The 69,182-nt window shown below is 39.4% G+C and overlaps 2 protein-coding genes and 3 pseudogenes across 2 annotated transcripts; 4 read left to right on the forward strand and 1 right to left on the reverse strand.

The window, feature by feature from the left end:
* The first annotated feature begins 40,370 nt into the window (after nt 1–40,370).
* On the forward strand, nt 40,371–41,333 carry LOC137941173 (uncharacterized). The gene is made up of 2 exons (XM_068786472.1): nt 40,371–40,598; nt 40,836–41,333. The coding sequence occupies exons 1-2, from the start codon at nt 40,371–40,373 to the stop codon at nt 41,331–41,333; spliced, it is 726 nt and encodes a 241-aa protein (XP_068642573.1).
* A 91-nt stretch (nt 41,334–41,424) lies between these two features.
* On the forward strand, nt 41,425–42,191 carry LOC137942853 (calnexin homolog pseudogene; annotated as a pseudogene).
* A 10,076-nt stretch (nt 42,192–52,267) lies between these two features.
* Nucleotides 52,268–53,822, forward strand: LOC137942854 (uncharacterized). The gene is made up of 2 exons (XM_068788585.1): nt 52,268–52,402; nt 53,403–53,822. Exons 1-2 carry the CDS (start codon nt 52,268–52,270, stop codon nt 53,820–53,822), a joined length of 555 nt encoding a protein of 184 aa, XP_068644686.1.
* Nucleotides 53,823–55,397: 1,575 nt separating this feature from the next.
* LOC137942856 (beta-galactosidase 15-like) lies at nt 55,398–58,184 on the reverse strand (annotated as a pseudogene).
* An 8,035-nt stretch (nt 58,185–66,219) lies between these two features.
* LOC137942857 (ERBB-3 BINDING PROTEIN 1-like) lies at nt 66,220–67,009 on the forward strand (annotated as a pseudogene).
* Nucleotides 67,010–69,182: the final 2,173 nt, after the last annotated feature.

Consider the following 69,182-nt stretch of genomic DNA (forward strand, 5'->3'; position numbering starts at 1 on the left):
CCATGGTAAGAACAAAGTTCATGGCAAAGAAGTCTACTCCCTCCAAAGAATCATATGTGTGCGTGGAAATGCCAAATTGGAGATAGCACAAAACTACGTACTTCAAGAATTATGTAGGGAAAAGCATTGTAGAGCCAAGTAAAGTTGATATACGCATTTTCATGAAGGGAATTGGTGGATTTGAGAACACCTTCCGGCCCTACATGGGTCTGATGGAGAGTGAAGAAGAATTTTTTCTTTTACTTGTTAGGGTCTTTTACACAAATCTGGAGGTAGAAGAACAATCACCAATAATTTGAAAATAATCTCCTACGTGAAGAAGACCACTATCAAAGTTCATGGCAAAGAAGTCTACTCCCTCCAAAGAATCATATGTGTGCGTGGAAATGCCAAATTGGAGATAACACAAAACTAAGTACTACAAGAATTATGTAGGGAAAAGCATTGTAGAGCCAAGTAAAGTTGATATAAGCATTTTCATGAAGGGAATTGGTGGATTTGCGAACACCTTCCGGCCCTACATGGGTCCGATGGAGAGTGAAGAAGAATTTTTTCTTTTACTTGTTAGGGTCTTTTACACAAATCTGGAGGTAGAAGAACAATCACCAATAATTTGAAAATAATCTCCTACGTGAAGAAGACCACTATCAAAGTTCATGGCAAAGAAGTCTACTCCCTCCAAAGAATCATATGTGTGCGTGGAAATGCCAAATTGGAGATAACACAAAACTAAGTACTTCAAGAATTATGTAGGGAAAAGCATTGTAGAGCCAAGTAAAGTTGATATAAGCATTTTCATGAAGGGAATTGGTGGATTTGAGAACACCTTCCGGCCCTACATGGGTCCGATGGAGAGTGAAGAAGAATTTTTTCTTTTACTTGTTAGGGTCTTTTACACAAATCTGGAGGTAGCAGAACAATCACCAATAATTTGAAAATAATCTCCTACGTGAAGAAGACCACTATCTCTCTCCACTCCTGCACACTCAATGAGATTTTAGGCCCCACCTTCATGTGCCTAAAATGATATATAAAAGTGAGTTGGCCACAAGACTTCTTGGAGGATTTGGCCACAAAGCATGCAAGATGCCTTCCTCCAAGTGTTTGGACAAATGACGAGAAGTTCCAATGAAATTAAAATCAAGGATTTAAGTATGGAGCTTCAAGTGGTGTACATGGAGATTGTAACCCATGTCTTCAACTTGAGGAAGGGTACATTCTCAAGATTGACTACCACTGATATTTTTTTGGATGTGGACCATTACTCGATGAGCCAAGTTGGATTTCGGATACTTCATGGCTCTAAGGATGATGGACTTTTCTTTGAGCATGAGAGCAGATGGTCAACCCTTCCCTCAGAAAATCACCACCATCCTCCATCACTTTAGAGTGGACCTCATTGAGGAAAAGAGTGTGAAAATTTCTAAGAAAATATCCATTGGTGAGATGAAGGTAAGGAAGTGTAATTTTGCCAAGTGGAGAGGCCAGTGGGGGGCAAAAGGGAACTATTGGCAAGGCACCTACTCAAGAAGTGGGCACCAGAGATGAGCTTAGTCTTGAATAGATACATCCCAATCAATTCAAATTTGCCGAGAGGATGCATATTGATGACGCTTCTTCATTCTCTAACCATTTCCAGCGGCTCAACGTAGCAGTTGACAAGTTGAGAGCGACTCAAACCTCAATAGTGGCCACACAAGAGGAATCAAAGATGGGACAACATGAGCTATGGGAAGGACAGCTTCGCCTCCATTCTATGCTCGAGACCCTTCTCAACCACCTCACTCCATCGCCACCACCTTAGATCTAGGAGCCATTTTGTATATGTTGCTCAACACTTGTAATTACATATAGCATGATAAATTAAAGGCCTTTGAGCCACCTTTTGTCTACTTTTCTCATTTGTATTATCTGTTTCCACCTTTTGTCTACTTTTCTCATTTGTATTATCTGTTTCCTAATGACAAAAAGGGGGAGATAAAGATACCAGCCCCACTAAACTAAAAAGAAATTTGAAAACTTAACATGTATAGATTAAGTGGGAACTATTTCCCTAATTTGACAAATTTTATAAGCTCCGACTTATAGGGATGTTTAATCATTTTAGTTTTTCAAAATCAGGTTTTTTGATCATCGAAAATAGGAAGATTGTTGACTCTCATCTTGATTTTAATGATAGTATAAATTAATTTATCTAACATTGGAAAATGTAGCAATTCATATGCAACTCATTCAAGACACACAAATCTAGGTCTATGTAAAGAACAAGCAAAAGCTTCTCAAAGACCTTGAGCTTCACTATCGTGTCAAAGTTATCTTGAAAAAGCATCCTCAGAAAGAAGAAACAAAGAATTAAAGACTAGAGTTTAGGCTGTCTAGAAAAATCACAAAACTTAGTTTATTTATGAGAGCAATATTTGGATCTTTAGGTAAAAATTGCATTGTCCACATGTTTTACCAATGCATACATACGTTTTAAACATGATAGAATCACTTAGGATCAAATTTATTCATGCTTTAAAATCATACTTATAGATCTGGAACTAGATTGACTGATCATCATTTTCCATTGATCGATCAATCACAACTTTCCCACAGTGCACTTGAAAGCATGATTGATCATCCCCTATGGACTGATTGATCAGTGATGTCCAGGCAATGTAAAAAATATGAAGAGTGATCGATTAAGCTCCTCAAAATGATCGATCATACAGAAGTTTGCCAACTTGGGACATAAAGCATGATAGGCCATTGCAAAGCCATTGATCAATCATGCAAACATTGCATTGCCAGCAGGAAAATTGATTGATTGATCTGTCCTTGGACATTAATCAATACATTTAACTTATCAGACCCAACAGGAGGATATTGATCGAACATACCATCAATCAATAGGTCATTTTTTTACAGAAATGTAGTTGTTTCACACGATTGATCAATCAGTATCTATTACTCAATTAATGCCAAGTGAGTTTTTTACAAATAGGCAAATAACGACTAGTTTTGCTTAGGAAAATTATAAACACCCCAACAAACATGATTTTCAAAAGTTAATGAGAATTTATTGGCATACCTACTCATCTCAAAGCCATTATCCTTGAAAATTATTCCTAACTCCATTTTTGAGAGATAAAAATCCTTATTTTGTAGAACCATTTGAATTTCTCTCAATTCTTGCATGAGCAGTCATTTAGTCAACCTCCAAATCATCTTCATTATGCATAAAATCTGGAATCTTGGACAAATCAAGGGAGAAGGTTGTCTCTCCAAGTTTATAAAGGATGTAAGCTTTTTTTTTTTTATCTTTATTCTTTTCTTGATTGGTTCATCTAGAACCTTTTGATTCTAGATAGAAAGGCTTGCAAGAGCTAGAATCTAACCAATCCTAGCGAAGATTAATTTGTAATCATGTATTTGAGGATACATGTGGCTTAAAAGAGAGCCATAATCTCTTTCATGTAAAATCCATCTAATAGAGCTAAGATTAGTGCAGTTTCCTCAGCACAACTTCTTGAGCAATGAATACCAATAGGGAACATCGATAATAAAATATTTCCAGTTATTTGTGGTGTGTTTTATTTTTTATTACTTTCGCTATATTTAATTTGTGCACTCTTAAATTTTTAATTCTAAAAATCAATTCATTGTCCCGTTTAGAAGCCACCTGGGCCAACAACAAGAAACATGAAGGCCTTGTTCACTTGCCACGATCACCTCAACAACTTTTGAGGTCAGCTAACCAGTTTTCATCTTTGCTCTGTGGGTGGATATGGTTATCATATGGATTGACAACTTTCTTTCCACTAGAAAATCCTTCAACTGCAACAATTTTCATGTTGAAATATTGAATATGAAGGCTGACGTGGATGGTTAGTGGTTGTTAAGAGACACCCACATGTGTAGGGGTGGCATGACTAGTAAATATGGAGAACTTCCATAGAGATGGCATAAAGTTATAATTATGCAAGTTGTGTATATCCTCTTGTGTCTTTTTCCCTTTGAATCATGCAGCCCTAAGGGCATTGTAGTCATTGTAAACACTTTCACACAACTATAAATACAGCCTCAAGGTATGGGGTATGTTAGGGTCCCTTGTCATAGATCATGTAACACAGCCTGGAATGGATAGATCCAGAGGTGAGAGGGTAAGTTCTTCCACTGCTGTGCTCGGCTAGAGCTGAACAGCAGCTCCCTATTGTGCTCGACTAGATCTGAACAGCAGCACACTGCAGTGCTCGGCTGGAATGAGACAACAACCCATGGGTGTGCTCGGTTAATAGAACATCAGTTCACTGCTGTGCTCGGCTAGATCTGAACAGCAGCACACTGCTGTGCTTGGCTGGGACTGGACAGCAACCCACTCGTATGCTCGGTTAAATAGAACAGTAGCACACTGCTGTTCTCGGCAGGAACGGGACTGCAACACCCTGCTGTGCTCGACTAAAACTGAACAGCAGCACCTGAAACCAGTGTACAAGTTCAGTGCTGCTGTTCTGGGCTTGAACTCAATAAAACGGAAAAGGGTAGGGTAGAAGAAGAGATAAATGGGGATAACCAGAGCTCAATAAGGAGAACTCCAACCCTAGAGCTCGTCAATGGGGAACTCCAACCCTGAGCTCATCAAGGAGAACTTGTGATCTTGTTTTTGGGCCAAAATGATACTTGCCTCTTCATCTTCCATCTTCCCACCTACATAAGCTTGACGCCAACCAGAGTTTAGAGTGAAAATTACAAGAATTCCCCTATGGCTTATTTACTCTTAAACTAATATAAAATGCAGTAATATAAAACTAAAGAACTTAGTACTCAGTGACTCAGTCACGGTGCTGCTAGAGTGACACGGCTCGCTATCAAGTTCATAACAGGGTAGAGCATTCAAACCTCTTCCTCTAGGCACAAATTCGTCCGTACACCTCTCTCTCTTTTCCTCTTCCTTCTCTCCCTTGATTTATTCCCTCCTCTCTCCCAAGAGCTGGAATTCCTCTCTTATCTCTGTTAAGCTCTCTTGCCATGGATCGAGTCACCCGACGATCTCCTCTCGCTTCCAGATTGTAATCCATTTTGAGGTGTTTGAGATTTTTCGAACGACCTATGATTTGAGAGAGAGAGAGAGATTAAGCTTTGAAGGAAGCTTGCACCTTGGACCTCGTTAGAGAGAGAATCCGATCTAAGACTTAGACTAATGATCAATGCTTAATCTCCATTTCAGAACCCGTCATCCATATAAGAGGATTAGGGTTGACGCATACCAGCAAAGGCCAAACAAAGGGCCACTAATTTGAAGGAAATTATATCTAAACATGATAATTGCAAAAACCTAGAAATTACATAATTTAACCCCCTACGTCTATTAATTACTCTAGATGCTATGGAGTCCATAACATCAGCCCCCTCTTGGAGAAAGAGCTTGTCCTCAAGCTCAAAGGTGGGGTAGAGGGCACTGGAAGCCTCTAAGGGTTCCTAGGAAGCTTCTACAGGATCTGTGTCGGCCCACTGGACTAAAATCTCCTATGACCCTTGGACCCGGCGAGCTTGAAACACCTTCTATGGAGTAGGTATAACACGATCATCTTGTACTGGTGGCAATGGTGTGTGGAGCATAGGCGAGTCTCCCCTGAACGGCTTCAATAGGGAGACATGGAAGACATCATGGATCTTGGCTTCTGGTGGGAGTTGTAGGCGATAACCCACTCTTCCAATACGTTGCAACACCTTAAATGGCCCATAGAACTTTGGTGAAAGTTTGTGACATTTGGAGCTCGTAATGGAAAGCTGGCAGTAATGTTGAAGTCGAAGCCATACATAATCTCCCGGAGCAAAGGAAAGGTCACGATGACCCTTGTTGTAGGTGCTCTTCATAGTGTCTTGAGCTTTCTGCAAGTGAGCTTTGACCTATGCGAGCATAGTATCTCGTTCCCCCAAAGCCTGATCAAGCGCTGCCACGCGAAATGAGCCAGGTTCGTAAGATAAGAAACGAGGGGGGTCTCGCTCATAAACCACCTTGAAGGGTGTAGTGCCAAGTGCAGTGTGGTAAGATGTATTATAAAAAAACTCCGCCCAGGCGAGCCAGTGGACCAACTTTTGGGAGTATCCCTCACAAAACAGGGCAAATACATCTTAATAATGAGGTTGACTACTTCCGTTTGCCCCATCTGTCTGAGGGTGGTAGGCTGATGAGAAAGCCAATTTTTTGCTCTGTAATTTGAACAGCTCTTTCCAAAAGGTACTTGTGAATACTGCATCTCTGTCACTGGTGACGGACTCCGATAAGCCATGAAGGTGGACAATCTGGTCCATGAAGATCTGAGCCACATGTGTCATTGTATAAGGATGAGCCAGGGGCAGGAAGTGCCCATATTTAGAGAACCGATCCTCCACTACGAATATAATAGATGTGCCTGAAGACGTTGGGAGACCATCTATAAAGTCCATGGATATATCTGCCCAAACCTGTGAAGGGAGCTGAAGAGGTTGCAGCAAGCTTGCTGGGTTTAATGTCTGCCTTGTTCTATTGGCAAACCTGGCATGCAGATACATAGTCAACCACCATACGTTTCATGCCCCTCCAATAGAAGTCACGACTTAGCTGGAAATATGTCTTTTGCTGGCCTTCATGAGTGTTGTCATGAAATGTAGATAGGCTGCTGTTGAGTAGGGCTGAAGTAGGATGGAGATAAATCCGATTCTTATACAATATGAGACGGTCCTGAAGTGCCCAATTGTTGTCCATGGTGTTTTACTCAATGCTATCATACAAGGCAATGAGCTCGAGATGTTGCTGAATTTCATCCCTAATTGAATCGAGCAAAAGAAACCGTGTTGACTGATTGCGTGTAGTTGTGGTTCTGACATGTCCCAGCAAGACAAGGCATCAGCCCCAAGGTTAAGGTGGCCTGGTTTATACTCCACTTTAAAATCAAAACCCATCAATTTACTCAGCCAATGCTATTGCAGTGAAGTAGTGATACGTTGCTCCAATAAATATTTCAAACTACAATGGTCTGTCCGGATCACGAAGTGTCGACCCCAAAGATAGGGCCGCCAATGCTGAATGGCTTTGGCTAAGCCAATAAGTTCCCTTTCATAAGCAGCTAATTTGTGATGGTGCGGGGTGAGGTGCCTGCTAAAATATTCAATGGGATGGTCCTGACATTGTAAGACTGCACCAATGCCCCCTCCGGAAGCATCACATTCAATAACAAACGGTTCTTCAAAATTGGAGAGTTGGAGAACCGGGGTAGAGGCTAAGCGTGTTTCAATTGCTCAAAGGATGAAGCCGCTATGTCTGACCATGTGAAGGTGTTACACTTAAGCAATCTATTGAGCAGAACCGCGATATAGCCAGAGTTGCGAATGAACTTCCGATAATACCCGGCTAGGCCTAAAAATCCCCATAATGCAGTGACAGAATGTGGAGTAGGCCAGTCAACCACTGCCTGTATTTGGCTACTGTCTGCCTTAACATCAGAAGTTGAGATGACATGACCCAGATAAGCTACCTCTGAGATACCCAAAGAGCATTTGGATTGGTTGAGAAACAAATGATGGGAACACAGGAGGTTGAATACCTGACACAAATGTTGAATATGGTCTTCCCAGTGCTTGCTATAAATCAAAATATCATCAAAGAATACTAGAACATATTTCCATAAGAGAGGGCGAAAGACCTCGTTCATCAGGGCCTGAAAGGCGGAAGGGCCGTTGGAGAGCCCAAATGGCATGACTAAGAACTCAAAATGGCCATGATGCGTGTGGAAGGCAGTTTTCTCCACATCTACAGGGTGTTCCTGGATTTCAAATCCAGCTTAGTAAATAGTTCTGCCCCATGCAATTCATCCAAGAGTTCGTCCACCACAGGTATTGGAAATTTGTCCTTAACGGTATGAGCATTGAGCTCTCTGTAATCAACACAAAATCTCCAAGAATGGTCATGTTTTTTTACCAACAACACTGGGGAAGAAAATGGAGACCGTCTGAGCTGAATAATGCCTTGCGCTAACATAAGCTGACATTGGCGCTCTTTCTCATCTTTCTGCAAATGGGGGTAGCGGTATGGGCACACCACTACAGGCTCAGTGCCTAACTTTAAACGTATCCGATGATCACAAGTTCGGATCGGTGGGAGCGCAACAGGCTCCTGAAATAAATCAGTAAATTCAGTAAGGAGTGAGTTTAACTTACTGTGAACGGAGTTCATCGGTTGGATATTCTGGAGAGAGCAAGGTAACGGAGCATGAGTCCCATGAAGGGTGAGTTAGTGAAGGACTTGAAATCCCATAAAATTGGACCCAACTGCTGCAGCCATTTAATACCCAACACCAAGTCAAATCCAACGAGTGGAATGACTAAGAAATCCGTCACATATGTGTTGCCTTCAATATCAAAAGGTACCACTGGAAAAACTCCAGCACTAGAAATCTTTGCCCCATTGGCTACCGAGACCGAAATGCCAGTGTTCTGCTGAATCGGTAAGCCAAGTTGTTGTGGTGTTAGTTGGCTAATAAAGTTGTGGGTATTGTCTGAATCCACTAAGGTGAGCAACTGTAGGTGTTGGAGGCCAGCTCGGACCTACATGATGTTTGTACTGTATAGCCCTGTCGTAGCATGGAGGGAAATAGTTGGTTCGTCCATTTCAGGCTCTACAACCTCTTCCAATGGTGGGGTCTCCTCAGAATCATCCACCTCTAACCAAAACAGGAGTTTGCATATGTGACCTTGTGTATGTCTTATCACAATTATAACAATGGTTTGTGGCTCTCCTCTATTCCATCTCTGATTTAGAAAGGCGACGAAAGTATTGTGGTGGTGGTGCGTTGGGTGGTTCAGATATGTGAGAAGGATTGTTGCCTTGGCGCATTGGGGGGGCAAAGGTGGGTGGGGCACCAGTGGGTACCCAGCCTGGCCACAGAGGCCTACGCCCGAGGGACTATTTCAAGACCCGTTGTTTAGCATCCAGAGTACAGGAAAGATTCATGGCATGTGCTTGGTCCGATGGGTATGTAATTCCACTTCCAGACGAAGGGCCTCTACTAGTTCAGCAGTAAATAAATGAATATACTGAGTCAGACGCACATACCTACTGGCTCGTGCCAGCCGTTTCTAAAATTATTTCTGATAAACCTCAATGGAACCCGTTTGTTTGAGGTTGACCAAATCTCCCAGAGGGTTACTTCGGGCTGGTGGGCCAAACCTCAACATGCAATAATCTTTAAAAATCTCCCAATCATAAATAGGATGCTCAGAGTAAAATTGATGGTACCACAGCTACGTTTCGTCGAGCATGTGGAATGCAGCTCAAGGAACCCTGTCCTCCGATTGAGTTCTTTGATTCCAAAAGAATTGGTTACACTGGTGCAACCATATCAGAGGGTCTGAGGACCCATCATAAGTGGGAAAGTAGAGTTTGGTATACCTAGGCACAGTGGAGTGGTTGTTGCCGTGAGGCTCTCCTGGAATAGGATGTGCTGGGCGTAGAGGAGCCATTAGTGGTGGCAGGGGTGGGGGATGGTGGTCGGAATGCCTATTTGAACTGCTCGGAAGGGCAGTGTCCCGCGCCATGTACTCTCCCATACGAAGAGTGAATTGATTCAAGGCTTCCCGAAGCTCTATTACTTCTGTTCGAATAGTGGCAATGGAATTCTAGGATTCCATTCGGACTTCCTCAATAAGATTGCGCATATGATTCAGAGAAGACGAATTGCCGATGGTGGTCCTGTCTGATTCCACATTGTTAAGCTCTCTTTTGCCATGGATTGAGTCACCTGACGATCTCCTCTGGCTTCCATATTATAATCCGTTTTGAGGTGTTTGGGACTTTTTGAACGACGTATAATTTGAGAGAGAGAGATCAAGCTTTGAAGGAAGCTTGCACCTTGGACCTCTCGTTACAGAGAGAATCCGATCTCAGACTTAGAATAATGATCAATGCTTAATCTCCATTTCAGAACCCTTCATCCATATAAGAGGATTAGGGTTGATGCACACCAGCAAAGGCCAAACAAAGGGCCACTAATTTGAAGGAAATTACATAATTTAACCCCTACGTCTACTAATTACTCTAGATGCTATGGAGTCCATAACACTCTCCTTCCCTTGAGATCTCTTATGTTTATGACTTGACCCTAGAAATCAACATGGTAGCAGAGCCGACAAGGATCTGAGATAAAAAAAAAAGGAGAAGAGCATGGAGAAGAAAGGGAGGAAGAAGAAGAAGAAGAAGAAAAGGAAAAAGAAAGAACACAAATATTTCATTTTTCCTTAAATCTTTTTTTTCCATTCATTTTTTTTTAGATATTCTATTCTCTTACTGCATTTTTTATATATAAAAATATATACCATTGGAAAGATATTTGACTCTAGTTTCCAATACAAAAAGAATCATTGAAATAATATTTTTCTAGAAAGTAAAAATGACATCTAAAGTAGAAAATTTCATGCAGTAGAAAAGTTTCATGTAGCAACTGGAAGCCTCAAATTCCTGAACGGTTTGTACAAAGATTTATAAGGATTTATATTAAGAATTACATCACAAAATAAAGACATGTTGGTCTAATTTCTATCACAAATATAATTTCTCAATTTGATCTTTCTAGAGAAAGATAACCACATTGGAAGAATCAAAGGTCATCTTGGTACCCTGTTGCATGCGGTGATCCGAATTTAACTCGAATTTTTTTCTTCACTTTTTGAGTTGCTAATGTTGGTTGAGTTTCCTAATTTTTTTTTAAATTATAGTCAATATTTTACCAACTTGAGTACCTTTCCTTCCTTAAAAGTTTGTTTTGTTTGATCTCACATTACATTAGTTTCTTTAGGAGAAATATTTCCCATTATAAGTTTATTTTCTTTTTAACAATGTTTTAAAATTTTCATTTAGAAAGTTTTGTTTCCTATTTATTGCTTCCAAATTAGTGTCCTAAATCTCCCTTATTCCAAAAATTATCTCGTGGATATTTTCTATGAAAATTGGTCAAGTTGTGTTAAAAAGTAATTCTTTATATGAGAAGTCTATCTTTAGAAAGTTTTCATTATTATATTCTATCTCAAAGCTTTCTTATTAGGTTTTTTGTTATGGTTTTGGGTTAAGTACCTATGTCTTCTGCTCCCACGTTGCGAGTTCGAGTCCCGGGATGCAAAGGCCAGATTAAAATACTGGTAGATCCTTGTGATAAGCCCTAGGTCGGGCCAGTGTCATTGCGCTAGCGGAAAGGCTGGATTAAAATACTGGTAGGTCGCGTCTAGGTATTATCGCGGTCGGGCCAGTGTCATTCCTCCGCTGTGGTCGTCGGCTCGCGATGGTGGGGTGTGATGTTATGGTCCTGGGTTAAGTACCTATGTCTTCCGCTCCTGACAGGCCGGTCTTTTGGGTAGTATTGGCTAGGTGCTTAACAATTTTTTTCTGTTTCCTTAATTATCATGTTAATAGAGGAATTATATTTTATCTCCTTCTACAGTAAAACTTGGTCACTTTTTATCCATCTATTGGTCTAAAGGTGCTTCCTTCTTACTTGGAAGTATGAAGACCTACATTGTGAACCTCTTTCAGTTAGAAGGATGAGAGCTACTATCTTTTATTCACACCCTTAATTCTTCAAAGTACTTTCTTCAAAACAAATTTGTTAAAATAACTTTAGAGCAATACCTAGACCCACTACCTAAATGGAATAGGAGTGTGTCCAACATCCAGCTCGAGTCAACTCTTTTTATTCTTCACCAAGAGGTGTTTTTTGTTTGAGCTACACTTAGAAAGTGAGTAGTCTCTTTGTTGTGCCCTAAAGTTGGGCTCTTTTTCCACCATTGAAATTGAGCAAAATGTTTCAAAATATGACCATTTTAACTAGTGTATGGAGTTTTGTCGCATGGCTAAGAGTGATTTTTCTTCTCTCACCATTATATTGTGCAAATTGGGTCTCTTGGTAACAAACAAAGAGATCCCCAACTTGAAGGGGAGAAGTAGAAGAAGAAGTACAAGAAAGAGGTAACCAACGATGAAGAATTTCATGTGTTGTGGTAATCAAGTTGTATGTGAATAAAATATCCAAGTAAGGGGGACACAATATGAGAATAAGATGAAGACTATAAGAAATATGTGAACAAGAAGAAGACGAATTAAATTAAGGCAATTTTTTTTTCAAACTCATGTTTCTCGACCAAGATTGTTTGCAAATTAAGTTACAAACACTGGCTTGAGGGGGAGTGTTAAGAGACACCCACGTGTGTAGGGGTGGCATGGCTAGTAAATATGGAGAACTTCCATACAGATAGCATAACTATGCAAGTTTGTGTATGTCCTCTTTTGTCTTTTTCCTTTTTTCCTCCTGTAGTCATTGTAAATGCCTTCACACAACTATAAATACAGTCGCAAGCATGGAGTAGAGCATTCAATCCTCTTCCTCTTGGCTCAAATTCATCCATATGCCTCTCTCTGTCTTCCTCTTCCTCCTCTCACTTGGTTTCTTCTCTCCTCACTCCCAAGAGCGAGAATTTCTCTCTTCTCTCCTTCCCTTGCGATCTCTGGTGTTTCTGTCTTGTTCCTAGAAATCAACAGTGGTTATCGCTCATCAATCATAAAAGTCATCATGTAGTATGTAAAATTCCTTAAAGCAAGTGGAAGGATACTTATTAATGGGCTAGTTCAGAGACGTACATCCCAGGAAAGTGGCTAGAATGGGCTCCAAGGACACTGACGAAAGCTTGTTGATTCTAGAGGTTTACGATCATAAGATAAACCAATATGTAGACAATCCTTTCGAACTACTTTTGAGGTAAAGGATGATGAACCATTTGTTGCTTCCACACACCCTAGAAAGTAAGCAACTAGATTGAGTAATTGAATATTTTGAGAATGAAGCAAAGACAAATTGAGAATGAAGCTCTAGACTCATGTAGTATAACCAAAAAAAAAAAAAAGAATATTTCAGGAGGTTTACAAAATCAACTAGAAATATTTGAAACAACCTACTTGGACAAAAATCAAAGACTAATAAAGGAAACTAAAAATTAAGGTCTCACAAGCATACGGATCCATTGTCTATGTGGGTTGACCGAGTCAACTCATGGAACCTGATCCAATACAATGTTGATTTTTTGGAAAAGAAAAATAATTCACTAATTTGATTATAATTGAGTACAATGGGCTTCTATTTATAGTAGAGGAAACAAGTAGAGTCAAATTATAATTAAACTACCCTCATCCCAGTAACACCCAAAGTCAAACACTAAAAGTTAAGTTCTAACACAATTAAATAACTAAAAAAATAGAAGAGTAACACAACTAAAACACCTTTAAATAAGGCTCTTTTGTGAGACCTCCTATAAGATTCCACCATATTAATTTTGGCTCTATGAGACTTCTTATTGTCAGAGTCATGTAAGACACTCTAATTCCTATTCTTCAACATACTTATGTTGTATTAGGGTTTTATTCTAGACTCTCTTGTATCATGTTATGTTCCCGGACAATGGACCTCGTGACTCGGTGAAGAGAGGGATCGTTGAGAGGAGGAGTTAATCCCGGGCGACCTGTTTTACCTGGGCGCCCTATGTTGGCGTGAAGGAGATGGAAGAAGGGAATGGACGAGAAGAGATGATCAGGCTCGTCGAGGGGAGACCTATACCCTTGGGTTCGTGAAGGAGAACACTTATCCTAGGGTTCTATGAAGGAGAATGCCAATCCTTTTCTGATTGAAATAAGACTTACTTCATTACTTCCCGTAAGCCCTTTTAGAGGCAACCACGCCAAGGAAATCCAAATAGAAGTTTTTACAAAAATGCTATCGTTGGCTTAACCTCTTACCACTTAAATAAACAAGGAAAAATTATAAATCCTAAAGTACTTGGATGTGCCTCTCCCCACTAAGTTATCAACTCATCCGCGTCGTCTCTGTATGACTCGTCCCGCTATTGAGTCCACAACATCAATCCCCCCTTGGAGAAAGAGCTTGTCCTCAAGCTCGAAGGTAGGATAAACTTGTAGAAACACTCCACATCCTCCCATGTGGCCTCCGTTGCATCGGTGTGGGTCCACTAAATGAGGACTTCCAACTTGTTCTTCTTTTCTCTAGTACTCAAAATAGTGGCAGGAGTGAGAAGAACGTGCCCGTCTTCATCTAGAGGCAAAATAGGAGTTGGAGGTGGTGTTGGCCCCTTGAACGGCTTGAGAAAGGAGACATGAAAAACAATGTGAAGCTTGGAATCTGGAGGAAGTTGTAGCCTATAGGCCACCTGGCCAACTCGCTGTAGAATAGTAAAGGGCCCAAAATATTTAGGATAGAGCTTGTGGCACCGGCCCACAACTGAGTTTTGGCTGGAGACGAAGCCACATAACATCATCTGTATTGTATTGAACATCTTGGTGCCCCTGGTCATAATATTCTTTCATCTGAGCTCGATCTTTCTGAAGGCGTTGGACATAATATTGCAGCACTTGATCTCGGTCCATAAGAGCCTTGTCAACAACATCAACTCTTATGGAACTAGGAACGTAGCAGAGCAACTGAGGGGGATCCCGCCCATATAATATCCGGAAGGGGGTATCTTGTAAGGCAGTGTGGAAATACTCCGCCCACGAAATCCAATCCATCCAACGTTTAGGACAGTCGCCCACAAAATATCGTAAATACATTTCCATGGTGCGGTTAACCACTTCAGTTTGACTAGCTGATTGAGGGTGATTAGCCGTGGAGAACTTGAGTTTGGTCCTACATAACCGGAAAAGGCCTCTCCAGAATTGGCTGGTAAAGACAACATCCCTATCACTCATAATGGACTTCGGTATGCCATGGAGGCGAACAATATTGGAGAAGAATACTTGTGCCACTTTAGTTGTTGTATATGGGTGCACTAATGGGATAAAGTGGGCATATTTGGAAAATCTGTCTACCACCACAAAAAGGGCAGATTTCCCAAAATCCTCGCGAATCCGCTGTAACATTTTTTGAATGCCTTCATGAGTGTTGTCATGATAAGTTGATAATACCACTGCCACCAAAGGAGAAGATGAGGATAAGTAGAAGCGACACTTATATAGAATGAGTTTGTCATGAAGGGACCACTTGGAAAGCATTTTCCCATCAGAAATATTTTGTAACAGTTCGTGGAGTGCTGGTGTGTGCAATATTTCCTCTTTTATTGAATCAAATAAGAGAGGTTTTGGCTGACTAATGGCACATAGTTGTTGTGATTCTTCTGAATGGCGGGAGAGGGCATCAACTACTTTGCTCAATGTACCTGGCTTATGTTCCACTGTAAAGTCAAAGCCCATTAATTTGTTAATCCAATGTTGTTGTGGGGAGCTGGATATCCTTTGGTCCAACAAAAATTTCAGATTGTAGTGGTCAGTACGGATGAAAAAAAATCTACCCCACAAGTAAGTCCTCCAATTTCTAACCGCCTTTGCTAAGCCAATGAGTTCACGTTCGTAGGCTGGTAATTTGTGATGGTGGTCTGCTACTTTCTGGCTGAAATAGGCAATAGGGTGGTGGGATTGTTGAAGCAACGCCCCAATACCTCCTCCCGAAGCATCACATTCTACGACATCAAAATCTGGTAATTGCAGTACTGGAGCGAAGGCTAATGCTTGCTTAAGTGCATTCAATGATTCAATCCACTGAAAGGCATTGCGTCTGAGAAGCTTTGATAAAGGAGCAGCTAATGGTGCATAATTCTGAATGAACTTTCGATAGTAGCCTGCTAAACCCAAAAATCCCTTGAGTGCGGAAATGTGGTTCGGTTGGGGCCAACGTGTGATGGATTCCATTTTTTCTGGGTCCACTGTCACCCATGTCGCTATGATGATATGACCTAGATAGGCCACCCGAGATCTTACAAACAAACACTTAGATTATTTCAAATAAAGATGATGTGCACGAAAAAGTTGGAAGATTAGGCGTAAGTCTTCTAAGTGTTGGTTCCAAGACTTGCTGAAGATTAAAATATCATCAAAGAATACCAAAACAAACTTTCTGAGATAGTTGGTAAATACCTCATTCATTAAGGCCTAAAAAGTGGAAGGCGCATTGGAGAGACCAAAGGGCATCACTACAAACTCAAAATGACCATGGTGGGTGTGGAATGTTGTCTTCTCAATATCCGGAGGATACATTCGGACGCGATGATAACCCGACCACAAATCCAATTTAGTGAAAAATTTAGCACCATTTAATTCATCGAGTAACTCATCCACTACTGGTATAGGGAACTTATCTTTGATCGTTTTGGCATTCAATTCACGGTAGTCCATACAAAACCTCCAAGTATTGTCATGTTTTTTTACCAGAAGGACTGGAGAAGAGAAAGGGGACTTACTCGGTCGGATGAGGCCTTATTCCAGCATAACTTTGGATTGACGTTCAATTTCATCCTTTTGTAGGTGTGGATACCTAAAAGGACGAACAACCACCACTTCTAACCCTGCTTTCAAACAAATCCGATGATCACAATGTCTCAAGGGCGGTAAACCAGCAGGTTCCTGAAATAGGTCTGTAAATTCATCGAACAGATCATCTAACGCGCTGGCTGAAGTGTGCTGTTGTTGTAGTGTGTGTATATGTATGGGAAAGTCGGCCTTATGACCTTGTAATCAAACTTGGTGCCCTTCAAACTCAAAGCACATAGTCAAATATGCGAAATCCCACAAGATGGGCCCCAAATTTTGCAGTCATTTGATGCCCAAAACCATGTCAAATCCCGCTAGTGGGATGATAAAAAAATCGGTTGTAAAAGAGTTTCCATCAATAGAAAACATTACCGCCTTGTTGACCCCATAGCTAGGAACCTTCTCCCCATTAGAAACAGAAACCGAAGCACTTGGCCAAGGTTGAATTTGAAGTTGTAGATGATGGGCGGCTGTGAAACTCAAAACATTATGAGTACTCCCTGAGTCAACCAGGGTCAATAGGGGCTGATCTCGGACTAGATCAAACACTTGCATTGTCTTAGTGGACTGGAGGCATGTCATTGCATGCAAGGAAATGCCTGATTCTTCAATCTCAGACTGCTCTTCCTCTTGTCCCTCATCTTCCTCATTCTCAACTTCCAACCAAAATATTTTTTTACATAGATGGCCGAAAGCGTATTGCTCATCGCAATTGTAACATAACCCTTTAGCTCTATGGTCTTCCATCTTAGCCTTGTTCAGTTTCCGAATGAATGTTGGAGCGAAAGTATTGGCCTTAGTGGTTGTGGGATTACTGGCAGCAACATTACCTCTCACCTGCTGGGCTGTTGTGGCCCAACCCGAATTATTTTTCCCCCCTTGCCAAGGTGGTTTACGTGCTTGGATTCCAACGCTCTGGCCAAATTCATGGCTCTTGCTTGGTCTGGAGGGGTGAGGAGTTCCACCTCTAATCTGAGTGACTCAGTTAAGCTTGTTGTAAACAAACTAACATGCTGGTCCACCTGTACAACCCTACTTGATCGAGCCAATTTTTCTTGGAATAATTTTTGGTATTGTTCCACACTTCCCGTTTGTCTTAACAGCACAAAATCTCCCAATGGATTGCTCTGAGCAGGTGGTCCAAACCGAATGGTGTACAACTCCTTAAATTCTTCCCAATTGAGCCCCGGGTTTTCCAATTCTAATTGATGGCCCCATATTTGCGCTTCATCGAGCATGTGGAATGCAGCCAAACCCACCTTGTCTTTTCAACCATTCTTTGGTTGGAAAATTTTTTTCACATCTATACAGCCAAATTAGAGGGTCCTCAGACCCATTAAAAATAGGGAAGTCCAGTTTAGTGTACCTTGGAACTGCCCCACCACCTGGACTGAAATTTCCATCGTGTGTTGGATGCTCTGTGCGTCCAGCATACTGTTCACCCTGTCTATTCGAAGGGCCTCTTCCACCTTCCCTTGGGTTGGATTTCCACTCGAAAATAATTCATACATCCGATTATTTACTGCTTCTAATTGTTGTCTTACCTCTTGGGAGACTCTACTGTCTAGCAGCGCTGCCAATCGCCCTTCACTTTGTTCTTGTCTTGTGTTAATCATCTCACTAAACTTGGCGAGCAATTCCTCATTGCTAGACGACTCCATCATGCTTACCTACTCTGATACCAAATTTTTATGGTCCCAGATCATGGACCTCGTGACTTGGCAAAGAGAGGGATCGTTGAGAGGAGGAGTTAATCCCGGGTGACCTATTTTACTTGGGCGCCCTATGTTGGCGAGAAGGAGATGGAAGAAGGGAATGGACGAGAAGAATGATCAGGCTCGTCGAGGGGAGACCTGCACCCTTGGGTTCATCAAGGAGAACACGGATCCTAGGGTTCTATGAAGGAGAACACCGATCCTTTTTTGATTGAAATGAGACTTACTTCATTACTTCCCGTGAGCCCTTTTAGAGGCAACAATGCCAAGGAAATCCGAATGGACGTTTTACAAAAATTCCATTGCTGGCTTAACCTCTTACCACTTAAATAAAGAAGGAAAAATTATAAATCCTAAAGTACTTGGATGTTCCTCTCCCCACTGAGTTACCAACTCATCCGTGTCGTCTCTGTATGACTCATCCCGCTATTAAGTCCACAAAATATCATTATAAATATGAGTGTTAGAGGGTAAGCTCATACTCGAGCTCCTCTCCTTTTTGCCCCAATTCATTTGTTCTCCTCATATGTCTAGCCTTCTCTCTTAACTTCTCTTCTTCTCTCTTCTACTTCTTACCTCTTCTTCTTGTCTTCAAACTTAAACCTTTAAATTATGAAAGCCTAGAATCTAATAGGTATTGAAGGTTGCTTTATCTCCAAGCAAGGAGAGCTGGTCTCATAGCCAAGCTATGAGCAAAATAAAAATCATTTTGATAGCTTATGGGACATGACTTGGGGCTTGAATGCATTATTGTGAAATTAATTTCCAAGTATTTTGATCATGTCATTTTAGAGACTTCTAGATGTGGGTTGGTTATAAGGATATATTTAATGATGATTTTATCATTTGACCTCATATACCAACCTAAGCATATTTTATGAAACTTTAAATTTAATTGGAAAATTAGAATCCTCTATAAGATTGTGCTTTAATGATCGTTGACTTGAGATCAACATGATTATACTTGCTACTGATGTGTTATTTATGTGCCATTGTCTTAATTTCCAACTAGATCCATACTTAATTTATGTGATCTAGAAATAGCATGAGTTGTTTTGATTATTTCCAAGTGCATAAAAATTCAATGTGGTTAACCTTGATCCATTCCCAACATTTTTAGGAATGTTTCATAATAAATGTTTATTGTTCAAGTTCTTAACCTATGTCAACATGGATATTCTAAACCCGTGTTTAGAATTATATGTCCATCTCCATCACTACATCAGATTCATATGATTCTCTTTTTGCCCAAATAGAACAATTAAACTTAAAGGAATGAAGATGTTGAATTTATGGAAAAGACAAATACTTCATTGACTTATTATAATTAGAGTACATGAACCTCTATTTATAATAGAGGAAAGTAGTAGAGTCCAATTACAATTAAACTACCTTTGTCCCAATTACACCCAAACTCTAACACTTAAAGATAAGTCCTAGGATAATTAAATAACTTAATATAAATAGAAGACTAGCATGACTAAAACACCTTCAAACCGAAACTCCTCTGTGAGACCTACTTCCATAATAATTTTGGCTTTGTAAGACTTCTTATTGTGTAAGACTTTTTATGCCACCTCACCTGATCATGGTGGATCCCACCAACTCGTGTGAGCATGGTGGATCCATATTTTATGGGCTTGGGCCCATCTTCCAACAGAAGACTTACTAGCTGAGACATAGTAATGGAATTTAAATAAATGAGTAACTATCCTTGTCTATTGGTTGAGGCATTACTTGCTATCAAAAAGTTCTTAAAAAGAAGATTCACAACTGAGAAACAGTTGTGGATCTTGTGTTTTGGAGTCTTTAGAGTGAGAAAAATGAGTCACTCTTGGATATTACTTGTTGAGTTTGGCTTTCTTAATGAATATGATTGGTTGAATTCTATGTTTGACTATAAGTTTCTGCTCTTATATGTAGGTTATGTTTTATAAGTTCTACACTCGGTAAAATAAAGGAAACTTTGGGGGATTCTCTTTGAAAATGGTGAGTTACCCAAGGATCTCTCATTTAGCATCTAAGACCATTTAGGAACGAATCGGTTTGGTATTTCTATCCGATAAGTCTTATAGTGTCACTCTCACATAGTGCGTTTTCTTTTCTATACTTAGTCCAATGCTTCAAATAGAAAATTAGATAAACTCCTTTGAGACATTTGAAAATTAATTGAAACATTGAAATTCTTACCTATAAGAAAATCTTATTGTCTCCGAGCTCAAACTAAAAATTATATTTAAATTTTTGGATTTTAACCCAAGATTACATGGATATATGAGTTTTTGGTCACTGTAGAGATGAGAGGATTCAAATTAATTTATGAGAAGTTAGACTTGAGATGAAGTCTATGCTCTAACCAAGCTTGAAACCTATTCTTGTGGAATTAAGCTTAATTGGAAAATCTCTTTTCCACATTGAGTGAACTAACTTATAACACAAATTTCAATTTGAAATTAAACTGAGAGCTTTTTACCATATTGAACCCATGGGCATATATTTTTAATTTATAATTATAGTGCTATTTATTTGTGAACATTAGACTTAGAACCCAAAATTGAGATTTAGATCCTCAATCAAAATTTCAAATATTATAATCGTTTTACCTACAACAATGTCAATACTTTGATAAATTTAGTCACTTTGTTGATTTGCCTATGAATTTTCCAAATTAATCCATAAACTAGGTAAATTTGAGTTTAAACTAGATATGTGTCAATAATTAGGTATTTTCTACATTATGAAGTCATATAAACTAAATTTGACTTAAAGATATACTGAATTAGGATGCTTGGGTAAACTCTTTGAATTAGAAAATTAAGTATTAGGTATCCCTTGAAACTTGAGTAGCTCAAGCCTATTTGGTTCTCAAGTACCAAATTCATTCATGGAAGTCGGAATATCATCTTATAGCAAAATGACATGCTCTAGATTGGTGTATTGTTTTGAGATGATGCATTGAATTTGTTGGAAGATAGGGCCCAAGCCCACACAACCAAGGAAGTCCCACGTATCCAAGTGTATGAGAAGATGGGTCCAAACCCATAAGACCAAGGAAAACCCATGCATCCAAGAGATATAAAAGTCGAGCTCAAAGTCCACATATCAAGGAGAAGGCCCAGAGGCCCACATACAATGATGGTAGGATGGTAAATAAAGAGTCATCTCATAGAGATGCCATTGTTGTAATTAAGTTAAAGTTCCAGGGTTAAAACCCTAAACCCTAAGTTCAAGAGTATTATTGTAATTCAATAGTTTCATTAATCTATAAGTAGAGCTTCAGAGAGAGGGTTAGGATCATTAAGTCCATAACCTCTTCTTCCTCTGGTTTTCTCCATAAGTTAAATCCATGGAGTCCTAAAAATCAACATGGTATCAGAGCTTTGATTTTCAGGACTTGCAGTATGGCTTTTTTAATTCCAAAAAACCCATATTTGTTTTCTTTCTTTATTCATATTTTTTCTTCTTTCTTCTTCTTTCTCGTTATTTTCTACCCCAAACTATAGCTTTTGATTTTTCTAGAAAAGGTTTATCTTTGTTCTACCGTTGCCATCTCTTGCCATCGGTTCATGGGAATCATTGAACTTATTAAACTATATTTCTGTTGTTGATTCTTGGATAATGTTGCGCTTGCTAGAACCAAGCTCTTGACAAGTTGTATCTAGTGCAAGTTCAAGGTTTTGCCTAGTTGAGTGAACAAAAAAATTAAGCCTTCTTCTCTGGGATATTACTATAGAAGATATCTCCTCTGTTGGTCTTGCTGTCATCGTGCCGTTGTTGGAGAAGACAACACGGTCTCGGTGTTTTGAACCTTTCAGAGGCGTCAACAATAGGAGTTTGATCTTGCAAGTTCGTCGCCACGCTGTTCGGAAACCAGAGCTCTTTGGGGGAAGAAGAAGACTCTATTTCCATTTTTTATTAAATTTGTCGAGTCTTCGGGAGTATCTGTCCGTTTCCATTCTCTGGATTGCTACTAAAGATGACGACTTCTCACAACGAGGAAGACGACGACTTCTCACGGCGAGGAAGTCGCCGAGCGTTCCTGTTGATTGCCGTCCGAGAATATACTTTCTACTACTTCCTTTGCCGGACAATTCTCTGCTCCGTCAACTCCGGTAATCTTGAAATCTCTCCGCCATCTTGTTGCTGTTTCTGGACTGTTTCCGCCGAGAGTCATTTGGCGTTGAAAGGAAGAACAAGGTTGTTGCCTTATTAATTGTTTCCTAAGTTAGGAAACTTTAATTGACCCAGTTCGCGCCTATTCTACTGCATCCCAGACCAGGCGAGTTAACCCAGTGAAACTGGCTGCCCTTCTAGCTATTGTTAAGCAACACCAGTCTACCGAGTCAACCCAGACCATTTGAGACCGAGTCAACTCGGTCAGAGTGAATCTGACTCGGGCCGCTTATTTTCTGCCTTGGCATACATGTCTGGATCAAAGCTTATACATATTTCTACAGTGACTTGGATATATTGGTCTACTATTTGACTCGGTGCGACTAGGTAAATTTTTCTCTGGCTAGATTATTATTTTGAAGAATTGAAAGATTATTCCTTGGTCAACATATTATTTGGTACACATATGTGCATTAGATTATTTCCTGGGCCAATTTCACAAGGTTTATTTTGGTTTGTGTTATATGGGCCTCCATTTTACCTGCTACTCTTGTGTCCCTTTGGATGAGACATTATTATTGAAGAAGAGGTGGCCTCATACCATCATTTATTTTCCCCTGACAAAAATATCTAATGTCAATGGCTGGGATTCCATGACGGTGGAACTTAATATCCCTGTCAAAAATATCAAATGTTAATGATTGGGATTCCATGACGAAGGAACTTAATACACCCGTAAAAAATATCAAATGCCAATGGTTTGGATTCCATGACGGAGGAACTTAATACCCCCGTCAAAAATATTAAATGCCAATGGTTGGGATTCCATGACGGAGGAACTTAATACCCCGTAAAAAATATCAAATGTCAAAGGTTGGGACACCATGACAGAGGAACTTATTATTATATTTATGTTACTTCCCCCCATTAATGTCATATATTACTCGACCACTTTAGAGTCGTTGTCCTGTGGAGGGACACGGTGGTGGAGGTGGATACTTCAGAGCAATACCGATAGACACACTACCTACAAAAGACGGAGTGTGCCTTATATCCAGCATGAGTTAAGACTGGAGTACAGAGCAATGTCTTAGCGGCTAGGAGTGATTTACTCTCACTGATATTATGCCAGCTGAGCCTAATGAACGAGAGCACCAACGTGAAGGGGAGTGTTGGAAGATAAACCATTTTAAACAAAAAATATTTTATACATCATTTGTAGCAAGCTGGAAGTTCATGTTGTTCTCTCACCCCCAGTTAGAGGGGGAGTGTTGGAAGATAGGACCCAAGCCCACATGACCAAGGAAGGCTCACATGTCCAAGTGTATTATAAGATGGGCCCAAGCCCATAAGACCAAGGAAAACCCATGCATCCAAGGGATATAGAAGATGGGCTCAAGCCAAATGATCACGGAGAAAGCCCCATAGGCCCACATACAATGATGGTAGGATGGTAAATAAAGAGTCATCTCATAGAGATAGCATTGATGTAATTAAGTTAAAGTTCTGTTGAATTTAGGCTCCATTTTCTATAATTCCGAGCAAGAGAAAGAAGAAAGAAAAAAGAGAAAAAGGAAGAAGAGCTCTCGAGTAGAGAGAAGAAAAAATAAAAGAGCAAAGAGAGGTTCCACAAAGCAAAGTGAGAGAGAGAGAGAGAGAGAGAGAGAGAGAGAGTAACTCGAGAATGAGATGTGTAACTTGATTAATTCCGAATTACAACACCTCTATTTATAGTAGAGGAGGAGGTAGAGTCCTTATACAATTAGCCTTACAATCCTAATTACATTCCAACTCTAACTCTCTAAGATAAGTCTATTCAAACCAATCTACTAGAAGACTAACATGAGTTGAACTGGGACTCTTTCTTCATTCACGTGAATATAAGGGAGAATGCCAACTCGTAGTCTTATCCTTGTGGATCCCTCATGATCTTCCAGGTTATCTTGATAAGGTTGACAGCTCATGAGATATTTGTGGGTCCCACTTAATCTTCAAGTCTTCTAACTCAATTCAGCTTGTGCTTCTTGATTCCTTAACTCGTACTTGCTTGGGTGACAACTCTTCTTGGTGTCCCATGTCCTCATGGTGGGTCCCACCAACTTGAGCACCATGGTGGGTCCCACATTATAACACTCCCCCTCAAGCAGGGGGTGAGAAGACATCATAAATGCCCAGCTTGCTGCATATGTTAGATATAATCTTGTGAGTGATCGGCTTGGTAAGAATATTTGCAACTTGATTTTGTGATGATATATGCTTCAGAGATAAAAAACCAGCTTGAAACTTTTCTAGTATAAAATGGCAATCTACTTCAATATGCTTTTTTCTTTTATGAAAGATTGGATTCGAGGTAATATGTATTGTTGCTTGATTGTCACAGTATAGATCTATTGGAGCTTCTTTGTATAATCCCAATTAAGTGAGAAGTGATCTTATCCATATGAGTTCACTAACAGTGTATGCCATGGCCCTGTACTCTGCTTCTGCACTAGACCGTGCTACTACATTTTTCTTTTTGCTTTTCCATGTAACCAAATTCCCTCCAACTATCATACAAAATCCCAAAGTAGATTTTCTGTCATTCGGGGATCCGGTCCAGTTTGTATCTAAGAATTCTTCGATGTTGAAGTGACCATGGTTTTTATAGAGAATCCTCCTTCCTGGAACTCCTTTTAGATATCATAGTATTCTTGCAAGTGCTTTCCAATGACTAAGTTGTGGCTTGTGCATATATTGACTTACCACACTTACTGCATATGAAATATCTAACCTTGTTACACACAGGTAAATAAGTCATCCCACTAGTCTTTGATATTTCCCAATATCTACATCTTCTCCTGTGCCTCCACATAATTTTGTATTTGCATCCATAGGAGTGTCTACTGGTTTGCATCCCATCATTCATGTCTCTTCTAGTAGATCAAGGGAATACTTCCTTTAGGATAGCACAATCCCATGTCTGGATTGTAATACTTCAATACCCAAAAATTATTTGAGTAATCCAAGATCCTTCGTCTTGAATTCAGTACATTTTTTCTCCTTTGTTTTTTTGAATGCCCGCGGAATCACTCCCAGTTAAAATAAAATCATCAACATATACAGCTAGAATCACCTTACCTCTTGGTGTATTTTCAATAAATACTGAGTGATCTATAGAGCATCTGTGAAAGCCAGCCCGTATGATGGCTTGACTAAATTTCTCAAACCATGCCCGAGGGGATTGCTTTAGACCTTATAGAGATTTCATAAGGTGGGATACGGACTCCCCCTCAACCACATACCTAGGTGGTTGTTGCATGTGAATTTCTTCTTTAATATCACCATTAAGAAATGCATTTTTTACATCAAGTTGATATATCGGCCATGATGAATTGGCCGCCAGAGATAATAATATATGTACCAACTTCATTTTTGCCATTGGAGAAAAGGTTTCTTCATAATCAATTCATAGCACTGAGTATAACCTTTGGCGGCCAGTCGAGCCTTCAGTTGTGCAATTGACCCATCTGGATTATGTTTGATAGTATAAACCCAATTGCAACCAATGGGTTTTTTTACCTGTGGAACAGATATGGAGGAAATAGAACCCTGGATGTTGTAGAGCCTCCCGATATGACTGTGGAACAGATATGGAGGAAATAGAAGAAAGAAACTGACAACATAAAGGAAAGAGGCGATGATGAGACACAAAATTTGAAATGGTCTGAGAAGTAGAAGGTCTAGTGCATGAACGAGGTTCTTTCCTTATAGCAATACGACGAGTATCATATTGAGGACCAAAAATAACTGGTGATGAAGGACTTAACTCTAGTGGATCTATTAACTCGACAGGGGTGGTGTTGGCCACTTGTTCTAGGGGTTGAATAATCTCTGTATCTCGAGGCACAACTGGTCGAGGGGAACCTGGTACTGAGGATAGATCAGGAAGAGCGCTATTAGAATAAAATGAGAAGTCTTAAAAAAATGTTGCATCCCTGGACACAAATAAACGTTGAAGAGTGGGACTATAACAAACATAACCCTTTTGTGTGCAAGAGTATCCAAAAAAGATACGCTTGATAGATTTAGGATCAAGTTTGTTGTGTTTAGATAATGAATTATGAACAAAACATTGACATCCGAAGACTTTCAAAGGTAATGAAAATGGATCATCATTCGATAATAATCTAGAGTAAGGAGAATTATTACCAAGAACTATAGATGGTAGACGATTTATAAGAAAGCAAGCCATAAGGACGACATGAGGCCAATAAAAGTATGAAACTTTCATGGCATATAATAAACCTTGAGCTACCTCAAGAATATGACAATTTTTTCGTTCGGCTACACCGTTTTTTTGAGTGTAGGTACATGATGTTTGATGGATAATGCCATTTTCTTGACAAAATGAGTCAAGGTCTTTGGAAACATATTCTTTGGCATTATCAGACCGGAGAATTTTTATTTTCTGACCTAATTGTGTGAGTAACATAGCATGAAATGACTTAAAAATGAATGGTATCTCAGAACGCTCCTTAAAGATAAACAACCAAGTTGTGCGAGTGAAATCATCAATGAATGTAATAAAATATTTTTCTTGGAAAAAATTAGAGACGCTCAAGGGCCCCCAAACATCAGTATGAATTAACAAAAATGGAGTGACACTTTTGACTTCTAGATGAGAAGAGTATGTACTCCTTTGATGTTTACTCAATTGACAAACCTTACAATGAAATTTTGACCTTAATTTAAGAGATGGAAACATATAATGAAGAGACTGTGCAGATGGATGTCCCAACCGATTGTGCCATAACCTTGTCTCATTTTCAGTAGTAGAAACCATATTTATTTTTGGCACATCCAAGTAGTAAAACCCCCCTTGTTCATGGCCTCCACCAATCACCTGCTTCGTTATAAGATCTTGAAAGACACATGAAGTGGGTGAGAAGGTAACCAAGAAATTAAAATATTTTTTCAGCTGACTAACAGATAATAGATTCAAAGGGAAAGTAGGAACGAAAAGAATATCATTGAACGGAAGTGATGGGGTGACAGAAGTGGAACCTTTCCCTTAGACTTTGGTTTGAGAACCATCAGCTATGGTAACAAACTTGTGTGAAAGACTCGGAGATAGAGAATGTAATAAATTTTTGTTACCTGTAAGATGCTTGGAGGCTCCTGAGTCAATTATCCAAGATGAAGATGAGGCAGATAGCATACCTGAAGCGGTAGTGGCAGCAGTAGTTGCGGAGGAACTAGGAGAAGAACCCAGCATTATCTTCATTTTCTGAAATATCTCTGTTGAATTTATGGAAAAGTCAAATACTTCATTGACATCAATAAATTGTTGTAATCATAGTACATGAACCTCTACTTATAAGAGAGGAAGGTAGTAGAGTCCAATTACAATAAAACTACCCTTGTGCCAATTACACCCAAACTCTAATACTTAAAGATAAGTCCTAACATAATTAAATAACTCAATATAGATAAAAGACAAACATAACTCAAACTAAAACTCTTATTTGACGTGACCATAAGATAAGATACTTTTGTGAGTCCTTTTTGATCTTCCAACTGATGTGATAAGGATACCAGCTCATGGTAATCATTGTGGGTCCTACTTCTTATGGGGTTGGACCCATCTTGTGGGCCTTCCTTGGTCGTGTGGGCTTGAGCTTATCTTCCAACACTCCCCCTCAAGCTAGGGGTGAGAGAACAACATGAACTTCCAACTTGCTGCAAATGATGTATAAAATATTTTTGTATAAAATAGCACATCTTCCAATATGTCTTCATCTTCCAACATTCTCCCTCACGTTGTTGCGTCCTTCCAAGAGGCCATGAGGCATAAGTGAGAGTAAAAATCACTCCTAGCCGATAAGTCATTGCTTCATACTCCAATTCTAATGCTAGATGTAAGGCACACTCTGTCTTCTATTGGTAGTGTGTATATCGGCATTGCTATGAAGTGTCCACCATCGTGTCCCTCCCCAGGACAATGACTCTCCAATGGTAGGAGTCATAAAAGCCATTACAAGGGGAGGGGGGTGGGGGGAATAATTTTGATCTTTTTGACAGGGATGAAGTTCCTCCGCCATGGACTTCCAACCACAAATAATTATGATCTTTTTGAAGGGGATGAAGGTCCTCCATTATGGACTCCCAACCACAAAAATTTTTGATCTTTTTGACCTGGTAAAATAAATGATGACATGAGACCACCTCTTCTTCAATAATAATGTCCCCAAAGAGACATAATAGCTGCAGTTGAATATAACACGACCATCTTCCAACACATATAACATGAACCAAAATAATAAACCTTGTAGAAGGACCCATGAAATAATCATAATCTGATATAAATATTTTTTCTTAGATGCACAAACTTCATCTTTTGTGATCCCCCTTTCTTGAATATTTTGGTCACATAAACTTATCCACAACATAAGGAATAAATACCTCTTTCTTGTATTACTTGTACTTCTCCACCTCAAGCTGGGAAGTAATGGCAGTGATCCCAACTTGAACCAAATATCAGAGATGTAGAAATAGGCCCAAATAACAGAGATATATAAATAAGCCCTCAAACCAGGGAGAAGTGAGATATTTTCCTGATATATCAACTCAAAAAGTGACACAAAACAATCGGCTTAAATTCGGATTTTCAATGTAACAGAATACCAGCATGACCTTTGATTCTTCCACTGCAAATATTTCTTTAAATATAGATCAAACTAACATGAAATTTTCTCATTATGAAAGTAGACTTAAATACCTTTCATTCAAGTATAACTTCTCTTCATAAAATATAATTATCAGAAGATAAATAATCTGATAGATTTCGGTATCTGTCATCTGGCCGAACTAAATATTATTTCTCCTTTTTTTCCAGAATGACCATCGACTCTTCCAAGAACAATATCTTCTTATAAAAAACTCATACCAAGAATTGGTTGAATAGGTAAAAAAATAGACTTACGTATATTTCTTTTGATATATAATTCTCCATATAAAGCCTCTTTCTTGATAGCATAAAATACCTCAGAACTTGAGGCTTTCTTCTGCCACTCAAACCTCTTTTTTAATCTGGCCTTTTCTCGGAATCTGAAGATTGCTGCTGTTGCTCGAACCTTTTTGCAATCTGACCTTTGCACATTCAAATATCGACATTTCTCTGTATATAACTTTGATTGGAACAAATCATTTTTCTTTAGAAAGTAGACTCAAATATCTTTCCGTCAATATATAATTTTCAATATGAAAAACTCCGTATAGAGGTAACAACCTCAAAGAAAACTTTGGGTATAAGAACTGAAAAAATTAACTACGAACCTAGACTTAGGGTTTAGGGTTTAGAGAAAAGGATCATATTACCTCCGTGAGTTGACCAAGTCAACACAAAGAACCTGCTCTAATACCATGGTGAATTTATGAAAAAGTGAAATACTTCATTGACATCAATAACTTGTTGTAATCAGAGTACATGAACCTCTATGTATAGTAGAGGAAGGTAGTAGAATCCAATTACAATAAAACTACCATTGTCCCAATTACACAAAACTCTAAGACTTAAAGATAAGTCCTAACATAATTAAATAACTCAATATAGATAAAATACAAACATAACTCAAATTAAAACTCTTCTTTGATGTGACCATAAGATAAGATACTTTTGTGAGTCCTTCTTGATCCTCCAACTGATGTGATAAGGATGCCAACTCATGGTAATCATTGTGGGTCCTACTTCTTATGGGGTTGGACCCATCTTGTGGGCCTTCCTTGGTCGTGTGGCCCATCTTATAATAATCTTAGATATGTCGGCCTTCCTTAGTTGTGTGGGCTGGAGCTTATCTTCCAAAAAGCTCATACTCTTCATCAGTAATATTTTTCTGTGCTGCTGATTTTGTGATATTTTCATCTTTTGTATCACTTAAAAAGTCTTGATTAGCCCTTTTCAATTTTGATTGTTCATTGGCTTTATAGCATATTTCTTTACAATGGCCATATCGTCCACAGTAAGTGCATGCCCTACAACAGCACTGTATATAGTGTGGCCAAAATGTTTACAATGAGTACATTCTTTCCCATCTGTTCTGCCAACACCAGTCCTTCCACCTCTTCCTCTTCCTCCTCTATAACCTCTACCTTGGCCTCGGCCGCAGACATATGATGATCCTCTATGATTGGAATACATAGTGGATGATACGTCAGTAGTAGAGAAAGAAGTGTCTGGAATACGAAGTAGTATTGCGCACACATCATCAAACTTTGGGACAACAGAATCACTCAAAAGTTGACTCTTGGCAATCTCTAGATGAGGTTTAACATTTGCAAGACAAATAGCAGTAATTAAGGCTTCCTTCTTTTTGTCTTGGATAGAAATATCAATGGTTGAAGGCTGAGCTAACTTCCACTTTTGAAGAAACCCTCTAAAGCGGGCCAAGTACTCATGGATATTTTCTCCTAGTTTAGTATTCAACATTCTTTGCAGAATATCATAGGGTCTATGTAGAGTATCCGGGCATGAGTACAGTTTAGCACATGTCTCCCAAATTTTTTTTAGTAGTGTCAAGATGAATAACATTATTGGAGACATGTTCTTCCATGCTATTGATTAGCCAACTAATTATCAAAGTATCATTTTTCAGCCATTTCATATAAAAAATATCATCTTCATCAATAGGTGGTCCTCAGGTGGTGAGATGACCGAGTAGGTATTTTGTTATAAGGAATCTCCGAACCGATGTGGACCAACTCATAAAATTGGATTATCACCTTTGATATTCATATTTTCTTCAGCCATGATAGGCCCTTCAAAAAAAATTCTAATAACACCAAGTAGTACTTCTTCAATTAACTCGATGTATGGGGAATTTTAGCATTGATGCTAAATTATCATTCTGATTTTTTTTCTCTAATACCACTCATAAGAGACTCAATAATAATCTTCTATATCAGGGAACTCTTATCCCACGAAAAAAATTCCAATAATCTGATCATGGACTGGTCTCGGTAAACAGAATTTCCAAATTGACAAAACTGTTTTGATAGCTCTTTGTAGATAGAGAGGCATGCACATCCATAGTATAATAAGATGAAAACATTCACATATTTACCCTTGAATCATCTTCTAAATTCGGAAACCAGTAACATAGAAAATAAATTTGAACACTTATCTCTTGGCTTGTGTTCTTCCTTCACAAAAGAGCCTTCTTTGAGTGGTGTTGACCCTCACTGCTCTAGAGCATTCCTTTGACGATGGATCCTAAATATAATACTCTGATACCATGTTGAATTTAGGATCCCTTTTCCATAATTCCGAACAAGAGAAAGAAGAAATAAAAAAAGAGAAAAGGGAAGAAGAGCTCTCGGGTAGAGAGAAAAAAAAATAAAAGAGCAAAGAGAGGTTGAGCCAAGCAAATAGAGAGAGAGAGAGAGAGAGATTAACTCGGGAATGAGATGTGTAACTTGATTAATTCCAAATTAAAACACCTCTATTTATAGTAGAGGAGGAGGTAGAGTCCTTATACAGTTAACCTTTTAATCCTAATTACATTCCAACTCTAACTCTCTAAGATAAGTCTATTCAAACCAATCTACTAGAAGACTAACATGAGTTGAACTAGGACTCTTTCTTCATTCACGTGAATATAAGGGAGAAGGCCAGCTCGTAGCCTTATCCTTGTGTGTCCCTCATGATCTTCCAGCTCATCTTGATAAGGTTGACAACTCATGAGATATTTGTGGGTCCCACTTGATCTTCAAGTCTTCTAACTCAATTTAGTTTGTGCTTCTTGATTCCTTAACTCGTGCTTGCTTGGGTGAGGACTCTTCTCGCTGTCCCACATCCTCATGGTGGATCCCACTAACTCGAACACCATGGTGGGTCCCACATTGTAACAAGTTCCAAAGTTAAAACCTAAACCCTAAACCCTAAGTTCAAAGGAAAAGTAGGAATGAAAAGAATATCAGTGAGCGGAAGTGATGGGTGACAGAAGTGGAACCTTTCCCTTGGACATTGGTTTGAGAACCATCAACTATGATAACAAACTTGTGTGAAAGACTCGGAGATAGAGAATGTAATAAATTTTTGTTACCTGTAAGATGCTCGGAGGCTCCTGAGTCAATTATCCAGGATGAAGATGAGGCAGATGGCATACCTGAAGCGGTAGGTTGCGGAGGAACTAGGAGAAGAACCTAGCATTGTCTTCATTTTCTGAAATAGTTCATACTCTTCATATGTAATATTTTTTTGTGGTGCTGATTTTGTGAGATGTTCTTCTTTTGTATCAATCATAAAGGCTTGATTAGCCCTTGTCAATTCTGGCTGTTCATTGGCTTTATAACATATTTCTTTATAATGGCCATTTTTTCCACAGTAAGTGCATGCCCTGTAATGGAATTGATCTATAGTGTGGTCAAAATATTAACAATGAGTACACTTGGTATCTTCTTTCCCATCTGGTTGGCCACCATCAGTCCTTCCACCTCTTCCTTTGCCCCCTCTATAACCTCTACCTCGGCCTCAGACCCGGTCTGATGATGATCCTCTATGATCGGAATACATAGCGGATGATACGTCAGAAGTGGAGGAAGAAGTGTCTGGAATATGAAGTAGTGTTGCGCACACATCATCAAACTTTGAGACAGCTGAAGCACTCAAAAGTTGACTCTTGGCAATCTCAAGATGAGGTTTAACATTTGCAAGACAAATAGCAGTAATTAAGGCTTCCTTCTATTTGTCTTGGATATAAATATCAGTGGTTAAAGGCTGAGCTAACTTCCACTCTTGAAGAAATCATTTAAAGTAGGCCAAGTACTCATGAATATTTTCTCCTTGTTTAGTATTCAACATTCTTTGGAGAATAGCATAGGTTCTATGTAGTGTATCCGAGCATGAGTACAGTTTAGCACATGCCTCCCAAATTCGTTTAGCAGTGTCAAGATGAATAACATTATTGGAGACATGTTCTTCCATGATATTGATTAGCCAACTAATTACCAAAGTATCATTTTTCAGCCATTTCATATAAAAAATATCATCTTCATCAATAGGTGGTCCTCGGGTGGTGAGGTGACCAAGTAGGTCTTTTGTTATAAGGAACCTTCGAACCGATGTGGACCAACTCATAAAATTTGATACCCCACATAAGGGTATGGTGGTGATTCTTATTATATCACCTTTGATATTCATATTTTTGTCAACCATTATAGGCCACCCATCTTCAAAAAAAAATTTAATAATAACACCAAGTAGTACTTCTTCAATCAACTTGATGTATGGGGAAGTTTAGCATTGATGCTAAATTATTATTCTGATTTTTTTCTAATACCACACATAAGAGACTCAATAAAAATCTTCTATATCAGGGAACTCTTATCCCATGAAAAAAATCCAATAATTTGATCATGGACTGGTCTTGGTAAACAGAATTTCCAAACCGATAAAACTGTTTTGATAGCTCCTTCTAGATAGAGAGGCATGCATATCCATAATATAATAAGATGAAAGCATTCAAATATTCATCCTTGAATCATCTTCTAAATTCGGAAACCAGTAACCTGAAGAAAAAAAAAATTGAACGCCTGTCTCTCGGCTTGTGTTCTTCATTCATAAAAGAGCCTTCTTTGAGTGGTGTTGATCATCACTTCTCTAGAGGGTTCCATTGACGAGGGATCCTAAATATAATGCTCTGATACCATACTGAATTTAGGATCCTTTTTCCATAATTCCAAGCAAGAGAAAGAAGAAAGAAAAAGAAGAAAAAGGAAGAAGAGCTTTCGGGTAGAGAGAAGAAAAAATAAAAGAGCAAAGAGAGGTTGCGCCAAGCAAAGGGAGAGAGAGAGAGAGTAACTCGAGATTGAGATGTGTAACTTGATTTATTCTAAATTACAACACCTCTATTTATAGTATAGGAGGAGGTAGAGTCCTTATACAATTAGCCTTTCAATCTTAATTTTATTCCAACTTTAACTCTCTAAGATAACTCTATTCAAACCAATCTACTAGAAGTCTAATATGAGTTGAACTAGGACTCTTGCTTCATTCACGTGAATATAAGGGAGAAGGCCAGCTCGTAGCCTTATCCTTGTGGGTCCCTCATGATCTTCCAACTCATCTTGATAAATTTGACAACTTCATGAGATATTTGTGGGTCCCACTTGATCTTCAAGTCCTCTAACTCAATTCAGCTTGTCCTTCTTATTTCCTTGACTCATGCTTGCTTGGGTGAGGACTCTTCTTGGTGTCCCACGTCCTCATAGTGGGTCCCACCAGCTCGAGCACCATGGTGGGTCCCACATTGTAACAAGCACAAAGTTTATTATGGGATGAGAAGTAGAGGGCATGGTGCATGATCTGGGCTCTTTCCTAATTGCGATAGGACGAGTATCTTGTTGTGGGCCAAAAATAACTGGAGAAGATGGACTTACCTCGGTAGGATCCGAAAACTCAACAGTTGTGGTGTTAGCCAGTGTTTCTGGGGGCTGAGTAGTATCTGTAGCACGGGGCACAATCAGTTTAGGAGAACCTGGTACGGAAGATAAACTAGGAGGAGCATTATCAGAATAATATGGAGAGTCTTCAAAGAATGTGACATCCCTAGTGTTATGGTCCCTAGCCATGGATCTAGTAACTCGGCGAGTTGAATAAGAATCCAGCACTGTTAGAGGGTTTCTTAACACGTTTTTGTGAAAAGAAACTCTCCTTTTCTTTCCTCACACGTTATAATTGAAAAGGAGTTTCCTTTTCTCAATTATAGATGCAACCAGCAAGTTAAAGGACTGTTTAAGCACTCAGATATGAAACCCCTCTTTTATGATTCATGTGAAGAGGGTTTACTTGCTATAATTACTCAAGAACAACCCCTTTCCCTTTACTAAATTCATTCCCCTTGAAAAGGAGTTTCCTTTTCTTAATTATGAATGCACCAATTCCAGCAAGAGACTGTTTTAAGGATCCAATTATGAAACCCCACTTTATACCTCACGTCAATGAGTAGGGTTTCTGAATTCATGCAACTACCAATGCTGAATGTAAAGAGGGCAGTCTCTAGCTCTTCTAAATTCGGGAAAGATAGACAAAAATACCTCTTGAAGACCTCCTTCAATTCAGCAACTCGAAAATCCCTTTCTTGATGCTAAGACTCAACCAAATCCTTCTTCCCTCACTGCTGGTTCGTGGAAGAGATGGATGACTATTGCAGCATGGAAGAGAAGGCTGATTCCTCCTCCTTTTCCTTCCAAGATCTCCTCAAAGACTCCCCAATGGATGCAGCAAACCCCCAAGAGAGTTCACACCAAGAACCCTAGAATAGAGAGCCTAGAAGGAACCTAAATTACCCTAGTTTATGCTAATTCCGAACTTGCTTTATTTCTCAATCCTTACCCCTTAAATAGGGTAATTAACATCAACATAGGTTAGGGTTATAAAACCCAATTCTACCCCTACCTTTAAGTTTTATTACAAATCAATAAAATTCGAAATTAAAAGCAACATAAATAATAAAAGTAAAGTAGATGACTCAGTCTTATTGAGTCCATAACATCTGCCCCCCCTTGGAGATCGAGCTTGACCTCAAGCTCGGAAGCTGGGTAGACCTGGTGGAAGTTGTCAAGCCGCTCCCATTTTGCGTAGTTGTGGCCGATTGCTGCCCAGTAATGGCATGCAGGGAGATGTCCGGTGGTTCTTCCTCAATCATATCCTCTGTCACCTTGAAATCCTTATCTTCAAACTTATCGATCAAAAACAATCTTTTGCACTGATGCCCAACCCGATATGGTTCATCACAGTTGTAACATAGATTCTTAGCCCGTCGTTCTGCCATCTCAGTACTTGTCAATTTTTTTATATAAGGAGTTGTAGGATGACTAGATCTCGGATCCCCTGTCAAAGTAATACCCGGGTTGTTTCTCGGAGGAATGCGCTCCCCTGACCATGGAGGTCGTCTGTGCTGTGCTTGCTGTCCCAGTTCTAAAGCACGAGCTATATTCATAGCACTGGATAAGTCAACAGGTGCATAGAGCTCCACCTCAAGCTTTAAGGCCTCTGTCAGTCCTGCTGTAAATAGCGCAACTTGCTGATCCACTTGTACCATATTGCTGGCTCGTGCTAATTTTTCCTGGAACAATTTTTGATATTGCTCCACGGCCCCAGTTTGGCGTAATAAAACCAAATCTCCCAAAGGGTTACTGTAAGCCGGAGGACCAAAGCGGAGAGAGCACAGTCGCTTAAATTCATCCCAATCTACCACCTCACTACCAACCTCAACTAGCTGGTACCAAAGTTGTGCTTCCCCTAGTAAGTGGAAAACAGCTACGTTGACTCGGTCATAGGTTGGGACTCGCTGATGGCTAAAAAATTTTTCACATCGATACAACCATATCAAAGGGTCTTCTGACCCATTATAAGTAGGAAATTCCATTTTAGTATACCTCGGAATAGTGCCTCCCCCCTGGTAGAAGTGTCCCCCTGGAATGAAGGGTCCTTGCTGTCCCAAGAAACTCGTGCGCCTCGGAAATTCATCTCCCCCTCTGTTATACGAATGGTCCCCTCCTCTCTGATCTGGAATGAGAGGTACAGTGCCTCCCCCCTGGTTGAGGTGTCCCCCCGGAATGAAGGGTCCTTGCTGACCCGAGAAACTCGTGTGTCTAGTAAACTCATCTCCCCCTCTGATCTGTGAATGGTCTCCCGGAATTGGGTTCTTGCCAGTGCTCAGACCAGTCTCCATGCTATCCATCCTTCCTTTCAAAGTTTCCAAACTGAGAGTGAACTTCTCCTCCAATGCAACAAATTTCTTGCCAGTAGTTAGACCATTCTCCATGCTATCCATCCTTCCCTTCAAGGTCTCCATATCGATATCAATTTTTGAGAACCTCTCTAGGACAATATCAAATTTTCTTTCAAGCAATTCAAAGTATTCATTGGTGCTTCTCTCTGCCGGGTTACCCTGCTCTGATACCAAGTTGTTATGGTCCCTAGCCATGGATCTAGTAACTCGGCGAGTTGAATATGAATCCAGCACTGTTAGAGGGTTTCTTAACACGTTTTTGTGAAAAGAAACTCTCCTTTTCTTTCCTCACACGTTATAATTGAAAAGGAGTTTCCTTTTCTCAATTATAGATGCAACCAGCAAGTTAAAGGACTGTTTAAGCACTCAGATATGAAACCCCTCTTTTATGATTCATGTGAAGAGGGTTTACTTGCTATAATTACTCAAGAACAACCCCTTTCCCTTTACTGAATTCATTCCCCTTGAAAAGGAGTTTCCTTTTCTTAATTATGAATGCACCAATTCCAGCAAGAGACTGTTTTAAGGATCCAATTATGAAACCCCACTTTATACCTCACGTCAATGAGTAGGGTTTCTGAATTCATGCAACTACCAATGCTGAATGTAAAGAGGGCAGTCTCTAGCTCTTCTAAATTCGGAAAAGATAGACAAAAATACCTCTTGAAGACCTCCTTCAATTCAGCAACTCGAAAATCCCTTTCTTGATGCTAAGACTCAACCAAATCCTTCTTCCCTCACTGCTAGTTCGTGGAAGAGATGGATGACTATTGCAGCATGGAAGAGAAGGCTGATTCCTCCTCCTTTTCCTTCCAAGATCTCCTCAAAGACTCCCCAATGGATGCAGCAAACCCCCAAGAGAGTTCACACCAAGAACCCTAGAATAGAGAGCCTAGAAGGAACCTAAATTACCCTAGTTTATGCTAATTCCGAACTTGCTTTATTTCTCAATCCTTACCCCTTAAATAGGGTAATTAACATCAACATAGGTTAGGGTTATAAAACCCAATTCTACCCTACCTTTAAGTCTTATTACAAATCAATAAAATTCGAAATTAAAAGCAACATAAATAATAAAAGTAAAGTAGATGACTCAGTCTTATTGAGTCCATAACACCTAGACACAAGTAAACATTGAAGAGTGGGATTATAGCAAACATAACCCTTTTTTATATGAGTTTATCCTAAGAAGATACACTTGATAGATTTTGGATCAAGTTTATTGTGTCTTGGGGAGGAAATATGGACAAAACATTGACAGCTGAAGGCTCTTAAGGGCAGTTGTTACAATGTAGGACCCACCATAATGCACGAGCTGGTGGGACCCACCATGAGGACGTGGGAGCCAAGAAGAGTTATCATCCAAGCTAGCATGAGTTAAGAAGATAAGAAGCACAAGGTGAAATGAGTTAGAAGACTTAAAGATCAAGTCGGACCCACACACCACGAGCTGGAATCTTATCAATATGAACTGAAAGATCACGTGGGACCTCTGTGACATCTACCGATCCCGTGATTTCGAATCAACGGATTCCACAAGCAACTGATGAGTCAAGTATGAACAAGTATAAAGTCAAAATAGCAATTAGAACAGTCCCGTGTCACTTTATTAAAAAAAAATTCTTTTTGAGTCACTATGAAAAAAAAAGAATTGAATTTGAAAAAAAAAAATTCCATTTTGATCATTTCTTTTCTTTTTCTAAAACCATGAACGGGGAGTTTCTAGATTTTGTACCTAATTGAATTGTGGGAATATGAGAATCTCTTTCATAAATAATTATAAGGCCACAAGCTCACCTCTTCGCGTATTTGCACGTTATTGAAGAAGAGTTATAGTTCAACTTATATTAGAACTCTATTAGATTGTGTTATCCTTTCAAGATAGACTTATCTTAGAGAGTTAGAGTTGGAATGTAATTAGGAGATTTAAAGGTTAATTGTATAAGGACTCTATCACTTCCTCTACTATAAATAGAGGTGCTGTAATTCGGAATTAATAAAATTCTACAATTTTCTCTTGAGTAAATTTCTCTCTCTCTCATTGTTTGGCGCACACCTTATTCCTCTTCTCTTTTTCTCTCTACCCGAGAGCCTGCTTTCACCTTTCTCATTTTTTTATTTCTCTCTTCCCTTTCTTAGAATATTGGAAAAAGGGATCCTAAATTCAACATGGTATCAGAGCATTAAATTTAGGATCCCTATGTTATGGACTCTATAGCATCTAGAGTAACCAGTAGACGTAGAGGGTAAGCTCAAGTAATTTCCAACTTTTGCAATTAGTAGGTATTGATGTAATTTCTTTTGAACTTATGGCCCTTTCGTTGAACTTTGTTGGTGTGCGTTTCCTAATCTTTTATAGGGATGTCTGGTGATGAATAAAGGTAAGCATTGATCAGTAGTTGTAAATGAGATTGGGTTCTCTCTTACGAGGCCTAAGGGTGGAGTTCCTTCGAAAGCTTGAGATCCGGGTATATCAACTGGTATCAGAGCGAGAATATGATGAGCCAAGAAAAATGGATAGTGATGAACAAAGAAATATCCCTAGAAAAAATGGATGTTGATGCACAGACAAATGGCAAAAGAGAGGGCACGGGGCATGGGATCGCGGGAACGGCGTGCAACTTACATAAAAAAAAAATTGCAAAGAAGCAACAGGCTTTGTCTCTCCGGTGGATTTTTTTTTGGCTCTGTCATAGACGGCCAGGAGACGCAAAAACTCAGAGAGCGCTCTCTCTCCAGCGGCAACATTCATAATTTGGGACTCCAATATTCTGAAATCGGAAGGGTATTCAACACAACTTTCTTCGATACATGCTGATTTGGGTTCTGACCTCAAAAATTCCCTTCTCACTGCCCGCAGAAAAGCGTCCCGCACAGCAGACGGAAGCATTCCGATCCGACTCGAACCCTTCTTCTGTTCGTCTTCCCGACCAGAGGACGCATGAAATCCGAGAGCTCTCTGTCTCGGAAAATCACCCCGAATTTCCGAAATCAGACGGCGGAGACCCCAATTTTTGGAAATCGGAGGGGTATTCCACAACCCCTGTCTCACGAGAAGCCATACCTCTTCCACCAGAGATGCAGAAAATGGCACTGGATGATTTGGCAGCTTATGGGGCACCAATCCCGTTAGAACGGTCCGACGAGCGCCTGCTCTATTCAACCCTTCATCCCCGATTTTCCGTTGTTCGCCATCGGACACAGGCAGACGACAGAGCGAATCGAACATTGGGCAAGTGGAAACGGTGACCACCGTGGGACCTTCGCCTCGGCCAATCATTCCGGCCACATCCCTCACCTATTCTCCGTCAACGAAAGCTTCCTCAGGTTGTTCTTCTCGGTGACGACGGGGTTGGGAATAGGAAAGCACAACAAATCAAAACAATTGATTCCCCCATGGAGAGTGTGGCCTTGATGGAAGCAGACACTGCTGGAACGTTGATTCTCGGTTGGCCATGGCCAAAACAGGACGAGGACTCTGAGGGTGGTGTGGGTGACATCGACCGGCGTGCCCAGGAGATGAATTCGATATCACAGACGAGCATGTGCAGTTCATGTTCGTCCATAGCAGTGGAATTCCAATTGAAAGGGTTTAGGTGCTTGTTCCCTTATCCCTCACAGGAGGTAAGGACTGCTAGTTTTCTTAAAAAAATGCCCAACCTCACCCCGAAATTAGACTCGGCTTTTACCTTTCCTTTTCAATTGATGTCACTGAATCAATTGCCTGCTGGAAATCTTATTGGAATAGCTGGAATGCATTGGAACGATTGGAATGAGCTTCATATTCGAGTCACAACAATTTTGACTATTCTGTTTGTATAATGCTTAGTAGTGCTTCCTTTTGCTTATTATTTGGACCAGGTAGCTTCAGTAGGCAGTGGAAGTCGAACACGGCCTATAATTTGGCTGCAATATTTTGGGAAGATAGAGGCAATAGACGAGGCATTGCAGCTATTCGATGAATTGCCCAAGAAACATGTAGTGTCATGGAATGCAATTATTTTGGGACACTGGATTCATGGGTGTGGAGATGGTCTCTATTTAGCTACAGACATGGTGGGACACGGTTCCAGCACCAAACCAGGTGCCAAACCAACTTCAAAAGCTAACAGGTTGGCGGCTGAATGTTTAGCACAATCGGAGAAGCCTGATGTTACTCATGAGAGAGAGGTGATGCAACAGTTACTGATGAACTCCAGAAAGGATCTTGCCATCATTTGTGACAATCTCAACAAGTTCTATACCGAACAAGATGGCAACCTTGCTCAATATGCAGTTCAGGGGCTACCTTTTGCTTTACCTCAAGGGGACATACTGCATTCTGCAAATGGAGCAGTCATGGTGGCAGATCACGCCTAGGCTGTTCTTGCTGTGCAGATTTCTTATAGTGCTGCTGTCATAGAGATAGTGAATAGCTTGCGTGCTGGATTTATTTCTATCTATCTTAGTGATGCCATTTCTGGGATTCAGGACCACTTGCAAATTTTGAAGTTGGGTGATATTGTCCTTTTGACAGCTGTTTACAACACAGTGCTACCCATACCCGCAATTCTAGCAGAGTATACTGACCCGTTCACTCCAACTTCTTAGTACAGCCATTCTCTATTTCTGTTTGAAGGTCAATTAATAGTGGGAACTGAGCCAGCGAATCTTGGTCCTGATGCTGCTGAATTGGAGCCTCCTCTTATCCCACCTACGACAATACAAGCTCCCGATGATAAGAAGCCTGAGGATGGGGATGAGAGAGCTATGATTCCAAATCCTGGAGCTATACAGCCAAACGATTGGGATGAAGTTGTCCCAATTGAAATTGAAGATGAGGATACAGAGAAGCCAGACGGCTGGTTGGATGGTGAACCTGAGGAGATTGACACCACCGAAGCTAAGAGGCCCGAAGATTGCACCGTGGATGCGGAGGGTACATGGGAGGCACCGCCTATTGATAATCCTAAGTGTGAGTCTGCTCCTGGTTGTGCTATTGGAATTGCGATAAGGACGATGTCGGATGGGATCTTTTTTGAAATTCTATTGCTAGTTGGGGATGAGGAGACTGCAGAATCCGTCAGGGTGACTCCATGGAAGCCTCAATTTGAATTGGAGAAGGAAATGCAGCAGGAAGAAGAAGTTGCAACATCTGGTGGACTTTCTGCTGTTCATCAGAAGGTCTTTGATGTACTCTACCGGATTGTAGATATTCCCTTCTTAGCCGCATATTAGTTCAAGATCATTGATGTCCTTGAGATGGGAGGGCGTCAGCCTAACCTTCCTATTGGCATTCCTGTCTCCGTGGTTGTTGTCCTTGTAATAGTCATTTTTAGTGTTATCTTTGGTGGCAAAAAATGAGCTCTTATTCGCGTACCACTCAAGGAAAAGAGAAGCTCTGAAGCTGAAGGTGACACACAAGGAACCAGTGGTGACAAGGAAGATGAAAATGCGAAGGTCGATGTTGCTGCACCACGACCAAGGCGGTCTAGAAGGCACACATAAAACTACAGGTGGGCGATTCGCCATTTTGAGGAGAGTTGGTTATGTAGTTTTTTTTATAAAAACAAAATAAAATTTCCTCTAGTGGGATGCTCTCGTTTTATAGTTCAGCGGGCTGACACAGATACCATGGTTGACACTTGTGCATGGATGGCAACGTCGGCACGGGCAAGTAGACCTACCTTCGAGTTTGAGGACAAGCTCATTCTCTAGGAGGAGAGTGATGTTATGGACTCCATAGCATCTAGAGTAACCAGTAGATGTAGAGGGTGTTCATGTAATTTCCAGCGTTTTGCAATTAGTAAGTATTGATGTAATTTCCTTCAAACTTATGACCCTTTCGTTGGCCTTTATTGGTGTGTGTTCCCTAATATTTTATAGGGACGTCGGGTGATGAATGAAGGCAAGCATTGATCAATAGTTGTAAATGAGATCGGGCTCTTTCCCTCACAAGGCCCAAGGTGGAGCTCCTTCGAAAGCTTGAGATTGGATTCTCTCTCCCAACGAGGTCCAAGGTGTAAGCTTCCTTCGAAAGCTTGATTCTTCATCTTCCTCACCCCCCTGTGTTAGATCCGGGCATATCACCCTACATCACAAGGAACGCTTTAAGAAGATATGATCAACACCACTCATAGATGGCTCCTTGTGAAGGAAGATCAAAAAGCGTGAGATAAGTTCCTTCATTATTTTTTTTATTACTTCATGTTACTGGTTTCCAGATTTATAAGATCATTTAAAGATGAGTATGTGAATGTTTTTCATCTTATGAGATTGTGGATATGAATGTCTCTCAATCTAGAAGAAGCTATCAAAGCAGTTTTATCGGTTTGGAATTTCTGTTAATCGAGACCAGTCCATGATCAGATTGTTGAAATTTTTTTTTTTTGTGGGAACAAGATTCCCCTAATATAGAAGATTGATATTGAGTCTACTATGAGAGGTTATTTACTAAGAAAAAAATCAGATTAATGATTGTATAGCATCAATGCTAAATTTTTCCATGCACCAAGTTGTTTGAAGAATACTACTTTGATATTTTGATTAGAATTCTTTGGGAAATTATTTTCGTTGAAGTGCCTATTATGGCTAAAGAAAATGTGACTAGCAAAGGTGGTATACTCAGAATTACCACAATACCCTTACGAAGGTATCAAATTTTATGAGTTGGTCCACATCGATTCGGAGGTTTCTTATAACAAAGGACCTACTTGGTCATCTCACCAACCGTAGCCCACCTATTAATCAAGAAGACATTTTTTATAACAAATGGTTAAAAAATGATACCATTGTGATTAGTTGGCTAATCAAAAGCATGAAAAATTGTGGAAAGCATGCACTCATTGTGGGAGATATGGCCACTCTATCGATACATGCTATTACAAGGAAAGGAGTTACTGTGGAAAAAATGGTCACTATGGAGAAATATGTTATAATGTCAACGACAACTCAGACTTGACAAAGGCTAATCAAGCCTTGGTAGGTGATATAAAAGAGGATCAGCCCACAAAAACAACTAAAAAGAAAATTTTTATTGATGAAGAATATGAATTGTTTCAGAAAATGATAGGTTCTTCTCGTAGTTCCTCATTAAATACTGCTACCACCACTGCTTCAGGTATGCTATTTGCCTCATCTTCATCCTATATAATTGACTCAGGAGCCTCTGAGCATCTTATAGGTAACATACATTTATTACATTCTGTATCTCTGTGTCTTTCACATAAGTTTGTTACCATAGCTGGTGGTTCTCTAACCAAGGTTCAAGGGAAAGGATTCACTTCCGCTACACCATCACTTCAGCTCACTGATATTCTATTTGTTCCTACCTTCCCTTTGAATTTGTTATCTGTTAGTCAGTTGACAAAGTATTTTAATTGCTCTATCAACTTCTCACCCACTTCGTGTGTATTTCAAGATCTTATAACGAAGCAAGTGATTGGTGGAGGCGGTGAACAAGGGGGGCTATACTACTTGGATGTGCCAAAAATATATACTATTTCCACCAATGAAAATGAGGCTATGACACAACCAGTGGGGACATCCATCTTCATAATCTCTTCATTATAAGTTTCCCACTCTTAAAATCAGGTCAGAGTTTCATTGTGAAGTTTGTCAACTGAATAAAAATCAAAGGAGTACATAGTCACCTTGTCCAGAAGTCAAAAGTATTACTCCATTTTCATTAATTCATACTGATGTATGGGGACCCTTGAGCGTCTGAAATATTTCTCAAGTTAGGTATTTTATTACATTTATTGATGATTTCATTCATACCACTTGGTTGTTTCTATTTAAGGAGAGTTCTGAGATACCATTGATTTTTAAGTCTTTTCATGCTATGGTACTCACTCAGTTTGGTCAGAACATAAAAACATTTCGGTCTGATAATACCAAAGAATACATTTCCAAAGAACTTAACTCTTTTTATCAAGAAAATGGCATCATCCATCAAACATCATGTGCCTACACTCTTCAACAAAATGGTGTAGCCAAACGAAAAAATCGTCATATTCTTGAGATAGCTTGAGGTTTATTATATGTCACAAAAGTTTCATACTTTTATTGGCCTCATGCAATCCTGACCGCATGCTTTCTTATAAATAGTCTACCATCTTCCATTCTTGGTAATAAATCTCCTTGCTCTATAGTGTTACCAAATGATGATTCGTTTTCACTACCCTTGAAAATCTACGGGTATCAATGTTTTGTCCATATTTCCTCCCCAAAATATAGTAAATTTGATCATAAATCTATTAAGTGTATCTTTTAGGATACTCTCATACACAAAAGGGTTATGTTTGTTATAATCCCACTTTTTAGCGTTTACTTGCGAAAAGGGATGTCACATTTTTTTAAGACTCTCCATAGTATTTTGACAATGCACCTCCCGGTTTATCTTCAGTACCATGTTTTCCTTGACTGGTTGTGCCCCGTGCTATAGAAACTTCTCAACCCCCAGAAACACCGATTGACACCACACCTTCTGAGTTTATAGATCACACCGAGGTAAGTCCATCTTCACCAGTTGTTTTTGGCCCACAATATGATACTCGTCCTATCACACAAAGAAAAGAACCCATATCATGCACCATACCCTCTACGTTTCATCCCATATCAAATTTTGTGTCTCATCATTGTCTATCCCCTGTATGTTGTCAATTTCTCTCTACTATTTCTTCCATATCTGTACCACAATCATATCAGGAGCCTCTCAAAACATCTAGGGTGGAAGGCAACAATAAGAAATGCAGGCCCTTTATGAAAATCAGACATGGGCTCTAGTCCCATGTTATGCACGCAATAACATTATTATTTTAGTTTTTTTCTTTAATTTACTTTATTTATTTTAGTTTTAGGCCACATGGGTATTTTTGGAATATTTTATTTATAGGGGTATTTTTGTAATATTTTATCTTAAACCCTAACAGGGTGAACCCTATTTAAGGGGTATGAGTAATAAGAAAGAAAAACATTGAAGTATTAAGAATTAGGTCAAATCTAGCGTAAAGAGGCTTGAGATCCGAGGCTAGGGTTTTCCTCAAAAACCAATGTATTCTTTCATCCTCCATTGATCTTCGTCTTCCCCATGTCTTCCTACTATCCCTACAGTAATGCCTGGAAGACCCGTAACCCGTGGCAGATATCAGATCCTCCCAAAGAATCCTTGTGTCAGATCCAGGACCGTAACAACTGGTATCAGAGTGGGAACACAATGGGTTATTCTATATCCCAAGAAAGATAGATTGCTATGGGTAAGGAATTGGAAGAAATACGAGCATGGTTACATGCTTCCATTGAACGTTATACAAGGGAGGAACTCGTTGCTACAACAAAACAGGTCACACAACCTCAAATCTCCGACCAGATATGCGCACAAGAGCTAGCAGAAGCTATCTCGGACGGGGCAACAGGCCAAGGGCCGGACAAATCAAAATTTTCTTCCCGTTTACCAGCCGAAGCACCTACGGAAGGTTTGGGGGCGACCCCAAACCCCTTATCACGGGAAACCAGAATTCCATAGGCAACGGTAATAAAATCGACCAGTGGAGAAGCCCCTAAGGGGTGTTGTTCACCGTTGGAGAAAGTTCTGCGGGCACCCACCCGCAACACCTTTCCGCTGAGGTCCGTCGATCTGGCAGCCGGCATGGCGTGGAGCACATGGGAACAAGGGCAACGGGAAAAAGCGGCGCCAGAACGCCTCTCGAACCAGGCAACGAAAAATCCTCCAGCAGGGACACCTCGACAACCTCCTGTGGGCCACTGGAGGAAGAGGAGGCACCGTAGGCAAAATTTCTGCAAGGGGTCTCTGTTCCGGGGGCTGAGAAACAAAGATTGACATGTCCGAGAGCCCTCTGTCTCGGCAACTCTCCCAGCGGCGAAGCCCCAACGGGCTGCTCTTCACCACCGGAGAAGCATGAGATTCTGTCGGTGACATTTTCGCAGAAGACCCATCGGCAACAATTCAGCAAAAGACCCGTAAGAGAAATTCCAACAGAAGAACCGTTGGGGAAATTCCAGCAGAAGACTATCGACGACATTTCTGCAGAAGACCGTCAGCGACATTCCAGCAAATGACCAATCGGCGGCGCTTCTGCAATTACTGCCTCCCGCCCTATTCGGGATCTACTGCAGGACGAAGAAGGGCTCCGATTAAATTTTCCTAACTTAGGAAAATTTCATCGGCGCGGTCCGCTGAGTCTCGTGTGAGACCGGGCTGACTGCACCGAGTTAACTCAGGCCAACTCAGTCCGAGCCAACTTAAAAACAAAACAAAAAAAAACACCTTAGAGGGCATGCTCCAGTTTTTGGGCATCCAACGGGCGAACATAGCGATCACAGATGCTACTCGGGCACAGGTGGAGACGTCAGCATACAGACACTACTTTCGAGCTTGAGGTCAAGCTCGTCTTCCAAGGGGGGTGTAATGTTATGCACGCAATAACATTATTATTTTAGTTGTTTTCTTTAATTTACTTTATTTATTTCAGTTTTAGGCCACATGGGTATTTTTGGAATATTTTATTTATAGGGGTATTTTTGTAATATTTTATCTTAAACCCTAACAGGGTGAACCCTATTTAAGGGGTATGAGTAATGAGAAAGAAAAGCATTGAAGTATTAAGAATTAGGTTAAATCTAGCGTAAAGAGGCTTAAGATCCAAGGTTAGGGTTTTCCTCAAAAACCAATGTATTCTCTCAAACAATCTTCCCCATGTCTTCCTGCTATCCCTATAGTAATGCTTGAAAGACCTGTAACCTGTGGCAGATATCAGATCCTCCCAAAGAATCCTTGTGTCAGATCCGGGACTGTAACAAAAGGATATTACGATATCTGAACGGAGCTCCAAGAAGAGGGCTTCTCTATAAAAATCATGGTCACTTCAACATCGAAAGATTCTAAGATGCAGATTGGGCCGGATCCCCGGATGACAGGAAATCAACTTCGGGATTTTGTATGATTGTTTGAGGGAATTTGGTTACATGGAGAAGCAAGAAGCAAAATGTAGTAGCACGGTCTAGTGCAGAAGCAGAATACAGAGCCATGGCACACACTGTTAGTGAACTCCTATGGATAAGATCTCTTATAACTGAATTGGAATTCTACAAAGAAGCTCCGATGGATATATATTGTGATAATCAAGTAGTTATACACTTTACATTGAATCCAGTCTTCCATGAAAGAACACAGCATATTGAAGTGGACTGTCATTTTATATGAGAAAAGTTCCAAGCGGGTCTTTTATCTCTAAAACATATATCATCACAAAGTCAAGTTGCAGATATTCTCACCAAGCTGGTCACTCACAAGATTATGTCTACCATCTACTGCAAGTTGGGCATCTACGATATTTTCTCACCCCCAGCTTGAGGGGGAGTGTTACAATGTGGGACCCACTATGATGCATGAGCTAGTGGGATCCCCATGCGGACGTGGGATGCCAAGAAGAGTCCTCATCCAAGCTAGCATGAGTTCAGAAGGTAAGAAGCACAAGCTAAAATGAGTTAAAAGACTTAAAGATCAAGTGGGACCCACAAAGATACCACGAGCTGGAATCTTATCAATATGAGCTGGAAGATCACATGAGACCCACAAGGATAAGGCCACAAGCTCACCTCTTCTCTTATTTCCAAGTTATTGAAGAAGAGTTATGGTTGAACTTATATTAGAACTCTATTAGATTGTGTTATCCTTTCAAGATAGACTTATCTTAGAGAGTTTGAGTTGGAATGTAATTAGGAGATTTAAAGGTTAATTGTATAAGGATTCTATCACTTCCTCTACTATAAATAGAGGTGTTGTAATTCAAAATTAATCAAGTTTTACAATTTTCTCTTGAGTAAATCTCTCTCTCTTTGCTTGGCGCACACCTTATTCCTCTTCTCTTCTTCTCTCTACCTGAGAGTCTTCTTCCCCTTTTCTCCTTTTTTTTCTTTCTCGCTTCCCTTGCTTGGAATATTGGAAAAGAAATTCAACAGCAGTGAAAAAGGATCATCATCAGGTAATAATAGAGAGTAGGGAGATTTTTTTCCAAGAATGGAAGAGGGAAGCGGTTTATAAGAAAATATGCGGTAAGGATTGCATGCGGCCAATAAAAGTATGGAACTTTCATGGCAATTGTAATCCGTGAGATACCTCAAAAATATGACAGTTCTTCCGTTCCGCTACACCATTTTTTTGAGGGGTATAGGCACATGATGTCTGATGAATAATGTCATTTTTTTTAGGGGTATAGGCACATGATGTCTGATGAATAATGTCATTTTCTTGACAAAATAAGTCAAGATCTTTGGATGTGTATTCTTTGGCATTATCCGGCCAAAGGACTTTAATTTTCTGTCCAAACTGAGTGAAAACCATTGCATGAAAAAATTTAAATATCAATGGTATTTCATAACGCTCGTTAAACAAAAATAACCAAGTGGTATGAGTGAAGTCATCAATAAATATAATAAAATATTTCACTTGGGAAATGTTGGAGACACACAAGGGTCCCCATACATCAGTATGAATTAATGAAAAATGAGAGACTCTTTTAATTTCCGGACGAGGTGAGTATGTAGACCTTTGATGTTTACTCATTTGACATGCTTCACCATGAAGGTCCGACCTCGTTTTAGGAAAAATATAATGTAGAGATTGGGAGGACGGATATCCCAACCAGTTGTGCCATAACCTGGCTCTGATACCATGTTGAATTTAAGACCCCATGAATATACCTCGAGCAAGGGGAGAGAGAAAGAAAGAAAAATGAAAGAGGTTTGGAGAGAGAGAGCTTCACACGAGAGAAGTGAAACTAAGAGGCTTGCTTAATTAATTTTTGAGTTACAATCACCTTTATTTATAGTTGAGAAGATGATAGAGTCCATGTATATATAATCTTAGGACTCCTAATTACATTCCAACTAGAACTCTCTAAGATAAGCCTATCATGATAAGATTACATTATCCATTTAAGAGACAAATTTAACTCAACTTCTAACTCTTCTTTAAGCTCGTGAACCAAGATAGAAAACCAGCTCGTGGTCTTATCTTTGTGGATCCCAAATATTTTCTAGCTCATGTTGATAGAGATACCAATTCGTGGTATCTTTGTTGGTCCCTGATGAGAATGCAAAATGTCATATTTTTCTCCCTTAATTTTTAGGTTTTTATAATTAGTTAGTGCCTAAATATACTCATTATTCTTATATTTTGATTTAGGATGCAAATAGAGGCGTTAATTGCAAAATGAAGTTAATTTGGAGATTCTGGATAGTTTCGGCATTGCTTCATAATCGGAGTATAAATCTCTCATCCCAGATCTGATGGAGATGATTCAAGATGCTATGGAACTCCAATAAAACTTTCTACAACTTTTCATTTTTTACTTTTGAGAGATACTAGCTGCATCTAGGTCGAAACCGAGCTTGAAGTCGCGGCATTTGCATTGTGATCCAAACCGGATGCACAAAAAGAAAAACCCTAAACCGGGAGAAAGAAGGGGAATAAAAAGGAGGCACAAGGAGAGTTCAGGAGGACGCCCCTCTTGGTCTCTTCTCCAGCTTTTCATCCACTTTTCTCTAGTTTAATCCCTCAAGTTTCTTCATGGCCTTGCGTGGCTAAACTTTCAGACTTGGTCAAAGGAATTTGAAGCTATCGAAATCAATACAACTGTGAGATCTGATTTGTTTTCATCGTTCAATTTTTGTTTTGAATATCTTATGTTATTTTGTAATCTTCTTTCATGATTGTCTCGTTTAATCACTAGGAGGCCTACTATTTTATTACTCGTTGTAATCTACTACTAGGTTAGATATCAAATCCATATTTGTTTGATCCGTCTAACCTGTGAAGCAATAGAGATTTGATGATTTGCTACATCAGGAATTATTAGATCTTGAGAAGAATGTTGGACTAAATTAAATACAGACACTTGTACTTGTGTTGTTTAGCTTCATCAATCACTCTAATTCTTAAGGTTGTTGCTAGATTAAACCTTTAGCGCTTGTCTTAGGTTGTTTAGTAGTTAGGGTTAATTGGATCACTCGTTTTCTAATTAACTATGAAAGGAGAGATGGGAAGATAGTTCCAACGGTGAATACTCAAGTGCGAATTGATATATGCTTGCATCGATGATCAATTGTGAAATTCTAATGGTGGATGTTGACTTAGACCAAGGTTTGTTCCTTTGATTGAAATCGATTCTTTTTATTTGAATTATTTCTTCGTTATACTCAACACCACCCCCCCCCCCCCCCCCCATCCTTGTTCACCGAGCATAAAAGTAGACTAATCACTTTTCGTGGGATCAATCCTTACTCCAAAATACTACATATATTTTTAGGAGTGTAGGTTTTATTTTGTTTGCCTGGGATAGCACACCAAATTTTGGCGCCATTGCCAGGGAGTGATTCTAGTTGATTTTTTGTTTCTTGTGATCATTATTTCGTTCTTGAACTTTTTTAAAAAATGTCAATTTTTTCTTGTGACGGTTTTGGCAAAATTCTAACTCCGAAGCCAAATTCTATTGTTTTCTAGGGTTTTAAGAATTTTTATTTCTTTTTCGTTATTCTAGATTTTTCATGATTTGTTTTTCATGTTTTATTAGAGTTCCTTTGATTGTTTATGACTGTAAATCGATCTTCTAATCAAGGTGGTTTGCAGTGCGATCCAGAAATAGAGAGAGAACTTTGTGCATGTTAAGGAGAGAAGCTCGGAGGAATTCTGAAGAGAACGATCTAGCTCTTGATTCCCCATTTGATAGCGAATCTGATTGAGAGGAGGAAGTCATGGCTGGAAATCGAACTTTGAAAGAGCTTGCAGCCCCCGATTTGAATCAACAACACTTATGCATAACATTCCCTACTTTAGATGCTACTACTACATTTGAATTAAAATCTGGACTAATACATCTCTTGCCCACTTTTCATGGTCTTGTTGGTGAAGATCCTCACAAGCATCTAAAGGAGTTTTATGTGGTATGCATGAGTATGAAACCCACAGGGGGTGACTAACGAGTAAATTAAATTACGAGCCTTTCAGTTTTTTTTTTAAGGATTCGGCTAAGGATTGGCTCTATTATCTACCTTCTAGGAGTATTACCACATGGGATGAGATGAAGAGATTGTTTATGGATAAATATTTCCCATCTTCAAGGGCAGCCAACATTCAAAAAGAAATTTGTGGTGTAAGGTGGCATAATTGAGAGTCCCTACACGAATACTGGGAACGTTTCAAGAAATTATGTGCAAGTTGCCCCCATAATCAGATTAGCGAGCATCTTCTTATCCATTATTTCTATGAGGTCCTTCTACCCACTGATAGGAGCATGATTGATGTTGCCAGTGGAGGAGCTTTGGTGGATAAAACTCTCAAGGCCGCGAGAAACTTGATTGCAAATATGGCGGCCAATTCTCAACAATTTGGCACCAGGCTTGGCCTTCCATCTAAGAATGTTAATGAGGTAAATATTTTCTCCCTTAAACAACAAATTGCAAGCCTAACTTCTCTTGTTCGTCAAATGGTTGTAGGTAATATGCAAACAAAGAAGGCTTGTGGTATTTATTCAATAGTAGGGATCCAACTGATATGTGCCCAACTCTTCAAGGCCCACTGAGCAAGTGAATGTGGCGGATGGTTTTCCTGGATAACTGCTAAGGAAGTATGATCTCTATTTGAACACGTATAACATGGGATGGAGGGATCATCCCAACCTTAGCTATTGGAATCCACAAGTTAATCAGCCCACAACTCAAAATCACCCAAGTTACCAGCAATATAAGCAGCCCTATCCCCCTAGACAACAATTGGGCCAAACTTCCAATTCTGGTATGTCTTTAGAAGATATTGTTAAGTCTCTTGACACTAATACTTTTCAATTTCAACGGGAGACGAAACAATTTCAACAAGAGGCAAGGGCCAGTATTCAAAGTTTGGACAATCAGATGGGACAAATGGCAATCTCAATTAGTCAACTAAAGGCACAAAGTTCGAGAAAATTACCCTCTTAAACGTTAGTAAATCCAAGAGAAAATGCAAGCGCAATCTTTTTGAGAAGTGGTAAAGAGGTTGAGATTCCTGGAAAGGCAGCCCCTACATCTTCGGAGCAAGAAAAAGAGAAAAAACGTCATTGCAGACAGGAACGTTCCCAATGATAATGACGTACCTAAGCATAAGTTTCCACCTCTTTCGGATTATAAACCAGTTCCCCCTCTTTTCTCAGGCTTTGGCAGATTCTAGAAAAGATGAACAAATTAAAGATTTATATGAGACTTTCCGTAGATGTGAGGTAAATATTCCACTTTTAGATACTATTAAACAAGTGCCTCGTTATGCTAAATTTCTGAAAGAAGTGTGCACAATTTAGAGGAAACAAAAAATTAAAGGATGTGAGAAGGTGAGAGTAGGGGAGAATGTTTTTGCAATTATTCAATGAAAACTTAGGTAACATCATATTTGAGAAGGCCATGATAGATTTAGGAGTTTCGATTAATGTCATGCCATATTCTATATATGCTTCTTTGAAACTTGGACCTTTGAATAAAATTGGTGTTGTGAGTCAATTGGCTAATAGATATAATGCCTATCCTAAGGGTATAGTAAAGGATGTTCTTGTGCAAGTTAATGATTTGATTTTCCTTACTGATTTCTATGTGCTTGATATGGAAAATAGTGATCAAACTGCTCCTATTTTGTTGGGAAGACCATGCTTAAAGGCATCCAAGACTAAGATAGATGTTCATAGTGGCACACTTACCAAGGAATTTGATGGTAAAATTGTTAAGTTTAACATTTATGATGCCATGAAATATCCTGGTGATGATAATCATGTTTATTCTATTGATGTGATTAATCCTTTCGCACAGGAAATTTTTTTAACTTGATAGAAAAGATGAATTGGAAGTTGCCATTAGTAAGCATCTTGAGAAAGAGAATGAGGAGTTAGACTTGAGTTCTAATTTGTAGGAAACTGTTGCAGCGTTCAATGATATTCCACAGTTACAAAAGTGGGATAATGTTTTTTATATTGGATTATTAGTTTTTAACGAGAGTCCCTTACCCTCTGTTTTGCAGGCTCCCACTTCAGATTTGAAGCCTCTCCACAATCACCTCAAGTACTTGTTTCTTGGAGATGGAGGAACGTTCCCAATGATCATCTTCAGTAAACTTAGTGCACCGCAAGAAGAAAACCATGTGCAGGATGAATTTCATTTGCAGGAAACATTCCCTGATGAACAATTGCTCGCCGCGAGTGTGACATTACCTTGCTATGCGAATATTGTAAATTATTTGGTTACTAATATGTTACCTCCTGGTTTGTCTAGGGCTCAAAGAGATAAGGTCAAGAGTGATGCCAAATACTATGTGTAGGATGACCCATAATTATGTAAGCATTGAGTCGAGCCAATGACAATAAACAAAGGCGTTGCTTGGGAGGCAACCCAAGGGGAATTCATTCCTTTTCTTTTTATTTTTGCATTTATATTTTGGCTATTTATGCCTTCTCTTTACATTTCACCTTACATTGGGGACAATGTAATTTCTAAGTGTGGGGGAGGGGATTTAGGTTGTGTTTCAATTCTGTTTCAAAAAAAAGTGGTATTTAATCATTTTTGGTTGTGTATGTCATGAGCAAGATTAAATTAAGCTCTTGAAAGATTTATAACATGATTGAATAAGCAATCTTCCAATTGAGAATGAATTAGTCTAGTTATTTTCTTTGAGGATGGTAGTGACTAAATTCGGTAGACGAAACAGGTGAGATTTTGAGCCTTTAGACTGACACATCCATATAAGTCTCACTATTTTCTTTCATGAGAGATATTCTTCCATGGATTTGTTTCTCTAGATCTTGCCTTGATTCTCTTTGAGGTCACATTGACACATGCATGCATGAACATGATTAAGGCCCTCTTTGTTATAAGCTATATAAGACAAATAGCCTACCTTGTAATTAATTTTTTTTCCTTTTGTTGAACTTGTCCGTGCGGCCGTCTCCATCCATGCACAAGTGTCAACCATAGTATTAGCATCAGCCCACTGGACTACAAAAGTAGAGCAACCAAGCAGAGGAGCAAAATATTTTTTTAACTATAGGAAAGCGTGCCGAATGTCGCTACATCTTGTCCAACAGCAACGCTGCCCTCCCTCAGTCCTAGACTGGTGTGAAAGAGCCCCTCACGCGCACGCTCCCCCCCCCCCCCCCCCCCCCCAATTGGAAAAGTTGCACTGCCTACCCATTGCCAGCGTGGCAACAAGAACATCATGACCAGCCCCCTGGGAAGGAGAAGACTCAGCAGCACTGAAACCCTCCAGTTGCTGCACTAGGAAACAGTAACAGACCCATTAGCCTTAGCTGCTGTCTTACTAACCTTAGTTGTAGGAACTTTATCATCATCAGAATCAATCTCAGATTCTGAGCTGCTAGCTGGTTTTTCTTTCTTCAAGTTTCCAGCATATCAATTTTTGGAGACAACAGAGGATGGTTTCTTTGAAAGAAGAGCAGCTTGACCAACAACCTCCTCTTCTTCGGATTCAGACGAACTATCCTCTAAGCTGCTTGTCTCTTGCTTCTTTTTAGGCACAACTTCAAAAACAAGTTTGCTTTTCTTGCTACCCTTCTGCACCTGAATTGCAACCTCTACTTCTCGTTTTTTCTTTTTGGCAGTAACTTGTTTCTCAAGTGCGGCCTCTACTTCCCTCTTACTCTTCTTGGCAGATATTGCTGGAGAAACTTCCATGGCAGTTGCAGAAACATTTACAAAAGAACCCTTCAAACTCTTCTCCTTACTTGCCCGTGCAAGAATTCTTCCAAGCTCACCCCCCGACATGCCATTTGCAGCAATAACATTTGGGGCCTCGAAAACAAAATCATATTTTCCATACACGGGTCCATATTGGGAGCCAACAAATTTTCCATTGAAGAATGTATGCAATACATGTCCACTGGAGGTCACCCTCAGTGTCACATCGTTGTTGAAGATTGGATTGCTCTTTTCAATCTGCATAGGAGTCATGTACCACGAGATGCGGTGAAAGAATCACGGCCAGCCCAGCCTTTAAGAACCTCAGCTAGACGTTCTAGTCTCCACAACCACCTCAATTGCTTAGGCTGATCCACGGCCTTGTTAGGCTGCTTGACCTTCACTGAAATCGGAGTGCTTACCTTTGCTGTGTTGTATACTTCTGCGGAGCAATCGGGCAAAATGCAAACAGACCATGTAGGTACCAAGTATAGGTTTCTATGGAAAGTGATGGTGGCATCAGTTGCACTGTTCACATTGCACAAGAAAGCCGCACAAGAACCTTCTTCAGTGGTCACAGTGGCAGCAACTCCATTGCCCCTGTCAGTGGTTACATTATCACCATGAGTGAGAACTGTCTCCCTGGACGTGAGAACTGCATGAAGTTCCTTCAAGTGACCATATCCATCAATGGGTGCATCATAGTCATAGGATGTGGAGATATATGGACCTACTGTTGTTCGCCAAAAGTTTGTGCCACCATGGTACATGTAATAGTTTTGGAAGACTCCACCAGTCTGGAAGAACCTTGCCTCAACGAAGGCTACATCTGTCGCCCTCCTGTGTGGGTCATTCTCTCCCCAAGCCTTGAACCCGCCAGTCCAGTTCTCAGTCCACATCTTCGGAGTGTTGGGATTGGTCGGAGTGAAGTTGTCACAATACCATCCATTGCAAGTGTTGATCATTGGAATAGGAGCATCTTCTTGCTGGTACATAATCCATGGGATGCCTATATCGAATGAATCAGCCATGGATGCACACCACTGAAGATACGTCGTCATAGCTTCTCTGTAGTATTTTTGAACGTTTCCGTAGTTGTTCTCAATCTGAGCGAGAATGATGGGACCTCCTTGTGAAGCGAACAACTGTTCTTGCTTCGTCATGTCCACTATCAAAGTGGTGAAGTTTTGCATTTCGTTCTTGAACATCTCATTGTATGTTCTAAGTACCATAGCAGGCATTTGATGCAGCCAAGAATTAAGCCCAACATTGTCAAGGAGATCCAGAAAAAACTCACTACTGCTGCTCCATCAATAGAAAAATAATTCATCCACAGAATTATCTCAACCCTGCTCTGGGTACCCAACAAAAGTTTATCACCAACAGGCACTGGTTGAATAATTTTGACTAACAGTGGATGACCATCATACAATTCATCCAAAAAAATGAACAACTATTTTAAAGGGACTATTACTGCTGGAACATTGATCAGAAACAGCCACACTGATGCAGTGTTCATCCACATTGAAATAATTCGTCCTAGAAAAATGGATATAATTCCTCCACAAAGAAAATGTCAGGACCCCGTTGTCAAATTGACTACCCAAAAGAATTCTATCTCCCTTCAGCAAAGAATATGAAACAGGTCTTGCATCCCTGCATGCAGCAGAAATTGAAAGAGGTGCAAGGCTATTGGTCTCAACCGTATAGAAAGAAAACAACCTTCAAAAAAAATTTAGTGGCTGAACAGCATACACGGGATCCAGAAAATTAAACCCCATAATGTCAATTGGACAACTCACATTCGTACAAATACGATGCTCCTCCACAGAAAAACAAAGCCGCTCAAAAAAAAATTTGAGACGATTTATCAAATAACTTCATGAAATTTCCTAACTTTCCAAAATTTTCAACGCAAAATTGAGGTTGCCAATACATAAACCCACCCCCCCCACCCCCACCCCCCCAATTGGGAACTTGGGTTCTCTCTGGTCTGTCGAGAAGTGGATTGCGAATGGGAGATGGTGGTCGGGAGTCACATCCCACCAGACTTGGTTCCGACGGCGCCAACGGAACCTCCTTCGTGTCCAGTGGTGAAGGGCAACCCTTTGGGGCTTCACCGCTTGGGGATTTTCCAAGACAGAGGGCTCAGAATAGCCTTCCGATGTCCCGAATTCGGCGTTCCCGCCCTCTTATTTCGGAAGAGTGGAGTCAATTTTTGAATTGTAGGCTCCCTCTCATCTGATTTCCCTGATTTGGAAAATCAATTGGGTCTGGCCCTTCGCTAGAGTTCCCTGCTCTGACCGATTGAAATTTCCTGGTCGTTGGCCTTTCTGCCCATCCAAGACAGCTTCTCGATCGACTGCCTCTCGTTGCTTCGTTGCAAAAAAAATACGTCACGTAGGTTGCACACCATTTCTGTATTCTTTTATCTTCAATGCCTGTTGCAGCCATTTCTCTAATTTGTCTGTGCATCACCATCCATTCGTCTTCTTGGCTCATCGTGTTCCTGCTCTGATACCAAATGTTATGCTCAGGATCTAACACAGGGAGGAAGAAGATGAAGGAGAAGAATCATTGGGAGGTTTTGAGCCTTCAAAGGGAGCTCAACCCTGGACCTCAGAGAGGGAGAATCCGACCTTGGACCTCGAAAGGGAGAGTCCGACCTTGCTAACAACTAATTGGATTAATGCTTGCTCTCTTACTCAACCCAACCTCCCTATAAAAGGATTAGGGAATGCATACACATAGAGGCCTAAACCGAAAGCCACAAGTCTTAAGGAAATTACATAAAAACCCTTCTAATACATAAATTGGAAAATGCATTAATTAAACCCTGCTATGAGTCCATAACAAAATAACTGGTGATGAAGGACTTACCTCTGTCGGATATGTTAACTCAGTAGGTGTGGTGTCGGTCACTTGCTCTAGGGGTTGAATAATCTCTGTATCACGAGGCACAACCGGTCGAGGGGAACCTGGTACTAAGGATAGACTAGGAGGAGTACTATCAGAATCAAATGAGGAGTCTTCAAAAAATGTTACATCCTTGGACACAAATAAATGTTGAAGAGTAGGACTATAACAAACATAACCCTTTGGTGTGCGAGACTATCCCAAAAAGATACACTTGATAGATTTAGGATCAAGTTTGTTGTGTCTAGGAAATAAATTATGAACTAAACATTGACATCCGAAGACTTTCAAAGGTAGTGAAAACGAATCATCATTTGGTAATAATCTAGAGTAAGGAGATTTATTACTAAGAACGGTAGATGGTAGACGATTTATTAGAAAGTAAGCCTTAAAAACTGCATGATGCAAATAAAAGTATGGAACTTTCATGGTATATAATAAAACTCGAGCTACCTCAAGAATATGACGATTCTTCCGTTCGGCTACACCATTTTTTTGAGGAGTGTAGGCGCATGATGTTTGATGGATAATGTCATTTTCTTGACAAAAAGAGTCAAGGTATTTGGAAACATATTCTTTGGCATTATCAAACCGGAGAATTTTTATTTTCTAACCAAATTGTGTGAGTACCATAGCATGAAATGACTTAAAAATAAATGGTATCTCAGAACGCTCCTTAAATATAAACAAGCAAGTTGTGCGAGTGAAACCATCAATAAATGTAAAAAAGTATTTTGCTTGAGAAATGTTGGAGACACTCAAGGGCCCCCAAACATCAGTATGAATTAAAGAAAATGGAGTAACACTTTTGACTTCTAGACAAGGAGAGTATGTACTCCTTTCATGTTTACTCAATTGACAAACCTCACAATGAATTCTGACCTTACTTTAAGAGAAGGAAACATATAATGAAGAGAATTTGCAGATGATTTTCCCAACCAATTGTGCCATAACCGTGCCTCATTTTTAGTAGTGGAAACCATATTCACTTTTGGCACGTCCAAGTAGTAAAAGCCCCCCTTGTTCATGGCCTCCACCAATCACCTGCTTCTTTATAAGATCCTGAAAGACACATGAAGTGGGTGAGAAGGTAACAGAGCAATTAAAATATTTTGTTAGCTGACTAACAGATAATAGATTCAATGGGAAAGTAGGAACGAAAAGAATATCAGTGAGCGGAAGTGATGGTGTGACAGCAGTGGAACCTTTCCCTTGGACTTTGGTTTGAGAACCGTCAGCTATGGTAACAAACTTGTGTGAAAGACTGGGAGATAGAGAATGTAATAAATTTTTGTGACCTGTAAGATGTTCGGAGGCTCATGAGTCAATTATCCAGGATGAATATGAGACAAATAGCATACCTGAAGCGGTACTGGCAGAAGTAGTTGCGGAGGAACTAGTAGAAGAACCTAGCATTGTCTTCATTTTCTAAAGTAGGTCATACTCGTCATCAGTAAAAAAAAATTGTGCTGCTGATTTTGTGCGTTGTTCTTCTTTTGTATCACTTATAAGCCCTTATCAATTCTAACTGTCCATTGGCTTTATAGCATATTTCTTTATAATGACCATATTGTCCATAGTAAGTGCATGCCTCTGAATCCTTATAATAGCATTGATCAATAGTGTGACCAATTTTTTTACAATGAGTACATTCTTTCCCATTTGCTCTGCCAGCACCAGTCCTTCCACCTCTACCTCATCTATAACCTCTGCCTTGACCTCGACCGTGGTTAGATGATGATCCTCTATGATCGGAATACATAGCAGATGATACTTCAATAGTGGAGGAAGAAGTTTCTGGAATACGAAGTAGTGTTGTGAATACATCATCAAACTTGGTGACAGCAGAAGCACTCAGAAGTTGACTCTTGGCAATCTCAAGATGGGGTTTAACATTTGTAAGACAAATAGAAGTAATTAAGGCTTCCTTCTGTTTGTCTTGGATAGAAATATATGTGGTTGAAGGCTGAGCTAATTTCCACTCTTGAAGTAAGCCTCTAAAGCGGGCCAAGTACTCATGGATATTTTCTCCTTGTTTAGTATTCAACATTCTTTTGATAATGTCATATGGTCTATGTACAGTATCCGGGGCAAGAGTACAGTTTAGCACATGTCTCCCAAATTTGTTTTGCAGTGTCAAGATGAATGACATTTTTGGAGAAATGTTCTTCAATGCTATTGATTACCCAACTAATCACCAAAGTATCATTTTCAACCATTTGTTATAAAAAAATCATCTTCATCAATAGGTGGTCTTCAGGTAGTGAGGTGACCAAGTAGGTCTTTTGTTATAAGGAACCTTCGAACTGATGTGGACTAACTCATAAAATTTGATACCCCACGCAAGGGTATGGTGGTAATTCTCAATATATCACTTTTGATATTCATATTCTCTTCAGCCATGTAGGCCCTTCTTCAAAAAACTTCTAATAATAACACCAAGTAGTACTCTTCAACCAACTCGATTTATGGGAAATTTTAGCATTGATGCTAAATTATCATTTTGATTTTTTTTCTCTAATATCACTTATAAGAGACTCAATAAAAATCTTATATATCAGTGGACTCTTGTTCCCACGAAAAAAAATTCCAACAATCTGATCTTGGACTGGTCTCGGTTAACAGAATTTCCAAACCGACAAAATTGTTTTGATAGCTTCTTCTAGATAGAGAGGCATGCATATCCATAATATAATAAGATGAAAATATTCACATACTCATCCTTAAATCACCTTCTAAAATTCAAAAACCAGTAACATGAAGAGAAAAAAAATTTGAACACTTATCTCACGGATTGTGTTCTTCCTTCACAAAAGAGCCTTCTTTAAGTGGTGTTGATCATCACTTCTTTAGAGCATTCCTTTGACAAGGGATTCTAAATTTAATGCTATGATACCATGTTAAATTTAGGATCCCTTTTTTATAATTCCGAGCAAGAGAAAGAAGAAAGAAAAAAGAAGAAAAGGGAAGAAGAGCTCTCGGGTAGAGAGAAGAAAAAATAAAAGAGAAAAGAGAGGTGGCACCAAGCAAAGAGAGCATGAGAGATTAAATCAAGAAGGAGATGTGTAACTTGATTAATTCTGAATTACAACACCTTTAGTTATAGTAGAGGAAGAGATAGAGTCCTTATACAATTAACCTTTCAATCCTAATTACATTCCAACTCTAACTCTCTAAGATAAGTCTATTCAAACCAATCTACTAGAAGACTAATATGAGCTGAACTAGAACTCTTTCTTCATTCACATGAATATAAGGGAGGAGGCCAGCTCGTGGCCTTATCCCTGTGGGTCCCTCATGATCTTCCAATTCATCTTTATAGGGTTACCAGCTCATGAGATATTTGTAGGTCCCACTTGATCTTCAAGTCTTCTAACTCTGTTGAATTTATGGAAAAGTGAAATACTTCATTAACATCAATAACTTGTTGTAATCAGAGTAAATGAACTTCTATTTATAATTGAGGGAGGTAGTAGAGTCCAATTACAATAAAACTACCCTTGTCCCAATTACACCCAAACTCTGTCATGGTTTCCCAACCGTGATATTTTTTTACAAGGCCTAGATAGGGTATCCTTCATCATGGTTTCCCAACCGTGATATTTTTTTACAGGTTAAAATAAATGATGATATGAGGGCACCTCTTCTTCAATAATTATATCCCCAAAGAGACATAATAGTAGTGATATTTTTTTACAGGGCCTAGATAGGTATCCTTCGTCATAGTTTCCCAACCGTGATATTTTTTGACGGGGTAAAATAAATGATGATATGAGGGCACCTCTTCTTTAATAATAATGTCCCCAAAGAAACATAATAGCAGCAATTGTATATAACATGACCATCTTCCAACACATATAACACGAACCAAATAATAAACTTTGTAAAAGAACCCATGAAATAATCCGATATAAAAATTTCTTCTTTGATGCACAAGCTTCATCTTTTGTGCACCTCATTTCTTGAATATTTTAGTCACATAAACTTATTCACAACATATGAAATAAAATATCTCTTTCTTTTACTTCTTCTACTTCTCCCCCTCAAGCTGGGAGGTAATGGCAGTGATCCCAACTTGAAACAAATATCATAGATGTATCCATAAGCCCAAATAATAGAGATGTATAAATAAGCCCTCAAACCAGGGAGAAGTGAGATATTTTTTTATATATAAACTCAAAAAGTGACGCAAAACAATGGGTAGAAATTCAGATTTTTCAATACAACGGAATACCAGCATGACCTTTGATTCTTCCGATGCAAATATATATTTAAATATAGATAAAATTGACATAAAATTTTCTCCTTCTGAAAGTAGACTTAAATACATTTCATCCAATTATAACTTAACTTCATAAAATATAATTACCAGAAGATAAATAATCTGATAAGTTCTGTTTCTCCTATTTTTCCAGAACGACCATTGACTCTTCCAAGATCAATATCTCCTTATAAAAAAACCATACCAAGAATTGGTTGAATAGGTAAGAATATAGACTTACGTATCTTTATTTTGATATATAATTCTATATATAAAGTCTCTTTATTGGTAGCATAAAATATCTCGTAAGTTGAGATTTTCTGTTGACACTTGAACCTCTTTTTCAATCTGACCTTTGCTGCTTCAAATATCGATTTCTTTTTGTAGATAACTTAGATAAAAAATTGGTGAATAAGTAAAAGAATAGACTTACAGATATTTCTTTTGATAGATATTTCTTCATATAAATTCTAGTTCTTGAGAGCAAAAAATACCTCAGAATCTGAAGATTTCTGCTGCTGCTCGAACCTTTTTGCAATCTAACCTTCGCTCATTAAAATATTGATATCTCTCTGTTGATAAATTTGATTGGAGCCAATAATTTTTCTTTGGAAATTAGACTCAAATATATTTTCATCAATATATAATTTTAAATATGAAAAACTCCATATAGAGATAAAAAACTCAAAGAAAACAACGGGTATAGGGACTAAAAAAAATAACTATGAACCTAGACTTAGGGTTTAGGGTTTAGAGAAAATGATCACATTACCTCCATGAATTGACCAAGTCAACTCACAGAACCTGCTCTGATACTATGTTGAATTTATGAAAAAGTGAAATACTTCATTTACATCAATAACTTGTTGTAATCAGAGTACATGAACCTCTATTTATAATAGAGGACGGTAGTAGAGTCCAATTACAATAAAACTACCCTTATGCCAATTACACCCAAACTCTAACACTTAAAGATAAGTCCTAGTATAATTAAATAACTCAATATTGATAAAATAAAAACATCACTCAAACTAAAACTCTTTTTGGTCGTGACCTAAGATAAAGATACTTTTGTGAGTCCTTCTTGATCTTCCAACTGATGTGATAAGGATGTCAGCTCATGGTAATCATTGTGGGTCCTACTTCTATGGGCTTGGGCCCATCCTCTAGGCCTTCCTTGGTCATGTGGCCCATATTATAATAATCTTAGATATATGGGTCTTCCTTGGTCGTGTGGGCATGAGCTTATCTTCCAACAAACTCACTTAGGCTTGTGCTTCTTAATTCATTAACTCGTGCTTGCTTGGGTGAGGACTCTTCTTGGTGTCCATGGAATCAGCTGATGACAGTGGTGGATTAGATGCTCAAATACAAGAAATCCAGGAAGCCGTTGAGTTTCCTCTAATTCATCCGGAGCTCTATGCAGACATTGGAATCAAGCCTCCTCAAGGCATTATACTCTATGGAAAGCCTGGTACTGGCAAAGGCAATGGGCACAAAGAGGTATGATGCCCATTCAGAATCTGAAGTTAGGCAACTAATGGAAGCAACTGAGGTGGAGGGAAATAATACAATTGAGTATATTGCATTCCTAATAGCAATGACACATTTGAATAGAGTGCAAAAAGAAGATCACTTTTTTACGGTTTTTGAAGTTGGCAAGGACAAGAGTGGATCCAGAATGGGACCTGCTGGAAATTCTATTGGAATTTCTGGAATGTGTTGGAGGGATCTGAATGACGTTGATAATGGGATCCAAGCAATTGTAAGTCTTATGTTTGATGAAAGACCGGAAAGAAAGGGGGAGTATGGGATTTATGTGCTCAGAAGTTTTATTGAACATGGGAATGTGAGGAATTATATTACTGTTGTTGAGAACAGAAACAATGTTCTTAATGCATGTGCCATTCTTGGAGATCTTGAGACTGAGATGAAGATAAAAAGTAAAGTTGTTGTTGCTGTTGCAGTAAGCATGGTGGCCTTCTTTCGTCACTCACCTCTGATTTTGGAATTTAATGGCCAATGTCATCAGGAATGGATTCAAACAGAAGTTTTAGAGGTATTTGCTGTACTTCAAAGCCTTGAACAGAAGCTTGTGATGTCTGGATTTGAAACCTCAAAGGCGAGTACCCTCCTCAGTCATATTAATGAGCTGAAAGATATGTTGAAGAAGGAAAGAAATGAATATGATGGATTGTTGCAGTTTGCTGCCCCTGGATTATCAGCCTTTGTCCAGGTGGCTTCAGATATTTTGGAGCTCAATAAAAAATTGCACTTCATTCTCGGTTGGACTGATTATTTGTTTCAATGACCTCTTGCATGGAAATCTAGAATGATAATGATAATAGCAGAGAAGATGATCCGGAAGTTATGGATCTGATGATGCATCCTGGATGAGAGGGGCTCAAGTTTTTCCAGATTCTAAGAGAACACATGTTCGGATTTCTTTTGCAGATGTGTCTTCTTCGCCTTCTGCAAAAATTAAGTTCTCAATGACTAGTTATTTTGCCAAGCAATTTGAGGCATTGAGGAAGAAATGTTGTCCAAGTGAAGTTGACTTCTTGAGGACCATTAGTCACTGCAAAAGATGGAGTGCGCAAAGAGGAAAAGAGTCATGATTACTGTGCGAAGACACTGGATGAGAGGTTTATAAATAAGAAAGTCACAAAGATAGAATAGTTTCTTGTGGAGTCTTTATCAGATTCCACACTTTACAGGGCTTATTATACTGTTGTGCATTTGTTGCAAAAGGGAGATATGTATGGAACTGCTACTTCTTTGGTGAAGCCTGAACATATGACCGATGAGGTATGGGACTTTATTTTCTACGGTGCTCCTGAGGCAAAGACTGATATTCCAGTATCCCATCTTAAAAAAATGAGATAGGAGTTCAACTATTGGTATCCCTTTGATCTGCCTGTATCTGGAAAAGACCTTATACATAACTATCTCACTTTCTGTATCTACAACCATACTGCACTATTGCCAAAACATCATTGGCCTGGAGGTTTCAGATGCAATGGACACTTCATGTTGAACTCTGAAAAGATGTCCAAGTCAACTGGTAATTTCAGGACCCTACATCAGGCACTAGAAGAGTTCTCTACAGATGCGACCAGATTTACTCTCGCTAACGCTGGAGATGGAATGGATGATGCCAACTTTGTTTTTGAGACAGCTAATGCTACCAATTTACGGCTCACAAAATAAGTTGCTTGGATGGAAGAAAAACACACAGTAAAATCATTACTCCGGCAAGGCCCACCATCTACATATGCATATCGTGTCGTTGCCAACGAAATAAACATCATTGTCAAAGAAACTGCAGAAATGGAGGTCAGATTTCTGGGCTTAGGAATCATGGGGAAGAAATCTTTCTATTTGGGGGAGGTTGGTAGTCGAAAGAACAAAGACATGATGGAAGCTATCCAAAAGGTTGTTGCTGCCTATGATTGCAAAATAGTGGAAGGTGTTCTCAACCATCAGCTTAAACAGTTTGTCATTGATGGAAACAAAGTTATCCTCAATGTAAGCAATCCAGAAACTAGAGTTGATGATGCAAAATTCGAGGAAAATGAAGTATATGCGGTAGATATTGTCACCAGCATTGGAGATGGCAAGCCCAAGCTTTTGGATGAAAAGCAAACCACCATCTACAAGAGAGTTGTTGACAAAAACTATCACTTGAAAATGAAGTCGTCATGGTTTATATTTAGTGAAATTAGTTAGAAGTTCCCAATTATGCCATTCACTGCAAGAGTGTTGGAAGAGAAACGGGCTTGGCTTGGTTTAGTTGCATGTGTGAATCATGATCTTTTGCAGCCATATCTTGTTCTGCATGAAAAGCCTGGTGACCTTGTTGCTCATATTAAATTTACAGTACTATTAATGACAAACGAATCAGATAGGATTACCTCCCATTCCTTGCAAGAGTTGCAACCTACCAAGTCAGTCCAAGATGCTACTGAAATCAAAGCATGGTTAGCTTTGGGTACAAAGACAAAGAAGAAAGGATGTGGAAAGAGGAAAAAATGCAAGAAAGGTTTCTATAGAGGCTGAACCCATGGAGACAACCAACCCTACAAATGGCGCCTCCCTCCTTTCGAGCTTGAGGACAAGCTCATTCTCCAGGGGGGTTATAATGTTATGAACCCAATAACAGGCTGAGTCATGCAGACGCCGTGGCTGAGTCGATTCGTCTGGCTGAGTCAGTTACTGAGTCATTAAGTTTGCTTTTAGAGTTAAACGCCGTAGAGGGGAAAATGTATAATTCCTTTTGCTTTTCAAGTTAAATGTCGTGGAGAGGCAAATTTGTAATTTTCTCTCAAACTTTGTGGACATGAACCCTATTTAGAGGGGGAATGGAATGGAAAGCAGAAAAATCTGAATTTGGGTTAATCAGAGGGTTTGAGTTCTCCTAAATCAGCTCGGGAGTGTGCGTTCTCCTTAATGAAACTAGGGGTTTTCAAGCTTCCCTTCAGCTTGATTTTCTTTTTCTCTCTCTTCTTCCCTATGAATCACCGTGTTAGATCTGTGATTGTAACATTGAGTTTATTCATTTTTTCTCCAGTAGTTTAGATGGCTTTTGAGCTACATTCCAAAATATTTCCCACCTTGATCCTAAACCCCGTTACAACCTTGAAAAGTCCTTATGATTTGTGTTATGCATGTGATCTGAGTGGTGAGAATGATAAGATATGCAAGCCTATGGTAGATCATTTTCATTGGAATAAATTTGAGAGAAACACTTACCCTTCAAACACATGAGAGTCAAGTGTTTATTTCTGTGAGGGCCTACTTATTTGGTTTTTTCCATCTTTGAATGAAAATGCTTACTATGTAATTGTAAGTTGTTTAAGAATGTTTGTTCATGATATGTTATGAGTTTTGAAGAGCTTGGTTGTTCTTTGTTGATGGCGTTACAACCTTGGTGTTTGTGGGAAAGTGAATTTGAGTTTTGCCCGAGGACAAGCAAAAGCAAAGTTTGGGGGAGTCTGATGAGAATGCAAAATGTCATGTTTTTCTTCCTTAATGTTTGGGCTTTTATAATTATTTGCTACCTAAATATACTCATTATTCTTATATTTTGATTTAGGATACAAATGGAGGCGTTAAGTTCAAAACAAAGTTAATTGGGCGATTCTGGATAGTTTTGACATTACTTCATAATATGGGCATCTCTCATCCGAGATCTGATGGAGATGATTCAAGATGCTATGGAACGCCAAGAAAAGTTCTACAACTTTTATGTTTAAAATTTTGTGAGATAATGGTTGCATCTAGATCTAAATCGGGCTTGAAGTCATGGCACGTGCACTGTTACCCAGACCAGATGAACGAAAAGAAAAACCCTAAACCGGGAAAAAGAAGGGGAATAAAAAGGAGGCACAAGGAGAGTTCGAGAGGATGCCCCCTCTTGGTCTCTTCTCCAGCTTTTCATCCTCTTTTCTCTAGTTTTTCCCTCAGGTTTCTTCATGGCCCTGTGTAGCTAAACTTTCAAACTTGGTCAAAGGAAATTGAAGCCATCGAAATCAATACAACTATGAGATCTGATTTGTTTTCATCGTTCAATTTATGTTTTGGGTATCTTATGTTCTTATGTAATCTTCTTTCATGATTGTCTCGTTTAATCACTAGGAGGCCTACTAGTTTATTACTCATTGCAATCTACTACTAGGTTAAATATCAAATCCGTAATTGTTTGATCCCTCTAACCTATGAAGCAATTGAGATTTGACGATTTGTTGCGTCAAGAATTATTAGATCTTGAGAAGAACGCTGGACTAAATTAAATGCATCCGCTTGTGCTTGTGTTGTTTAGCTTCATTGATCTCTCTAATTCTTAAGGTGGCTGCTAGATTAAACCTTTAGTGCTTGTCTTGGGTTGTTTAGTAGTTAGGGTTAATTGGATCATCTGTTTTCTAATTAACTACGAAAGGAGAGATAGGAAGATAGTTCCAACAGTGAATACTCAAGTATGAATTGATATATGCTTGCATTGATGATCAGTTGTGAAATTCTGATGGTGGATGTTGACTTAGACCAAAGTTTGTTCCTTTGGTTGATTTTTATTCTTTTAATTTAAATTGTTTCTAAGTTGTTTTTCTTAAAAGTGTTTTCATTATACTCAACCCCCCCCCCCCCCCCCCCCCTCGTCCTTTTTCACCGAGCATAAAAGTGGACTAATCACTCTTCATGGGATCAATTCTTACTCGCACTACTACATATATTTTTAGGAGTATAGGTTTTATTGTTGGTTTCCTGCGACAGCACACCAGTCCCACTTGATTTTCAAATCTTCTATTTAATTCCAGCTAATGTTC

Source organism: Aristolochia californica, unplaced genomic scaffold (assembly GCF_029961685.1).
Source record: "Aristolochia californica isolate CCGP_79_NKW_82.1479 unplaced genomic scaffold, dmAriCali1.0.hap1 SCAF_10, whole genome shotgun sequence".
Lineage (NCBI taxonomy): Eukaryota > Viridiplantae > Streptophyta > Magnoliopsida > Piperales > Aristolochiaceae > Aristolochia > Aristolochia californica.

Excerpts from the sequence above, each read along its gene's own strand:
- LOC137941173 (XM_068786472.1), top strand. The coding sequence starts at position 40,371 with ATGGAGAGTGTGGCCTTGATGGAAGCAGACACTGCTGGAACGTTGATT. Across the intron at positions 40,599-40,835 it reads TCCCTTATCCCTCACAGGAG|GTAGCTTCAGTAGGCAGTGG; the intron begins GTAAGGACTGCT and ends TATTTGGACCAG.
- LOC137942854 (XM_068788585.1), top strand. The coding sequence starts at position 52,268 with ATGATTGATGTTGCCAGTGGAGGAGCTTTGGTGGATAAAACTCTCAAG. Across the intron at positions 52,403-53,402 it reads CATCTAAGAATGTTAATGAG|GCCATGATAGATTTAGGAGT; the intron begins GTAAATATTTTC and ends ATATTTGAGAAG.